Source organism: Adiantum capillus-veneris, chromosome 13 (assembly GCF_014529385.1).
Source record: "Adiantum capillus-veneris isolate H3 chromosome 13, ASM1452938v2, whole genome shotgun sequence".
Classification (NCBI taxonomy): Eukaryota; Viridiplantae; Streptophyta; class Polypodiopsida; order Polypodiales; family Pteridaceae; genus Adiantum; species Adiantum capillus-veneris.
Genome location: NC_140943.1, coordinates 8,762,217 through 8,834,305, shown reverse-complemented (window position 1 = coordinate 8,834,305; position 72,089 = coordinate 8,762,217). Strand labels below are relative to the sequence as shown.

At 42.8% G+C, this 72,089-nt stretch overlaps 1 protein-coding gene across 1 annotated transcript; it reads left to right on the top strand.

The window, feature by feature from the left end:
* Positions 1–17,172: 17,172 nt before the first annotated feature.
* LOC147443579 (uncharacterized) lies at positions 17,173–62,761 on the top strand. The gene is made up of 5 exons (XM_086528018.1): positions 17,173–18,021; positions 61,975–62,055; positions 62,175–62,351; positions 62,418–62,505; positions 62,631–62,761. The coding sequence occupies exons 1-5, from the start codon at positions 17,173–17,175 to the stop codon at positions 62,759–62,761; spliced, it is 1,326 nt and encodes a 441-aa protein (XP_086384144.1).
* The last annotated feature ends 9,328 nt before the right edge of the window (positions 62,762–72,089 follow it).

Genomic DNA, 72,089 nt, shown 5'->3' with positions numbered 1-72,089 from the left:
ACAAATGTGAGTGTAGACGAATTTGCTCACTGTCCTCTCATTTACCTTTCCCACACTTTGTGCTTCCACCCACCTAGTCATATAGTCTACGACCACTAGAATGTAGAGTTTACCATTTTTTGTCCTAGGCAGAGGACCCATAGCATCAATGCCCCACTTTTCAAAGGGTCCATTTGCAAGCACGATTTGCCTTGGACCATAAATCAATCTTCTATTCCCATTTACCTGACAATTGTGACAACTTTTACACCAGTGTTGGACATCCACATGTAGACTTGGCCAAACATACCCCGCAAGCAAAATCTTCTTCACAGTTAATTCTTGGGAAAAATGACCACCACATGCCTCTTCATGCAAACCTTTTAGAATGGCTGGAATTTCCTCGATAGTTGGTACTCTTCTGCACACTTGATCCTTCCCTTTTTGATAGAGGGAGCCTTCTAGGAAGAGATAGAAACTTGCCGTCTTCATGAGTCTCCTCTTCTGAGCTTTTGTGAAGTCTGGTGGAAACTCACCCTCCAAAATGTAGCCGATGATGGGAGCCAATGACTCCAATCCCTGGTACCTTGGTTGCTTCACAACAACCGCCACCATGATGACTTGCACTTCTCTCTCAACACATGTAACTGCTTGTTGTGCAAGTAAATCGGCATCTTCATTTTGTTTCCTCGGAATATGATATAGTTGCACCTCCTCAAATTGATTAAATAGCCTACGGATGGTATGAAATTTGGCCCTTAGTCTTTCATTTTTGCATGCCCAAATGCCTAAAATCTGCTTCACAATGAGAAGTGCATCCCCTTTTACCATGAGACGTATACCATGGCCAATGCATATTATTAAACCATGAAGTAGTGTGTCATATTCTGCTTCATTGTTGCTAGCTGAACTTGGTAGATTGAACTTCTCTTTCATGACCACCTCTCCACTTGGGTTGAGCAACACTAGCCCTCCCCCTGCTTTTCCTGTGGCTCGACGAAAAGCTCCATCAAAGAACAAGGTAAAAGCATTAGGAATACTTTTTGGTGGTGGCAATGGTAGGGTCTTTACTTCAGGCACCTTAATCTCCTTTTCATGCACCCTATAAGTGAGAATCCCTGCCAATTGTGCACGCACACTATCTTCTACCTTGAAAGAGTATTGAAACTCTTGCAACTCCATAATCCACTTTGAGATCCTAGTACTAAGATTCATTTGAGATGACACCCAAGGGAACAAATTCTCTGCGGTGAGGATTACAAAAGGTTTTGGGAGCAAGTAAGATCTAAACTTCCTTATCGCAAACATGAGAGAAAGCATCATGAGTTCTGCTTCTGTGTAGTCTCTCTCCAAAGAATTCATGACCCTACTAGCAAAGTAGATGGGTCGCATCCTTGTACTGTGGGGATCTTGTTGTAGCAACAGAACACCAATTGTTTCCCTTCCAACACTAGAGCTAACAAAGAATGTGTACTCCCAACAAGGAGGCATGAGTGTTGGTAGCTCTGACAAAATGACTTTAATGTTACAAAAATACTCTTCAAGCTCATCAGACCATGCAAATTCTACTTCTTGTGTCAACTTTTGCAAAGGATGAAGCAACTCCGAGGCTAAGTGAATGAAGCGTGACATATACTTCACCTTCTGAATGAAAGAGATGACCTCCTTAAGACTCTTCGGTGATGGGAGCTCAATAAGAGCCCTTGCCTTTGAAGGATCCACCTCAATGCCTTTATAGGAAACCTTGTGACCAAGCAAGATCACTTCATCCTCACCTATGTGGCACTTGTCGGAGTTGAGTTGACCTCCCATGTCGTAGATCTTCTTTAAACCTTCTTCTACCCTTTGTAGATGCAATGATTTTGAGCTATAAATACAAAAATCATCAATGAACACCCTAATTGACTTTCCAAAGAATGCTTGAAACACCATATTCATGAAACTTTGGAATGTTGCAGGAGCATTTGTCAGACCAAATGGCATGACTCTAAAAGCATAACAACCCCAAGGAGTGATAAAGGTTGTTTTCAATTGATCCAGCAATGCAATCCCTATTTGAAAGTAACCTGAGTAACCATCGCACACAGTGTACTTCTCATGACCAGCTACCTCATTTAGTATCTCATCCTGGAATGGGAGGGGAAAGTGATCTCTTTTTGTTGCCTCATTGAGGGGACGGTAATCCACGCACACCCTCCACTTGCCATTTTTCTTAGGAGTGACAACAACAGGAGAGACTCACTCTCAATTCTCCACTGGATAAATGAAACCTGCTGCTAGAAGCTTTCTTACCTCCTTGAGTAGAGCCTGCTGCTTTATAACTCCTAGCCTTCGTAGCTTCTGAGCTTTAGGTGTGGCCTAAGGCTTTAACTCAATCTTGTGTTGAACAATCTCTACCCCACGCACGTCGGTGTAGTCTTTAGCAAAAAGCCTAGGAAACTTTCTTAGCACACATTTGAACTCCTCTCTTTCATCCTTTGTAAGTGTTGGTGATAGCATACCTTCCAGCATCCCTTCATCTTGAACACCTTCATTCTCTTGAGGACCTACCTCCTCCAAGCCTTGACAAGAGGTCTCTTGGTTGCTTGGCTTAAACCTTACCCCCATGACTTCGATGGAAGACTCCTCTTCAGTAATGCTGCCGCTACTTTCTTCTTCTGAAGTGCTATCGGTCCAACCTTCTTCCGTCTCACTTTGAGATGATTCTTCATGGAGCTCCTCTTGGCGTTGCTCCTTCATGTCAAAGACAACCTTCTTATGATTGTCATTCCTGCAAATTAATTTCCCACTCTCCCAATCCTGCAAAGCTCGCATTTTCATTAGCCATGGTCTTCCTAGGATAAATGGATAACCACTTCCCTTGGTCGACATAACATAAAAATCCACCGCTTTCTTAATGCCAAAGGCCTCTACAAAGACATTTTTACAATGCCTACACACCTAGCCTTGCTATTGTTTGCCATCTTGACTTTGATTTCTGGTGTCTCATGGATGTGCATGCCTAGTCTTTGCATGAGTCCCTCTGTCATGATGCAAATTTGTGCACCCCCATCCACTAGACCTTTCCTAACCAATCTTCCTTTGATGTAACAGTCTAGCACCGGTGTAATGTCCTCATTCATTTCAGCTTGTGCAATTTTTACAACAGGCACACTCTCTTTTACCTTTATCCTAGTGCTAACTGCCCTTGTTAAATCCCCCCTAACTTGTGGACATAATGCAAGAAATTGAGGCCATGAAATATCAGGACCCTTACCTCTCATGTCTTCCAACAAGTTGTACGGAGCCATACCATGTCCAAGAGGGAAGTCTTGGAGGTTGATACGACGTCGAGTCCTCTTGGTTTCCTTGGTTTCCTTTGCCTTCTTGCCTTGTCCATGGTCACTCTATGATGTGACTCCTTCTTTCTCTTTACCTTTCCCTCGGCCACGCTTAATGCCATTGGCATCCATGTCAACCTCATTTGAATTTGTCACCTCTACCACATGCACATTTGGATCTGGCAAAGGTGGAACTCCTTCTACCCCTTGTGGAGGTGGTCTTGGTCCATTTGGCCTTTGTAGAAGCCTTGGTTGTTGACCAGCTCCTTCTCCTGCATTCATCACTGGGTAATTCAAGTTAGGTCTCCCTGGCTCTCCACGGGGCCAAGGACAATTATACATCCCATGTCCAGACTCTCTCCAATTCCAACATTGCAAGACTCTCCTAGTTCGTGGCTCTCTCTCTTCTGACTTCTTTGCTTGTCCCGTTGGACCTACAGCTTGTGCAAGGTGAATTGACAGGCTGCTTAAAGATTCATTTAACTTCTCAATCACTTCAGCGTTACCTCAGGAAGCTCCCTAGATGTTGATGCTTGTGACTTACCTTTGGGTCTAAGACCTTCCATTGGAACCTCTCCCCTTAAGCACTTGAGTTTCCTATACTTCTCAACAGCCCTAGTTTCCGCTGCATGAAAAGTAGCAGGTGCACCCGCCTCAACTTTTACCTTAAGGTCAGGAAAGAGTCCGGCTATGAACCTCTCTTCTTTAAAAATTCTGCACCATCACCAGGGTTAGCAACATTTCGTATCCATAGAGCCCAAAGACGTAGAAACTCTTTCTTGTACAAGTAGTAGTCATCTAAGTCTTTTTGCTTATGAGAAACAATGTCTTGCCATAATTTCTGAGTGTTTTGGGGATCAAAGAAGTATTTCTTGAAACGATTCAAAACTTCCGTGTAATTCCCTTTAACTTCCTCACGCAAAGAATCAAACCAAGTGCTAGCATCTTTCCTAAGGACCACCTCAAACATTTCTACACGTTCTTGATTAGTTACTATCCTCTTGATACGGCAAGACATCTTGAAATTCGCTAGAAATAATTCTGCATCCTCTCCAAGCTCTCCAAAGAAAAGAGGATATCCAGACATTTCGCATTGGCTCTCCATTGAATTGATTTAAAAGTGACGCGTTTTTGTTTTTTCTTTCTTTAAAAGATTTACACAATAATATTTTCTAAATTGCAATCTATTCTACAACAAAATAAAAATATTCGCATCAAATGACCTATGATAATCAATAAGAGGTAGAATGACAGGGTTTGGTGACGCGAGAATTTCTCCTACTCTTTGGGCACCAAACATGAATACCATACGTTGTTGAAAATGGATTTTTCTACTAATTGCAATGTTTACTCTAATGTGTGGAGTGAAATGAAAGGGAAAAACCTGTATTCCTGGGCCATTATCCATGGTCTATGCATGACCTAATACAAAAATATAGAGGTCCAAACTAAGGTCGTACCTAATGAGAGGCAAAATAAAAGGATTTACTGATGCGTTTATCTCTACCAACCTAAGAGGACCCACAAACAAGCAAGGAATTTACACTAACCCTAACACCAATGGAACACTCTCACACACTAAAACACGAGAGAGAGAGAGAGAGAGAGAGAGAGAGAGAGAGAGAGAGAGAGAGAGAGAGAGAGAGGGAGAGATGGTGCTCGGGCTGCTTTGAAGTGTATCATTAATGATCAAGCAAACATAAATATATATATGTAAGAAAGAGAGAGAAGGGGGAAGGGGGTGCTTGTTGCACTAATGCCTTCTTACAAATTTGTCATGACCAATCAAAGTGAGATTAGTATTTGTTCAACATAGCCTGAGTACATTACACCACAACACATCACAAGAAAAAAGCCACCCCAATCACTGTCTTAAGGCCAGGGGAGTCCTCTCCACCCTGTCGCCCTCTTACAGCATGTGGGATTTATGGCTAAATTGATAACAATACCCGGAGACAAGCTATCAAGAACTTAAATAAAACACCAAGACACTTACACATCATTATTGTCCATGACTTCACGTTGGAAGGGAGACAAAGTATCCATGCTTAGTCCAAATTCACCCTCCTTGATTCAGCAAATGTTGGGCTTACACTAGTAGGAGAAATGATAGATTTCCTACCCTCAATTTAATGATCCCTCTCTCTTACAATGGCATAGAGTTCCCTTGCTAATCACCCCTAATACAACACATACATATGCCTAATGCCAATGAGATTCCACTCAAGAGCTCCTTCTCAAGAGGTTGAGCTTGGCTTCTCAAGCTATAGCATAGTGCTCTTTCTTCTCCCCCCTTGTTGTGCTAACTACACCCTCCTTTTATAGCAATTTTGAAGGCTAGGGTTACTCCTCTAACCATGGTTGGGTTAGATTTTCAACAATTTATCTAATTTCTTTTGCTTGGAATTATCAAGAAATTGGTGGGGAAAGAGAGAGGACAGAAATGGAGGTGATAGGACTTTTCATAGTGGGTTAGTGTTAGTAGAGTTAGTATTAATTTACAAATGGAATTGGATATTTACAATGGGAGTATCGATGTAGGATACAAATAAGGAAGAAAAACTCTTAAGAGGTAAGAAAAGGTGGATTTCTTACAAGGTCGATGCTCCAAGTGTCTTGAGTAGGGCCAATTTTGACGCTTGTTGACGGTCCACTAGCTTTGACGGTACATTTTTTCTCCACTCTTGACCTTCCTTGAGAGACAAGGTAATTGAAGCTAAGTAATCAAACACCATGATGATGTCTTTTAAGAGAAGAGGCTGAATTTTGTGGTTTTTTTGATAGATATGGGTAATTTGGAGGAGGAAAAATGAGACTAGGTGGTCAATTTTGGAATGGAATTGTGTGTGGGAGGTATGAGTTCACCATGGTTTCTCTTATTCTTCAAGGTTGAGGAGAAGGTGAGTAGGGTGCAGAGAGGAGTGGTGAGAGAGGTGGGGATGATGAGTGGAGAAGTGTGTGTGAAAGAGGAAAATGATAAAGTGGAAGAGAGAGTGTGGCTGCATAGCATGGGAAAACTGGGGTCCACTAATAAAATCATAGCTCATAGCTCGTAGCTCAAAAAAATATGAAAACATTTGAGGCAAAAGTTCAGCCCACGAGCTACAACTTTTGTTTGTCTCACCTTTTCAAATTCGGAGAGCAAGTGAACTTTAAAAATTCAGCAAAACCGACCGTTTTTTTCCACTGCACAAGGTCCTTGTGGGGTCCTTCTTTGGATGATTCTTTTGAATACCTCCAAGAGTGAGCCCTCCATAGTGCATGTATGCATACCACCTACCCTTGACCTTATTTGGTAGGTCTATAATTGAAGATATTGTTGAGATCATGATATAAGTGAATAGTACAACTAAGAAAATCAAATATTGAGGGGTCTAAAAAATATGTACATGTCAAATATAAATAATATAAGTGGAAAAAATATAAAGGGGTCAAAAGAAATCTCTCTCATTATGAAGCTACCATAAAAAGATAAATATTTTTGGTGTTCTAATTTTTTAGAAAAAAAACAAAATAGATGTACGAAGGGAAAAATCACAATAGTGAAAAAATATACACATAAATAAAACTAGTTTTTTTTGGACTTTTGTTGGGGTGGAGTTACACCAAATATAAGAGAAGCTTACATGAAAATATTTCTATATGGAATAAAGAGTATGAAAAATGGTAAGAAAAATTGTGGTAATGGTGAGGCAATGTACAGAGCATAAATAACACACACCTAGGTAGAAATATTTAAATAAATACCAAAATAATTATGAAAAAATCTTTTATTTAGGCCCTATATAAAAAGAAATATTTACATACGCATGGGCCATAATATACTTTTTTTTTTTTTTTTTGGCTCAACTAGCCCAATGATTAGCTAATTGAGGGTTTTTTATTTCAGTAAGGAGATATGGGAAAAGTCCCCTAACTCACACGCACCTATATACAGTGAAAGGGTGAGGGTAACCACGGTGTTTGAGTGATTTGATAGGGTGAGATAACTCACTATGGCAATTACAGAGAGCCGAAAAAATGGCTATCAATAGCATACATAGGAAAATAACGCACACCTAGGTAGAAATATTTAAATAAATGCCAAAATAGTTATGAAAATTCCCTATATTTAGGCCCTATCTACAATGAAATATTTACACACCAATGGGCCATAATATACTTTGGCCTTTTTTTAAATTTAGTTTTTGGCTCAACTAGCCTAGTGACTAGTTAGCTGAGGGTTTTATGAAGATATGGGGAAAGTCCCCTAACTCACACACGCCTATGTACAATGAAAAGGTAAGAATAGCCACAATGTTTAGGTGATTTTGGTAGGGTGAGTCAACTCACTATGGCAATTACGGAGAGGCGAAAAACGGCTCTCCCCCAGGATGATGGTATATTCATGTACCATCATAGAGCATCTTTTGCAAAGAGAGTGCTTTTGAGTCCTCGATGATATCTGGTCCCTTGACAAGATTTTCATTGTCTGGCTTCTTTTCACGTTCATGCTTCATGTAGCAAAACTTACATGAGATAGTCGCTTTTTGACAGTCCTTTGGTAGATCCTTTGGTAGAAGGCGACTCAAATATGGATTCAAGCAATACCCATTTACTTTCCTGGAGTGCTCTTTACCATTCAAGTCCATAAGCTGATAGTAACTTGAATTGAAAGCCTTCTTGACTATGTATGGCCCTTGCCATTTAGTTTCAAACTTGGCATCAAAACGATTGTCAAGTCGATTGTCATACCTTAGCACAAGCTCTCCTTCCTTGATGCCTTTGTCCTTGAGTTTCTTGTCAAGCTTTTCCTTTGCTTGTATGGATTTCCTTTTGTAGCACTCATAAGATGCTTCTCTTTTCCACTCAAGCTCCACTAATGTAAGAAGTCGATCCATCCATACCTCTTGATCATCATGTGCACCTCTGCCATGAAGCCGCATTGTTGGAATGTTGCGCTCGATAGGCTGCAAAGCCTCTTGACCATAGACAAAGTGAAATGGTGTGAACTCCGTGGCTTCCCTATATGTGGTTTGCTATGGCCACAAGGCATCATCCAAGAAGTCATCCCACAGCTTTGTCTTGTTTTGTACCATCTTTCCAATGATGCATGCAATGACACCATTAGCCTTCTCCACCAAACCATTTGATTGTGGGTAGTATGGTGTGCTAAGACGATGTAGAATGTGAAGCTCTTCACAAACTTCTGTGAGTAAACCCTTCTTGGACCCTGGACCATTATCCGAAACAATCTCTAGAGGTGTTCCAAACCTACAAAAAATATCAGTGTATACAAACCTGCTCACTATTTTCCCATTTACCCTTGCCACACTTTAAGCCTCCACCCACCTAGTCATGTAATCTACAACCACTAGAATGTAGAGTTTACCATTTTTTGTTCTAGGCAAAGGACCCATATCATCAATGCCCCACTTTTCGAAGGGTCCATTTGCAAGCACTATTTGCCTTGGACCATTGACCAATCTTCTATTTCCATTTACCTGACAGTTGTGACAGCTTTTACACCAATGTTGGACATCCACATGCAGGCTTGGCCAAACATACCCCACAAGAAAAATCTTCTTCACAGTTAACTCTTGGGCAAAATGACCACCACATGCTTCCTCATGCAAACCTTTTAGAATGGCTGGAATTTCCTCGATAGTTGGTACTCTTCTACACACTTGATCCTTCCTTCTTGGATAGAGGGATCCTTCTAGGAAGAGATAGAAACTTGCCTTCTTCATGAGTCTCCTCTTTTGAGATTTTGTGAAGTCTTGTGGAAACTCGCCCTCCAAAATGTAGCCAATAGTGGGAGCCAATGACTCTAATCCCTGGTATCTTGGTTCCTTGACAATTGCTGCCACCATGATGACGTGCACTTCTTTCTCAACACATGTAACTATTTTTTGTGCAAGTAAATCGGCATCTTCATTTTGTTTCCTAGGAATATAATATAGTTGCACTTCTTCAAACTGATTAAACAACCTACGAATGGCAAGAACTTTTGTCCTTAAGCTTTCATTCTTGCATGCCCAAATGCCTAAAATCTGCTTCACAATGAGAAGTGCATCCCCCTTTACCATGAGACGTTGTATACCTTGGCCAATGCACATCTTTCAACCATGAAGTAGTGTATCATATTCTGATTCATTGTTGCTACTTGATCCTGGTAGATTGACCTTCTCTTTCATGAACACCTCTCCACTTGGGTTGAGCAATACTAGCCCTCCCCCTGTTTTTCCTATGGCTCGTCAAAAAGCTCCATCAAAGAACAAGGTAAAAGAATTAGGAATACATTTTGGTGGTGGCAATGGTAGGGTCTTTACTTCAGGAACCTTAATCTCCTTTCATGTACCCTATAAGTGAGAATCCCTGCCAATTGTGCACACACACTATCTTCTACCTTGAAAGAGTATTGGAACTCTTGCAACTCCATAATCCACTTTGAGACCCTAGTACTAAGATTCATTTGAGATGACACCCAAGGGAAAAAAAATTCTGTAGTGAGAATCACAAAAGGTTTTGGTATAGCAAGTAGGATCTAAACTTTCTCATTGCAAACATGAGAGAAAGCATCCGGAGTTATGCCTGCATGTAGCCTCTCTCCAAGGTATTCATGACCCTACTAGCAAAATAGATGGGTCGCATCCTGGTACTATGGGGATCTTGTTGTAGCAAAACATCACCAATTGTTTCTTTCCCAATACTAGAGCTAACAAAGAATGTGTACTCCCAACAAGGAGGCATGAGTGTTGGTAGCTCTGACAGAATGACTTTGATGTTACAAAATATTCTTCAAGATCATCAGACCAAACAAACTCTACTTGTTGTGTCGAATTTTGTAAAGGGTGAAGTAACTCTGAGGCTAAGTGAATGAAGCGTGATATATACTTCACCTTTTGAATGAATGAGATGACATCCTTAAGACTCTTCGGTGATGATAACTCAATAAGAGCCTTTGACTTTGAAGGATCCACATCGATGCCTTTGTAAGAAACTTTGTGACCAAGCAAGATCACTTCATCCTCACCTATGTGGCACTTTGTTAACCCTCATGGCTCACGGACACCCTATCACCTACGAGACGGACGTTGTAACCTACGGTGGACATTGTATTATTTATTTGGTAGAGTCAGGTACCGGGCTTGTCGGTCCAATAGGAAAAGGGTAAGAGTGATCGTCGATGAGAGGCGCACTCTAACTGGGACATTCAAGGGATTAGTTGGCTAAGCATGGGCGCCCAAGTGTGAATGGGGTGAGCTCATATAAAAGCCAACTAAACCTAAAATTCACTCATTCTCTCATTTGTGCAATAGAAGAGTGCTCTTGCTCCATCTTCTTCTTCTTCACCTCCTTGTGTGTGTGTGTATGTGTGTGTGTGTGTGTGAGAGAGAGAGAGAGAGAGAGAGAGAGCGATCGAGCATTGCAGCGGCACGATGGTGGTGAAGCGGTTGAGCGCAACGTAGCGGCGTCTCCTTCTTCTTCGCGGCAAGGAATCCTCCATGGCAGGAGCATAGAGCGGTGAGTGACACACCATTGCCCTCTTTTGAGCTTACTAGTTAAGCTAGTTGTGTGCTTGGAGCCGTCTATGGCTTGCACACAGTATTAGGCAAGGCCCTTGCTTCGACACTGCGGCAAGGAGCGCACATTTTTGGCGCCGCTACCGGGGAATCGCCCTGCACTAAGCCCAAGAGGCACTTTGTGCTTCTCCTATGAGTTGTTTGTAGTAGGAAAGAAGAGGAAGAGGAAGAGGAAGAGGAATGAGTTATTTTTCTGCAAGTTGTTAATTTCAGTATTGTCTGCAAGTTCTGTGATTTCTACATAATGTTTTGTTTTTCGTTTGCACACAGTCTTTGCACAATTAGTAGTCGTTAGCTTGTTCGCAGTGAATGAATAAGTAGGTAGGCAGTTAGCAATTTCTGTTTGCACACAGTCTGTACACAGTTTTCTATCAAGGTTTGCCTGCACACAGTCTTTGCACAGGAAGGTAGTGAGAGAGGAAGTAGGTGGACGGTTAGCCCACTGTCAGTAAGCAGGTAGATTAGTTAGTGGTTAGCAGCACTGTTAGTAAGTAGATAAGGTAGTGAGCTGTCTGTGAGCTATTGACAGAGAGGTTAGGTAGGTGTTTACAGTGTGTGTGGCCAAAAAAGGGTCACCTAAACCGCGCGCGGTCGTCGCCTCAAAAAAAAAAAACGAAAAAATTTAAGCGTGAGTGACTGGGGGGCTACACTAAAATTTTGATCCCCAAGCCCAAGCCCATGCCCAGGCCTCAGTCCTCAATCTTATGATATATACTAGACTCACTCTTATATATATACCCTACCCCCTCAAGAGGGAATGAGAGCATGTGGGGCAAGTCCTCCACTCTCCTCCCTTCTCTTCCCACTTGCACCCTTAGACTTTCTAATTTGGGCCTAGTTCCCTACTAGAAATTGACGGTTTTAGGGATTTCGAGGGCATAAAGTGATCAAACGGAGGGCTGTAAAGCAAGGCACGTCCCTCTGACCGAGACGCTCGTTTTGAGCTATCATACGTTCTATTCTATAGCTGGGTCAGAAAAAAAGGACCAAAAAATCAAAAAATAAATAAGTAAGAAAAGACTTGGGTTGCAAAACACCCAAAATTACTAGGTGAGCAACCTTCACGGGCACTCACTGACACTTCTAGGGGATCCAAGTCATATGAACCTACGCTCTGGACGAGTGTTAGAGCACGAGCATATTGGTAGTGCCTCCATTTACGCAGGCACCCATTTTTCCTCCACCGTAGGTTCTGGACCTTCGACCGGGACTCAAGGTAGCGCGAACCAAGATCCTCATATCGCGTCTAGTGATTCTTCCTCTGACTACGAAGTCATGGAGGGGTATCCTACACCAAACCCTGATAGTTCAAGTCAAGACATGCATGCCATGGGCCCACGGCCTGGGTCCAGCGTGTTTAGCCGCTTAAAAGAGACCCTTAGTAGAGCTACTCGCTCCGAACATGCGGTTAATGAAATAAATGAAGGGAGTGGGGAGGTAAATTCGCCATTCATGCCTAAAATATACCCTATGCTTCTTGAGAGTGTGCATGTGAATGTTCCATCCACTGCACCTTCTGATCCTTTAGGACTATCACCCTCTGAGGTTTTACTACCCGATGGTAGGAGTCTTGCCGAAGTGAAAGAGATTGAACGCTATATGCAAGCAACAAGGGAGAGGGAGATTGAGAACCTACGAAGGCTAGAACAAAGTCGAGCCCTGAAAGCAAAGGCTCCTATGACAACAATCATGCCAGCCGAGCAACCGAGTGCTCCCAAGGTAGCAGTCACGGAGGGGCAAGCGATGGGGAGTAATAATGCTTCCACTTCGAGGGAAACCTCCAGCACGCTAGGCCTAGATGGGATATTCCTAAACGAAAATTGGGAGTATGACCTACAAGCAGAAGCTTTAACTGATCGGTACACAGGACACACCTATCATGTGGGTTGGTTAGATGTTCTACAATCCACATCGGGTGCTACTAGCACAGATGAGCAACAACAGAAAGTCTGTGATGTCCTCCATAGAATTGTCGAGTTAGAAAGACAGAACACAGGGATCAACATGCCTTCAACAGGCCTAATGAGATTCTTGGATACGGGAAAGGACAACCAACCAACCCTATCACAAATGAAGACTCCCTCAGTGAGCCCCATTGATCCTCCATATGTTGTTTCGCCAGGAGCCTCAGTACAATCTGAGCCCACAAGTGGCAGCTTTACCTTCCCAGATCTAGCTCATCTTTCTCTTAATGAAACTACGGCTACCATGCATATCCCAGTGGTGAGCATGACAAGAAGTACACCATGGAGTTCATTTGTTAACATTGTGTCGATGCCTAGTAGCACAATGCCCCCAACTATACCTACATGTATGTATCAATCATGTGCACCTGTTGTACCTCAGCCTCATGTAGCTCCTACACCTCCGATTATTCCAAGAGCTTACAATCCACAATGGCACTATCCAAGCTCTTATACAAGTAGAGCCATGACATTTAATAATAACATGCCATATCAGGCACCCCCTATGCCTAGGGCCATGCCTGTAAACTTTGGACCTCCGTCTGGTACACCACCATATGAGATATGGGACCCAAGAGCCGCGAGTATGCCAAGGCCAAGGCCAACTCCCATCTCACATGTGGTTCCAGGAGCACATACACCCATTATACCTGCTCAAATAGGAGATTTGGCAGCGTTTGCTCAAACTATCAGTCGCTCTATTGCGGAAAACATGCGTAGTGCACCTGATAGAGAGCCTAGGAGCAAGGCAATTCAAGTAGCTAAGCTCACACAGAAATTCAGTGGAGACGGAGATGCTAGAAAGCATATGGAAGTCTTTGAACATGTGTGCGATTCCTTGGTAGAGCACAATGAGCTACATAAGTGTAAGGCTTTGAGTTTGACCCTAAGCGGAAAGGTTGGAGATTGGTATAGAACCTTAAGAGTAGAAGAGAAAACGATCTACTCTACTCTTAGGAGACTGTTCTTAAAAGAATACATACAAGAGGGAGTACTTTGGGGTGTAGCCTCTCAGCTCCAGAAAGCCCAATGAGAAGAAGGTGAATCCGTGAGAGACTTCATTAGTCGCCTAAAGAATTTGAATTCTCGATGCAATCCAAACGAGCGATTCAACAACAACCAATTGCTCGATAGATTCATTAGGGGACTATGACATGAAAGTATCTATAATGTCCTAGTCATTAGAGGTATCACTACTTGGGAAGCAGTCACCATGAATGCAATCCAATTGGAGGATAATTTAATGATTGCAGGAGAAAGAGTGTCTGCCGAGCCGAAGTCTAGTAGCTCGCAAGTGTAAGGGCATGAGCCAATGAAGATAAAGCCAATCATGAAAGAGCAAACGATATCTGAGATGACTTTGGCAGATCTCATCAAGGCCATCCAAGAAAGCCTTAGAGGTAATCGTGCTCCACAAAACACTCATATGTATCCAAGAAGGGAGCAACAATGGTGCTCAATTTGCTTGGGCCCACATACTACGAGTGAATGCCCTACTTTCAGAGTAAATTTTAACGGGACTTGTAACGCGTGTGGTAGGTATGGCCATCAAGCAAAGGATGGCCTAATGCTTAAACGCATCATGGAAAATAGAACGCCTATAGCTTGGACAGACTCACCTCGAGTTCCTGCATTGATGCCTACCACACCCATGGAGCAACAATTGCCATTACAGCACGTGGTCCCTAGAACCCAAAATGTGGTCCAAACCACACCGTTGCCACCTCCAGTGCTAGGACCGCAACCCCCTCATCTAAGAGTTACACCTATGAACCAAATAGGTTGCGAGTCATCTAGTACTTATGTAGATTGCGAAGAGGACATAGACTCTAGTATCACCTATGGAGTCGACATGCTTGAGGAGTGTCCCATGTACTATATGGAAGACCATTGGGGACAAATCAAACCGGTATATCAAGCTACTGCGCTAGCAGCAAGAGGCCAAAACATTAATAGTTTTGCTCGGAGACCACCTCTTTAGTGCTACGAATGTGGTGGACCACATAGAGTAGCTAAGTGTCCCATTAGAATGCAAAAGAATGCCGCACTAATGCAAACAAGTCAAGGGAGTGCATTGGCAATGCCAATACTCACTTGTAATCGTTGTGGCATAGATCATTTGATCGCACAATGTCCTAACAATCCAAACTCACCGAAAATCACACCATTGAACATAATAGAGATTGTTGATGGGACACCACCAACTATAAACATAGCACCAGTGAATGCACTCACACGGTCGATGCTCCAAAAGCAAAATTACATCCTCGAAGAGAGAGATGCTGCATCCATTAGCCAAGCGAGAAAGAAGAAAACACGAAGAAAGAAATCCCTTAATTCTTCTAGCTCAAAACCTAGTTCAAAGACTAACATAGGGACAGGAGAGGATCACGTGTATATGAATGACCCTGAGGATGACTCAGATTCGATAGAGACCACGGAGACCAAAACTGTTACTACAAAGGAAAAAGCCAGTGAGGAGGATCACGAGAGGGAATTACGACCAACACCAAAAGAGTATTCAAAGTTAAACCACCCAGTTGCGAACCCCCAAGATAAGTCACGAGAGACAAAAAATGAGGATTGCAAGAGAAAGATTGGAACCTATCCAAACCCAACAGTGGAAATTGAATGAGTCCAACAACTGAGGGGTTTGGTGAAAGAAACTCAACGAAAATTAGAACCTGAACCCAAACATATCCAGATGTCGGACACAGTGTTTCCCACACAAGTTCAACCTCACAAGAACTACAGGCCGTTAGCTATACCCAATATCATTCGGGAAGAGAGTGAGGGTAGGACATCTGAAAGTGGACACACACCTTTCCTACTAGAGAGAATGTTCAATAAGGGAATGCCCGACCCCTTGAGGAAGTGGAGATTCCATCTTCACCATTCTCTTGTCAGGGTCCTACGTCCCACAAGATGCCATTAAATTTTTCCAAGTTGATGGATTTCATGTCCTCAAAAACACGTACGACTATCATATATAAGTTATACGGAGATCCAGAATTATTCCTAGCACTGCGAGCGCTTCTCAATGGAGAATTACAGGCCAGATTACCACAGTTTGCACATATGAACAAACGTGACTCGGTGATGAATGATGAGGAACATTTAGCACCACCATCTGACCTAGCGGGACATGAATCTATAATTGAAATACCCGTTAACAAGTTGGGGCAATACTTTGAAGGTGATGAATCTAATGCTACTCTACCAATCACTACTAAAGGATTAACTATAAAGTGGGTCCTTGATGGTGGTGCGGGAGTCAGCATGGTGACAAAGAGTTGTTGGGAGTCTATGGGGCGACCTCACCTTGAAGCCACAAGCGTAGTGGTAAAAATGGCTAATGGATCTATTGTTACGCCTATTGGAATGCTAAAGGATCTCAGGATCAAGGTCTTGGGACACAAGGTAAGGCAGAATTTCATTGTTATGGATTTTTCCAAGCATCCTATGTCATTTGAGATGATCTTAGGGCGTCCATTCATGAGGGAAGAAAAAATGGTGCATGACTGGTCCAAAAACCACGTCTACTTACAGTTCCAAGACTCTGTCATTCGAGTTGATCTTTTAAGTGGTCAAACACATCCTCTAGGAAATAAATTCATCATTGATAATCGATCAGACACAACAATTCACTCAGCTCCATTACAGTATTGTTACACGTGTAACGAAGACACGGATATTGGGGAGAACTCTCCTTATATGGATATCCTACCCGGAATGGCTGAGTCAGACAATGTCAACATTTACCAAAATCAAAACCTTAACAAGAAACAAAGGTCAGACAATGCTACTCTACCAATCACTACTAAAGGATTAACTATAAAGTGGGTCCTTGATGGTGGTGCGGGAGTCAGCATCGTGACAAAGAGTTGTTGGGAGTCTATGGGGCGACCTCACCTTGAAGCCACAAGCGTAGTGGTAAAAATGGCTAATGGATCTATTGTTACGCCTATTGGAATGCTAAAGGATCTCAGGATCAAGGTCTTGGGACACAAGGTAAGGCAGAATTTCTACACATGTTTGTTACAGTATTGTTACACGTGTAACGAAGACACGGATATTGGGGAGAACTCTCCTTATATGGATATCCTACCCGGAATGGCTGAGTCAGACAATGTAGCGGAAACTATAGATACATGGGGAGCTAGAGGAACAACCTGGGTAACACTAGATGGGGAAGAGATACCACACATTGCACCAGTAAACATGTTAGGTGTAGTGCATGTAACATCCGATGATAAGAAAGAGGCACACCTACCTGAGAGTGAAACCAATGATTCCTTAAAGGCTTCAGGCCAACACACATCAGAAACGGAATCTCAGGGAGAAATGGATTCAGAACCTGAAGAAACATCGAGTGAACCAAGTATAGAAACTGAACACTCAAGGCCTAGTACGACCATCTATGGTAATTTATATGAGAGTGAAGAAGATACAAGCGAAAACCTATTAGGCGAGTCGAGTTCAAACATTTACCAAAATCAAAACCTTAACAAGAAACAAAGGTCATATAAGAGACGACGATATCGAGCAAATGTGAGAGCTAGGATAAACAAGGAAAGATCTACTGCTGAGTGGTTTAGCTATCTAGGGGCATGTGATGCTCATCTAAAGCTAGTAGACAATTGGGGTGAACATCTCCAGAGTGTCATGTGGTGCAGCCCGGGACCCATTGACCTCGCTCAATTGGAGGTTACAGAGCCGAAATTGAGTCGAACTATAAGAAGACGTCAAAACCGAGAGTTAGCACAACAACAAAAGGAGGCAGAACTAAAAGAAAGGTCTCCGTCAAGACAAGAGCCTGCTGACTTACATACGGCTCCTGAACATTTTAAATCTTATACCACGGGGGAGCAAAAGGTTGTGTATGCCAAAGCCCAACGAATACCTACCAATGGAAGCAGTGGAGTCTATGATGGTCCAACGGTAGTTAAAGAGATAGAATTAGCCGAACCAGGTGAGGAGTCTAAGCCAGTCTTTATTTCTCAAGACCTTACCAAAACTGAAGAGGCTATACTTAAGGAGATACTCAAGGAATACAAGGATATCTTTGCTTGGACATATCATGACATGAAGGGCGTTCCACCTTCTGTGGTGCAACATACAATTCCCATGATCAACATTGCTAAACCCGTCCTGCAACGACCCTATCCAATGAATCCTAAGTATGCCAAAACTGTACAAGAGGAGATTGAAAAACTTATCCAATGTGGATTCATATACCCTATTGAGCACTCAGAATGGGTTTCTCCAATAGTCATTGTGCCAAAAAAGAATGGGAAACTAAGAGTGTGCGTGGACCTCAAGAAAGTTAATGCAGCTACTAGGAGAGATCATTATCCCTTGCCATATTCAGAACATGTGCTTGAAAGAGTTGCGGGCAAGGAAGCTTATAGCTTTTTAGATGGGTACTCTGGTTACAATCAAATCACAATTGCATTAGAGTACCAAGCTAAAACTGCTTTTATCACAGAGTTTGGAGTGTTTGCATTTTGTGTTATGGCTTTTGGCTTAACAAATGCCCCGGCTACATTCCAACGATTAATAAACATTGCGTTTAAAGAATTTCTAAGGGAGTTTTGTGAAGCTTTCCTAGACGACCTTTGTGTTTATTCTTCTTGGGAGAAGCATTTGTTATATCTACGAAAAATATTTGAAAGGTGCAGATTTTATCGCATCTCATTGAACCCTTTCAAATGCCAATTTTGGGTTAAGCATGGATTCATTCTAGGGCATATAGTGTCCAAGAACGGGATATCCACAGATGAGAGTAAGATTAAAGCCATTGCCGATTTGCCACCACCTACGAACTATAAAGGAGTTCAAAGATTTATGGGCCATGTTGGTTATTATCGAAGGTTTATGTTAAACTTTGCCGAGAGAGCGCGTCCATTGTACAAGCTTCTTATCGAGTTTCACTGGACGAAAGAATGTCATCAATCTTATGAGTTATTAAAGAAGGCCCTAACAAGTGCTCGAATCCTGCGAACACCTGATTGGAATGTACCTTTTCATGTGCATATTGATGCATCAAATTTTGCTATTGGGTGTGTTCTAACTCAACCAGGAACATAAATTGGACTACCCTATTAGCTTTGCAAGTCGCCAATTAAATGATGCCGAGATGAACTACACTACTACAGAGCGCGAAGGTCTAGCTATGATTTACGCAGTAAAGAAATTTCGCTATTACCTTCTTGCTACCAAGTTTGTGTTTTATGTTGATCATCAAGCATTGCTATATTTGGTAAACAAGCCGTGTTCCACAGGTCGAATTACATGATGGTTGTTAATTCTTCTTGAGTTTGACTTCACTGTTGTTGTGAGGCCTGGGAGGAAACATGTCATGGCGGATCATTTATCTCGTATCCCTAATGGCGAAGCTCCTATGGGGGTTGATGATGAATTTCCTGATACTCCTTTGTTCATTGTTGAGACAATGCCTGAATGGAGTGAAAAGATTGTTAAATTCTTCGTTAATGGTTTTCCACCCAAAGAGCTGCGAAAAGATATAGCTCAAAAATTAATCAAGGAATGCGAACCCTATTGCTTACTGGCTGGAACTCTCTATAAGAGAGGAAAAGATGATGTTCTTAGACGCTATGCCCGTGAGGATGAGTATTTATATATTCTACAAGAGGCACACATGGGCGTAGCTGGTGGTCACTTTTCAGGAAAGTTGACTGCCCGAAAGATCTTACAGTCAGGCTATTGGTGGCCCACTCTGTTTAAGGATGCATCACTTTTTGCAAAGGGATGTAATGAATGACAACGCTTCAACAAGCTACAAAGAAGGGATAGGATGCCTCTACATCCCATCAAGGTAACCCAACCATTTGAAAAGAGGGGCTTAGACTTTGTAGGACTGATTAGTCCGGCTGCACGTAACACGCAATCACGATATATCATTGTGGCTACCGACTATGTAACCAAATGGGCTGAAGCAAAAGCAACACGAAAGGTGGATGCAAAAACAACAGCTAAGTTCCTCTTTGAGAACATTATCACACGTTTTGGATGCCCCTTTGAACTTGTGAGTGACAATGGAGCTCATTTTATAAATGAAGTAATAAAAGAACTCACATCAAACTTCATGATATGTCACCACAAGTCTACACCCTATTATCCACAAGCAAATGGCCAAGCTGAGAGTACCAACAAAACTCTCATCTCCATTTTGACAAAGACAGTTGAGGCTAATCACACTGATTGGGACCTAAAGCTTACATCAGCTTTATGGGCTTATCGTACTGCGTATAAAGTTGCTATTAATTGCACACCGTTTAAAATGGTGTATGGCCAAGAAGCAGTTATGCCATGGGAGTTTGTCATTCCTAGTCTTCGAGTAGCTTCTCAAGAAGGTTGGGATGGTAACCCCTTAGTGGAGCAATTATATATCCTGGAAAGGCTAGATAAAGAAAGGCAATTAGTTGTGCGAAATGCTCTGGTGGAGAAGGATAGGAGAAAGAAGTGGTTTGATATCCATTTAAAGGATAAAGACATCAAGGTTGGTGATAAAGTTCTTATGTACGGGGTACGTAATGAAAAGAAGAAATTGAAATACGCTGGTAAGGGACCATATCGAGTGTGTGAAATTACCCCGCAAGGGACCATTCGTGTGGAGACTCTAGATGGAGTTGAAACCATTGGATTCCTTAATGGGAGTAAATTCAAAAGATATTATGATCCTCTAAGCCAGGAAGAGTTGCAAGCCATCCATCAAAAGAAGGCTGCCAAGGAACAAGCAGAGCTTAGAAAAATCCAAGCAAGAGTTGAGGCTCGAGAACGACAACAACGTCTTAGACGCCAACGAGAGGCTAATCTGGGAATCACGCAAGAATTTTTCGAGGACACAGATGACGACTCATTAGAATCTGAGCCACCCTACGATACCCAATTGAGCTAAATAGCCCCTATGGGAAAGTACTATGCAATGCCTTATTAGATACGGGAGCTAAACACAATTTGTTATCCTATGGAGTTTGGTGTCAATTAGGGATACCGACCCTATCCCCGAGTACGATGCAAGTCAAGGGCATTAATAAAAAGAAAACTACTATTCTTGGAGTCCTTCAGACCCCTGTTGTCTATGAAAATGGAATCATAGTACAAAGGTTTCTAGTCATGCCCGTGGGAGCTATGCAAGGCAACGTAAACCTGGGACACACGTGGATGTTGGCAACCAAATGCACTATTGATTGGGATACTGGTAGTGTCACGACGCGACCACCGACTCTTACCCCTATCATTCAAGCAAAGTCACCTACGTTGCAAACTCTAGCAAAGTTGAAGGATAGCCAACATTCACAAGACAAGGTGGTTAACTCGTCTTTGTCGGCTACCCATGAACCTAGCACTTCAACACTTGTAGTTGCAGCAAGCAATAATATTGCAAGTACTCAACCTGCACGACCTAAGAGTACATATCAATGGATCCCCAAGGCCTTACTTCCAACTACCTCAACCTTCCCATCCATTCCAAGAAAACATTTCCGCGGAAAACCAAGAGCGCGCCCTAAGAGAGTCAAGACCAAATCACGATGGATTCCAAAACAACTATTAGAAGCCCAAGGCTACTACGATGGAAATGAGAAAATTTGGGTACCTAAACATAAAATGTGTCCTTCCCTATCGACAACAAACCCATATGAGTCAAACAGTGTAACGCTAAAGCCAATGGCAGACCGTGGGAAGGGAAAGATCACAGAATGCTACACACCTAGTCCAAAGCTAGTTTGGGCTCCAAGGAAAAACCAATTTATTCCACCTAGCTCAGGAAGGGGGAGTTCCATGAAGCTTCTAGCTCCTCATGTAATACATCCATAGAGGTAAAAGCTTCTACACAGCCTCCATCTATAGTAGTGGACGTCCATGAAGCTACAAAAGAATCCACACCTCCCAGTGTTCAAGAATCACTTGATGAACCACTTAAAGTTCGATCTTGGGAGAGTACCTTACCACCCTTGCAACTTGACGAGGCACCTAGGGTAATAGAAAACTACTGGCAAAAATCCTCACCTATTACCAACTGGAACAATTGGTTTCAAAGGGTGACGACATCATTTCAAACGGTATGATCTACCCAAGGGAGGGGGGAGTGTTTGTTGACATCCATTATTCACTTGATTCCCTCTCAACCTTTCTCCCTGACCTCTTAATCTCCAATCTTAGGGAATGTATATATAAAGCCTTATACTCACAAAAACAAGATAAAAAAGTAAAAGAGCAAGAGCCATAACAAAAAATCATAAAAACAAATTATGCACAAGAACACGACCCTTGTAATATTTGCACTCTAACCATCATCTATTTGTGTGTACAGATATGGCTAGTACGCTAGAGTCATCCACTCCTGCCTTGGGTGGGAGGTACCCTCGTTACTTTTCACAAATATTTCACATGGTCTTTCCAGTGCTTGCATGTGAATGGGATTTGATAGGTACGCTAGCATGTGAGAGGAATTTTGAGGAGTTAGAATGGCTGATATGTCTCTTGACCACGTCTGATCCATACTTAGTAGAGAGCGTTTCTCCCATTGCACAAGCCTACCCTTTTGACCAAGATGACTATAGGCGTCTAGTGACCTTCTTTGTAAACATGGGCACCTATGATGAAGAAGAAAATTTACAGGACTACACGGATGGCACATATGGTCTCATGGATGATGACTTTGTTTATCTCGATGACAAGGATAGGGGTTTAGCCTTAGGGTTTCCCCCCAACCTCTACAATATCCTATTCCCTTGACTCTCTAGGGGAGTGCAAATAATTAGGTTAGGGTTCCGTATGTTTTTTGTTGTGTTCAATAAGTGTTGGTACCTTTTCCCACTAATGTGACTCCTGGAGGTATTCCTTTTGTTTCCTAGTGTGTACAGAAGCGTGTTGCTATTGATAGGATTTGGACCTTCATGAAATCTTTATCTCGACTCACTCTTCAAATCAAGCACGACCATCGACACAAACAGGTGTTTCTTGTCCATTAGCATTGCCCCTTATCTTTTTTGCATCTATAATTGTCTGCTTTGATTGTGATTGGTAGGATAATATCCAGCACATTTGCTTAGTAACAAACATTTAATTCAATGTAATTTTTTGTCATAATCACTTGTCTAGGTTTAAAAATCAACAAGTCCGACTAAGCTAGTTTGACCAAGTTAGGTGTTAGAGATCTTCTCTTAATACCATGGGGAATGCCTTCCTAATAATCAATGGTTACTTAGGTTCTTAATCCTATTTAGGCAGCATTGTGTGAAATGTACTAGGGATTTCTAGTGGGCTTGACCCTATTGACCTTTCGCTTAAGTATTATAAAGGGAGTTTACTAGTGTGATGAGCCTGGGGAGGTGTATCAATGTTATATGACCCCGCAAAGTTACAAAATTAAAATGCTGAAAAGGAACAAACAAAAAATCAAAGTGCCACAATGTAAAATCTTAAGCTGGAAGAAAAATCTCAGCTTGATTTGGTACTTCACTCACATGTATTGCCTATGGTACTAGAGCCCTAGAGGTTCCCAATGTGGGCGCTTTTCCTTGAAAAGCAATAAACCCAAGGCATACAAAATAAGCACACACATCAAATTGAATCACTGTGAAAACACTTTGGGGGGTCAAAGAAAAGGTAATCAGCTAGGCGATGATTTCATGAGAAATTCCTTTTATCGTAGCTTAACTACAAGGTCCTCTAGGTATAGCCTCTAATCAGCCCTCGAACATGAAATACTTGGCTCTCGCGATTAAACAACTTAATTAACCAGAGAAAATTAAGAAGCTTACCCATGGTATTAATAGTCGATCTCTAGTGCCTTTCGACCGTTAAATTAGCGACCCCAGACTTGTTTAATTTTTTACCTTTACATCTGTTTATGCATTTGATTACATTGCAATTTAATGCTTATTACTGACAAATTGTTTAAAATTCTGTTACCAATCAATTGTCTGCCTAAAATTGCATATGCTTTTTAATCGCTTATGAAAATGCAATTACTGTGTAATGTTGTTTGATTTTGCAGTGACTAATGAAGGATAAGGACATTCATCTCAAATGCTCTTCCACCTCGACCAACGAGCTTCAACTCAATAGCTTCAAAGGACGGAATCTACATCAGGAAGGGGGGCATGTTAACCCTCACGGCTCACGGACACCCTATCACCTACGAGACGGACATTGTAACCTACGGTGGACATTGTATTATTTATTTGGTAGAGTCAGGTACCGGGCTTGTCGGTCCAATAGGAAAAGGGTAAGAGTGATCGCCGATGAGAGGCGCACTCTAACTGGGACATTCAAGGGATTAGTTGGCTAAGCATGGGTGCCCAACTGTGAATGGGGTGAGCTCATATAAAAGCCAACTAAACCTAAAATTCACTCATTCTCTCATTTGTGCAATAGAAGAGTGCTCTTGCTCCATCTTCTTCTTCTTCACCTCCTTGTGTGTGTGTGTGTGTGTGTGTGTGTGTGTGTGTGTGTGTGTGTGTGTGTGTGTGTGTGTGTGTGAGAGAGAGAGAGAGAGAGAGAGAGAGCGATCGAGCATTGCGGCGGCACGACGGTGGTGAAGCGGTTGAGCGGGATTTAGTGGCGTCTCCTTCTTCTTCGCGGCGAGGAATCCTCCACGGCAAGAGCGTAGAGCGGTGAGTGACACACTATTGTGCTCTTTTGAGCTTACTAGTTAAGCTAGTTGTGTGCTTGGAGCCGTCTATGGCTCGCACGCAGTGTTAGGCAAGGCCCTTGCTTCGACAGTGCGGCAAGGAGCGCACACACTTGTCGGGGTTGAGTTGACCTCCCATGTCATAGAGCTTCTTTAAACCTTCTTCTACCCTTTGTAGATGTAATGATTGAACTATAAATGCAGAAATCATCAATGAACACCCTATTGACTTTCCAAAGAATGTTTGAAACACCATATTCATGAAACGTTGAAAAATGCAGGAGAATTTGTCAGGCCAAATGGCATGACTCTAAAAGCATAAGAACCCCAAGGAGTGATGAAGGTTGTCTTCAATTGATCCTCCAATGCGATCCCTATTTGAAAGTAACCTGAGTAGCCATTACACATGGTGTACTTCTCGTGACCGGCTACTTCATTTAGTATCTCATCCTAAAATGGGAGGGGAAAGTGATCTCTTTTTGTTGCCTCATTTAGTGGACGGTAATCCACACACACCCTCCACTTGCCATTTTTCTTGGGAGTGATAACAACGGGAGAGACCCACTCCGAATTCTCCACTGAATAAATAAAACCTGTTGTTGCTGCTAGAATCTTTCTTGCCTCCTTAAGTAAAGCTTGCTCTTTGATGACTCCTAGCCTTAGCCACCTTTTGAGCTTTAGGTTTGGACTCTTGCTTTAGCTTTATCTTGTGTTGAACATCATCTACTCCATGCACGTCGGTGTAGTCTTCAGCAAAAAAGCTTAGGAAACTTCCTTAGCACACATTGGAACTCCTCTCTTTCATCCTTTGTAAGTGTTGTAGACAACATACCTTCTAACATTCCTTCATCTTCCACATTTTGCTTCTCTTGGGAACCTACCTCCTCCAAACCTTGACAAGCGGTCTCTTGGTTGGTTGGCTTAAACCTTACCCCCATGACTTTGATGGAAGACTCCTCTTCAGTAATGATGCCGCTACTTTCTTCTTCTGAAGAGTTATCATTCCAATCTTCTTCCGTCTCACTTTGAGATGATTCTTCATGGATATCCTCTTGGCATTTCTCCTTCATGTCAAAGAAAACCTTCTTATGATTGCCATTCCTACAAATAACTTCCCACTCTCCCAATCCTACAAAGCTCGCATTTTCATTAGCCATGGTCTTCCAAGGATAAATGGATATCCACTTCCCTTGGTCAACATAACATAAAAATCCACCGCCTTCTTAATGCCAAGGGCCTCCACAAAAACATTTTTACAAATGCCTACACACCTAGACTTGCTATTGTTTTCCATCTTGACGTTGATTTTAGGTGTATCATGGATGTGCATGCCTAGTCTTTGCATGAGTCCCTCTGTCATGATGCAAATTTGTGCACCCCATCCACTAGACCTTTCCTAACTAATCTTCCTTTGATGTAGCAGTCTAGCACCGGTGTAATGTCCTCATTCATTTCAACTTGTGCAATTTTTACAACAGGCACACTCTCTTTTACCTTTATCCTAGTGCTAACTGCCCTTGTTAAATCCCTCCTAACTTGTGGACACAATGCAACAAATTGAGGCCATGAGATATCAGGACCCTTACCTCTCATGTCTTCCAACAAGTTGTACGGAGCCATACCATGTCCAAGAGGGAAGTCTTGGAGGTTGATACGACGTCGAGTCCTCTTGGTTTCCTTGGTCTCCTTTGCCTTCTTTTCTCGTCCATGGTCACTTTGTGACGTGACTCCTTCTTTCTACTTACCTTTTCCACGGCCATGCTTAATGCCATTTGCTTCCATGTCCACCTCATTGGAAGTTTTCACCTCTACCGCATGCACATTTGGGTGTGGCAAAGGTGGAACTCCTTCCACTCCTTGTGGAGGTGGTCTTGCTCCATTTGGCCTTTGTAGAAGCCGTGGTTGTTAACTAGTTCCTTCACCTGCATTCATCACTGGATAATTCAAGTTAGGTCTCCCTGGCTCCCCACGGGGCCAATGACAATTATACATCCCATGTCCAGACTCTCTCCAATTCCAACATTGCAAGACTCTCCTAGGTCGTGGATCTCGCTCTTCAGACTTCTTTGCTTGTCCCTTTGGACCTACAACTTGTGCAAGGTGGATTGACAAGTTGCTTAAGGATTCATTTAACTTTTCAATTACCTCCGTAGCTACCTCAGGAATATCTCTAGATTGTGATTCTTGCAATTTTCCCTTAGGTCTAGGACCCTCTATTGGAACCTCTCCCTTTAGGCACTTGAGTTCTCTATACTTCTCAACAACCCTAGTTTCAGCTACATCAAAGGTAGTAGGTGCACCCGCCTCAACTTTTATCTTGAGTATGAGAAAGAGACCGGCTATAAACCTCTCCTTCTTTAGGAACTCTGCACCATCACCAGGTTTAGCAACATTTCTCACCCATACAACCCAAAGACATAGAAACTCTTGTTTATACATGTAGTAGTCATCTAAGTCTTTTTGTTTGTGAGAAACAATGTCTTGCCATAGCTTATGAGTGTTTTGGGGATAAAAGAAGTATCTCTTGAAATGATTCACAACTTTCGTGTAATTCCCTTTAACTTCCTCAGACAAAGAGTCAAACCAAGTGCTAGCATCTTTCCTAAGGACCACCTCAAACATTTCTACACATTCCTGATCAGATACTATCCTCTTGATACGGCAAGACATCTTGAAATTCGGTAAAAATAATTATGCACCCTCTTCAGGCTCTCCAAAGAAAAGAGGATATCCGGACATTTGGCGTTGGGACTCCATTGAATCAATTTCAAAGTGACTCACGTTTTTTTTTCTTTCTTAAAAAGATCTACACAATAATATTTTCTAAATGGCAATCTGTTCTACAAAAAAATAAAAATATGCACATCAAATGATCTATGATAATCAACAAGAGACAGGATGACAGGGTTTTGGTGATGCAAGAATTTCTCCTACTCTTTGGGCACCAAACATGAACACCATACGTTCTTGAAAATGGAGAAAGGGGAAAACCTCTATTCCTAGGCCATTATCCATTGCCTATGTATGACATAATGCTTAAAAAAAACAAAAATATAGCATCCTATCAACCAACATATCATTGTAAAGATCTAAGAAAGTAGGTTCGAAATCCCCAAACTCCGACAAATTTGAAGTAGATTTGTAGAAGTTATAGCGTCCCCACTAAAGCTAAAATGTGGGGAGAAATTCCATTTATAAGACGGAGTTGTCACATCAAAAAACGGAATCTTCTAGAATATAGAAACCTAATGGCACGTTATATATCAATGGATAGATCTCAATGAGTACATTATAAATCCAAAAGGTCTAACAAGTGTTGATTTCATTTGTAAAATTTTTGCTTTGCACCCGTTTTGGACAAGACAGAGAAAATCAAAGTTCTTATAGGGTCTCTTTGAGAGTCCAAATTTTTTATGATGCTCCTTCTCTATTCTCTCCCTCTTTCTGTATGCCCATCTTGTTGGGATTAAAGCCCAAGTGGCCTCTTATATGGATATGGTCGGCCGCCCGCCTAACTCGCTTATTACTAACTCTTTGTATATACTCACTTATACTTGTGTGAATAATAAGATTTGGGAGATAACCCTTCAGTGAATTATCTACGTACTGTGTAAGGTCTCTATCTGTGTATTTGTGTGTGTGTGTGAGAGTCGATCTAAGCTCCGCTCCGTGACTTCAATTGGTATCAGAGCAAGGTTCACTGCATTTTTCCATAATCGCGCGCGCACACTTTTCACGCAGATTCTATATCCGAAGCTTGGAAATTCAGACTCGGAGTTCCGGGACCTAAGGTTTTACCCCCATTTTCAGGAGGTGACCTAAGGTTTTACCCCCATTTCGAAGTTGCTTATGCCCTCAGAATTTCGTTCTGAGCACTACATCAAAAGATAGGTTTCAGTCGCCGCAAAGAAACCCATCTTCTGTAGATTGGCAAGCAGGAGGGGGTCGGCATCAATATCGGCATCGACATAAATCACTCATTAGTCTTCAAAGCATCATTTATAGACCAGGTACACATTTATATCATCAGATATATATATTGCAGTGTGCATTGCTACTTCTTGTGCTTGCCAGGTTCCAAGGGAGATGTGGCCATACGACGGCTTGACACCACTGGCATGTATTGCAGATTGATGTATTGTGATTGTGGGTCTGCTAGTTGTGAGTCACGCTAGAACATAGACCGCTACAACAGTCATAGGATAGTGACTGGTCTATTGTAGGATGTATGCTAGTTCTGGGTAGTTTGTTGAGCCATCTGAGAGGGTCGTGTGTGAGGTTTTTTGAAGCCAAGCACTGGGGGCTGGGTTACCCAATGTGAGGTGGATTAGGTTGCTGGAGTTTCCCTCTACGTGCATCCTCTTTGGCGACTTTTATCCCATAGGATGTATAACTTTGTGAAGACATTGGATTGCATCTTATGTGTCAGGCCGCTGAGGCATTATTTAGGGTTCAGTCTTGAGACAGATACAGGTTCTGCAGATAGGAGACAGTGTATGCTTACATGATAGCATATTACATAGATTTTTAAAATTTGTCACTGGTCAGCTATTTATGGTTGTTTTTTAGCTATCTTTTGGTTTCCAGAGCTCAATTTACAGGGGAGACTTTGTCAAATTTTTCCAAAATACTGACAGTCCTTGAGGAGAGGTGTTCAGCTTGTTGTTTATAGCTTGTTTATTGTGTACAGAGGCCAGTTTACAGGGGAAACTCTGGCGGATTTTTCCCGGGAGTAAACAATTTGGCAGACATGGAATCTTCTCAAAGTGAGACTCTTTACAACATAAAGAAGCTCGATGGCACAAACTTTTCATTCTAGAAGAAGAAGATTTGGCAGGTTTTGGTGCAAAAAAAAACAAGTGAAGCCACTGGAGCTCGAAGGGGAGAGACCAGAAGGTATGGCTGAAGATGAGTGGGAAGAGCTTGATGAGTTAGCTTGCTCCACAATCATGTTGACATTGGCAGAAAATGTTTACTTCAATGTAGCAGAAGAGACTACAGCGTATGGCGTATGGCAAAAGCTATGTAGTATGTACGAGAAACAAAGTGCTGCTTCTCAGATTTACTAGCTCAATAAATTTGTGGATTTGAAGATGAAGGAAGGGACATCCATGTCAAATCATCTCAATGAATTTCATAAAATTTTCAGCCAGTTAACAGCACAGGAGATAGTCTTTCCAGATTCAGTGAAGGCTATGTTTCTCTTAATCACTTTGACAGACAATTGGGATACTTTTTGCACGGAATTAAGTAACTCCGTCATGCCAGAAGGTCTTACAAGTGCAATGTAGAAGGCAGCTTGCTCACAGAGGAGGTGAATAGGAAGAACATTGACAAAGGCAAAGGCAATAGTGCTTTGGTTGTTCGAGGGAGACAACAGTCTAAAGAGAAGAAGGGTAAGAAGGCACAAAACCGAAGTAAGTCTCGTGACTTGAAGTCAAAGGATGACATAGAATGCTACCATTGTGGCAAAAAGGGTCACATGAAGAGAGATTGTATGAAGTGGAAACAAGAAAAAGGCAAAACAAAGAGTTCTAAGTAAGATGAAAAGAAGAGTTCAGTGAAGATTGAAGAGGAGAATGTCACAAGATCTCGTTCAGACAATGATTCTGGTATAGCAGCTGGTGATATCTTCCTCACAAGCAATTTTGATTATGTTTTCTTGATTGTAGAGGATGGACATGTTATGAGTGATTGGATTATCGACTCAGGGGCATCTTTACATGTTTCTCCGCACAAAGAGTGGTTTACATCATATGTGGCTACTAAAGATTATGTCAGACTTGGCAATGAGCAGGTTTGTGACATACTTGGAGTGGGAGATGTGCAGTTGAAGTTTCAGAATGGATCTTCTTTATGGCTCAAGAATGTCAGACATGTTCCAGCAATCCGAAAGAGCTTGATCAATACAGGGAAGTTGGATGATGCGGGTTATGTGACAGTTTTTGGGAACAGCGCTTGGAAGATCTCCAAATGTTTGATGACTGTAGCACATGGAATAAAGTTAGGAACTCTGTACACTTTACATATTTCAAAGGTTAAAAACCATGTAATTAATGTGATTGAGAAGCCAAGTGTGTCACTGTGGCATCGTAGGCTGGGACATATGTCAAAAAGAGGAATGTAAATACTTTCTCGTTATGGTTATTTTCTTGGCTTTTCATTTCAAGATTTCTAGTTTTGTGAGCATTGTGTTTATGGTAAGAAAACACAGAAACTACACAAATCAAAGAGGAATCATAGGGATGAATGGTTAGCTCTTGTGCACAGTGATCTATGCGGACCAATGCCTAGTTTGTCACTAGGGGGAGCAACGTACTTTTGTCCCTTTATAGACGACTATTCTCGCAAAGTATGGGTTTACTTCTTCAAGCACAAGGATGAGGTGCTCAAGGTCTTTAAGACATTCTTGCAACTTATGGAGAATCAGAGTGGTCAGAAGCTGAGATGCTTAAGGACAGACAATGGTGGAGAGTACGTTTCCAAGGCTTTCCAAGACTTTTGTAAAGCAAAAGGGATAAAGCGGGAACTTACTGCACCATACAATCCTTCACAAAATGGAGGTGCAAAACGTATGAATAGGAACATACATGAGAAGGTCAGAAGCATGTTGTCAAATGCTGAGTTTCGTGATGGATTTTGGGCGCAAGCAGTGGTTACAACAGTCCATTTGATCAATAGGTCTCCTAGTAGGGTTCTGGATAAGAGTGAAGTGGCCGAGATGCTATGGACAGGCAAGGAACCTTTGTATAAGCATCTCAGAGTCTTTGGTTGTGAAGCTTATAGCCATATTTCTAAGGATTTGAGGAATAAGTTAGAACCAAAGAGTAGGAAGCGAGGTGGGTTACCGGCTTTGGGATCCTGAGTCCAAAAATGTTATTCATAGCAATGATGTGCATTTCAATGAAGCCAAGTTTCATGCTAAGCCAGAGAAGATAGAGGAGATCAGAAGAGTTGTCTTCAAGGAAGATGGACCTAGTGCTAGCACATCAAGACAGCATGGTCACGCTCAGGAACAACCTATAGTGGCTAGAGAGGCAGAATCAGTTGTGGTGAGACGTTCTGAGCGTGTCTCCAAACCACCTCATAGTTATGTGCCACCTCTAAATTATGTCATGCTCACGGATTGCGGAGAACCATCTTGTTACAAGGAGGCATTACAAGTGGTTGAGTTGAAAAAATGGCAGTTGGCCATGCAATCAGAGATGATGGCTCTGCATAAGAATCAAACGTGGGATTTGGTTCAATTGCTAGAGGGAAAGAAATCTTTACCTTGTAAGTGGGTTTACAGGTATAATCTTACTCCTCATGATGGACAGCCAAAATACAAAGCACGGTTGGTTGCTAAGGGTTTTGAGCAAGAACACGGAATAGATTTTGATGAAGTCTTTTCACCAATTGTTGTCAAGATGACAACACTGAGAAGTGTACTTGCTTTGGTTGCCAAACATGATCTGCATTTACATCCGATGGATGTGAAAACGGCATTTCTTCATGGGGATTTGCACGAGGAGGTTTATATGCAGCAACCAAAAGGGTATGTTGAGAAAGGCAAAGAGAAATTGGTATGTTGTTTGAGAAAGAGTCTCTATGGCAAAGAGAAGTTTCAACAATTTATGCTTTCTTAAGGATACAAGAGAAGTGAGACAGATCATTGCTTGTATACTCGACAAGCTAAGGATGGTAGCTTGATAATCCTCATCTTGTATGTGGATGACATGTTACTTGCTGGTAGAAAAATGGGAAAAATTTCAGCTCTTAAGTCAAAATTGGCAAAGGTTTTTGACATGAAAGACATGGGTGAGGCAATGAATCATATATTGGGTATGCGTATCCAGCGAGATAGGTCAAAGAAGATGCTTTACTTATCTCAGGAAGAGTATATTGACAAGGTGTTGCAACGTTTCCATATGGACAGGGGAAAGGCGTTGATGACACCATTGATGTTATATGTGAAACTAAGCAACCAAGATTGCCCATAGTCTAAGGTGGAAAAGGTTGAAATGGATACGGTGCCGTATGCGTCTGCATGTGGGAGTTTGATGTATGCAATGATTGCTACACGTCTGGATATTGCATTTGCAGTGGGAGTGGTTAGCAGATATATGTCAAATCCTGGAAAGAAACATTGGGAGGCAGTGAAAGCTATCATGAGATACTTAAAACATACAAAGAGTATGCGCATATGCTATGGTAGTCAGGATTTGAGGTCAGAGGATACACTGACTCAGATTATGGAGGAGACTTGGATAAGATGAGATCTACATTAGGCTATGTCTTTACATTGGCTGGAGGTGCCATATCATGGTGATCTCGATTACAAGATTGTATTATGCAGTCTACTACAGAAGCTGAGTATGTTGCAGCAAATGAGGCATCCAAAGAAGCTATTTGGCTTGGTTAATTGGTAGCAAACTTGGGAATGAAAGTAGATATGCCAGAGTTATATTGTGATAGTCAAGCTGCTATACAATTGGCAAAGAATCTAGTGTTCCATTTGAAGACTAAGCATATTGATGTGAAATATCACTTCATTAGGGAAGTACTTAAAGACAAGCAGATACAACTGATGAATATCCACACCAAGGACAATCCTGCTGATCTACTCACAAAGGGACTTCTAGGAGAGGGCGTTGTGCATTGTCATGAGTTATTGGGCATTGGATAGATGGCAGCCATGTAAATCTTTGTACATTTATGTTCATAGATTTACAGTTACTTAAAGTGCCACATTGGACTTTAAGTGGGAGGTTGTTGGGATTAAAGCCCAAGTGGCCTCTTATACAGATATGGCCGCCCGCCCGCCTAACTCGCTTATCACTAACTCTTTGTATATGCTCACTTATACTTGTGTGCATAATAAGACTTGGGAGATAACCCTTCAACGAATTCTCTGCATATTGTGTAAGCTCTCTATGTGTGTATCTATGTGTGTGTGTGAGTCGATCTAAGCTCCGCTCCGCGACTTCACATCTCTCTCTCTCTCTCTCTCTCTCTCTCTCTCTCTCTCTCTCTCTCTCTCTCTCTCTCTCTCTCTCTCTCTCTCTCTCTTGGATTGGGGATACTCGCAATAGATCCATATCCATGTTAAATAATTTTCCCTTTTCACTTGGCAAATGTGAAGTCATCCTTGCATCCTTCTCATCTACCCACATGTGAGGCATTGAGGGATCAACTTGTGCCAAATACTCTGAAATGTAAACAAACTCCTCTTGCACAATCCACCCTTTGACCATATATGCCTCTGGCTAGGACCGTAGCCACAAAAAATATTTGAGAGTCTTTAAAAACCTCTCTAAAAAGAACATCCATTGTGCATGCACTATTCGACATATAGAGATTCCTCAACCACATGAACCAAGAGGTGGATTTGGCTAAGAAGAACGGATCGAGGAAATGCATCCTCAATGGGGCACACGGTTTCCATGGCAAGTGTTTTAGCAGGGATGAACTCTATTTCAATCAATTTGGAGCTTACAAATCTATAAGAGAACACACAAGAATACACTAAGTACTTGTTGAGGGTATCGTGTACATAGAAAAGTTTAGTTGAGTTAACCTGTGGTGTACCTTACTAACTCTCCAAGTTTGAAAATAACTTCCCTCACTTTCTTGTCGCGGCATATGCACATACTCACGAGCAAAATGAACTACAATGTCAAAATAGTAAATGAGATAGTGAGAGAAAGTCATACACACAAATCAATATCTAGAAAAAATGAGGGAGGATGATTGTGCCACCTCGATCAACGAGACAACAACAGATGGCCATGAAACTTTTTAAGGGCGTGGGAAGCATACTAATCCCTACCCTTGCAATGTTTCATGGGCATCGCAATCCGTCTCGATGGTCTAGGACAACACAATCGTCAAATTTTGGCCATTGAGCCTTTTCGCAAGCCGAAAGCCAAAAAGTTGGTAATTGTGCCATCGTAGATGTCAACAGTGGCCATAAGACATTGTGGGGGTAGGGGAAGTACAATTTTTTTTGCTCGCGAACAGTTTAATGTGTATCGCAATCCATCTCAATGGTCTAAGGCGGTACAATCATCAAATTACGGCCATTAATCCCTTGGCGAGCCCAAAGGCAACAAATTGGTGATTGTCTCATGCTGGACCGACCAGACAACAGCAGATGGCCATGAAACTTTGCACAAGCAAAAGAAGCACACTAATCTTGGCCCCTGCAAAGTTTCATGGGAATCACAATCCGTCTCGTCGGTCTAGGATGGCATAATCGCCAAATTTTGGCCAAGAAATTGATGATTGTGCTAGACGTACGAGACGGAAATGGATGGCCATAACACTTTTCAACGGTAGGGGAAACACACTAATATTTACCCTTCCAAAGTTTCATGGGTATCCCAATCCGTCTCGACGGTCTAAGGTGGCACAATTACCAAATTTTCACCATTGGGCCTTTGGGGAGCCCAAAGCAAAAAGCTTGGGGATTGTGCTACCCTCGACCAACGAGATGATAATGGATGGCCATGAAACTTGATGGAGGTGGGGGAAGCACCCACCCTTATCCCTGTCCGTGAAAATTTTCATAGGCATTTCAATGTGTCTTGACGATCTAGGGCGTCACAATTGCCAACTTTTGGTCATTGGGCCGTTGGCGAGTGCAAAGCCATAAAATTGATGATTGTGTCACCACGGACCGACAAGATGACAAAAAATGTCCTTGAAACTTTGTAGAGGTAGATGAAGCACACTAATCCATACCCCTATAATGTTTCTTGCGAATTCCAATCCGTGTGGACGGTCTAGGGCATCACAATCGCCAACTTTTGTTGATTGGGCCTTTGACGAGCCCAAAGACAAAAAATTGGCCATTGTGCCACCTAGGACCAATGAGACGGTATCTTATGGCCTTGAAACATTGCAGGGTGGAGGAAGTGCACCAATACTTACCCCATGCAAAGTTTCATGGGTATCGAAATCCTTCGTGATGATCTATGATGACACAATTGCCAAGTTCTAACCATTGGACTTTTGGTGAACTCAAAGCCAAAAAATTGATCGATATGTCACCCTGGAAAAACGAGGTGAGAGCAAATGGCCATGAGACTTTTCAAGGGGAGGGAAAGCTTATTAATCTCTACGCCTGCAAAGTTTCATGGGCATCCCAATCCGTCTCGACCGTCTAGACGTCACAATCGCCAACTTTTGGCCATTGGGCCCTTGGCGAGCCCAAAGCCAAAAAATTGGCGGTTTTGCCACCCTCGACCGATGGGATGGCAATGGATGGCCATGTATCTTTGCAAAGTAGAAGGTAGCATACGAATCTCCATCCGCATAAATTTTCATGGGCAACCCAATCCATCTCAATGGTCTATGGCATCACGATCTTGACCCCTGCAAAGCTTCATGAGCATCGCAATCCGTCTCAACTGTCTAGGACCGAGGAGATGGCAACGGATGGCTATGAAACTTTTCAAGGGTAGGGGGAATCACACTAGTCCATATCCTTGAAAAGTTTTATGGGCATTGCAATCCGTATCGATGGTCTAGGACATCACAATCGCCAAATGTTGGCCACTAGGCCTTTGGTGAGCCCAAAGCCAAACAATTGATGATTGTGCCACCCTAGAGTGACGAGACGGCAACAAATGGCATGAAAATTTTTAGGGGTGGGGGAAGCATACTAATCCCTACCCTTGTAGAGTTTCATGGGCGTCCCAATCAGTCACGAAGGTCTAGTACGGCACACTCATCAAATTTTGGCCATTGGGCCTTTGGGAAATGGGGGAAGCACACGAATCCCCGTTCGTGTAAAGTTTCATGGGTATCTTAATCCATCTTGATGGTCCATGGCATCACAATCCTGGCCCCTACAAGTTTCATGTGGGCATCACAATCTCTCGATAGTCTAGGATGTCATAATCGCTAAATGTTGGCCATTGGGCCTTTGGCGAGCCCAAAGCTAAGAAATTGATGATTGTTTCATCTTGTATGGATATGAGACGACAATGGATGGCCATGAAACTTTGCGAGGGTGAGAGAAGTAGACTAATCCTTTTCCTTGCAAAGTTTCATGGGCATCCCAATTTGTCTCGACCGTCTATGATGGATCAATAGCCAAATTTTGGCCATTAGTCTTTTGGCGAGCCCAAAGCCAAAAAATTGGCGATTGTGCCACCGAGGATAGAGGATACGACAACAGATGGACATGAAACCCTGTGGGCATGGAGGAAGCACATGTTTCCCCACCCCTGCAATGAATTATTACTCTAGGATGGCACAATTATCAACTTTTGGCAAATTAAGCCCTTGGCGAGCCCAAAGACAAATAATTGGTGATTGTGCCACCTTGGACCAATGCGACGACAAGGGATGGACATGAAACTTTGTGGGGCTAGAAGAAGCACACTAATTTGCACACCTCTAAAGTTTCATGGGCATCGCAATCCGTCTGGATGTTCTACGGTGACACAATTGCCAATTTTTGGCCATTGGGCCTTTGGCGTACCCAGAGCCAAAAATTGATGATTGTGCCACCTTGGACTGATGAGATGGCAACAGATGGCCATGAAACTTTTCAAGGTTGGGGAAGGCACACTAATCCATGTCCTTGCAAAGTTTCATGGGCATCACAATCTGTCTCAATGGTCTAGGACGACACAATCACCAAATTTTAGCGATTGGGCCTTTGGCGAGCTGAAAGCCAAAAATATTGACGATTGTGCCACACTAAACCGACCAGAGGACAACATATGGCCATGAAACTTTTTAGGGGTGCAACAAGCGTAATAATCCCTACCCTTGAAAACTTTCATGGGCATCGCAATCATCTCAATGGTCTAGGGCGGCACAATCGTCAAATTTTGGCCATTGATGCCACCCTGGATGGACAAGATGACAATGGATGGCCATGAAACATTTTTGGGGCATGGAAAGCACCCTAATCCGGGCCAAGTCCTTGCCCCTGCAAAATTTCATGGACATCCCAATCCATCTCGACGACAGCGGATGCCCCTAAAACTTAGCGAGGACAAGGGAAGCACACTTATCCCTGCCCTTGAAAAGTTTCATGGACGTTATAATCCGTCTCGATGGTCTAGGGCAACAATTGCCAACTTTTGGCCATTGGGCCTTTGGCGAGCCCAAAGCCAAAAAAGTGGCGATTGTGCCACCATGGACAAATGAGGCGGGAGCGAATGGCCATGAAACTTTGCAAGGGTAGCAAAAGAGCACTAATCCTTTCCTCTACAAAGTTTCATGGGCATCCCAATCCATCTCGATGGTGTAGGATGTCACAATTGCCAATTTTTTACCATTGGGCCCTTGGCAAACCCAAAGCCAAAAAATTGGCAATTGTGCCACCCTGTACCAATGAGATGACAATGGATGCTCATGAAACTTTGCAGAGGCAGAGGAAGCACACATATTCCCATCCGTGAAAAGTGTCATGGGTATCTCAATCTGTCTCGAGGGTCTAGGACGTAAAATTGCCATCTTTTGGTCGTTGGGCCCTTGGCGCGCCCAAAGCCAAAAAAATTGGCGATTCTGCCACCGCAGACCAACAAGACAACAATGATTAGCCATGAAACTTTTCAGGGACATGGGAAAAACACTTATCCCTACCCCTACAAAGTTTCTTGGGCATCCCAATCTCTCTCGACGGTATAGGGTGGCACAATTGCCAACTTTTGGCCATTGGGCCTTTGGCGAGCCCAAAGCCAAAAAATTGATGATTGTGCCACCCTAGACCGATGAGACGGCAACAGATGTCCATAAACCTTTGCATTAGGAGGAGAAGCATAGTGATTGGTGCCCTTGTAAAGTTTGATCGGCATCACAATCCGTCTCAATGGTATAGAGCAACAGAATCTCCAAATTTTGGCAAGTGGGACATTGGCACGCCCAAACCAAAAAACTGACGATTTTTTGGTTTAGAGAAAAATCTGTCTCGATGGTATAGAGCAACAGAATCGCCAAATTTTGGCAAGTGGGACTTTGGCACGCCCAAACCAAAAAGTTGACGATTGTGCCACCTTGACGGAAGAAACATCAACAAATGGCTATGACACGTTGTGGGGTGGGGGAAGCATATTAATCGCTACCCTTGTAAAGTTTCATGGGTATCGCAATCCGTCTTGATGGTCTAGGGTGGCACAATTGCCAAATTTTGGCCATTGGCCTTTCACGAGTCAAAAGCCAAAAAAAAAGAGGATTGTGCCACCCTGGACCGATGAGACGGCAATAGATCGCCATGAAACTTTGCAAGGACGGAAGAATCACATGTAATCCCCGCCCTCGGGGGGTGCACTATGTAATCATGTTAATGTATAACGTGAGTTCGAAAGGAGGGACTTTAAAAGGAAAAATTTTATGCAATTTAAAAGAGATACATTAAAATAAGGGGTTTTTATATTCAATTTTGGAAAAATTCCTAAAATAAGGGGTCATTTTTTTCATCGAGACATGTTAAAAGAGGGGTTTTTTTAATATCCTATGAATGCACATTATATAGGAGGGTATTGAATGGTGAACCCCTCGAGTCCTTGCCCATGCAAAGTTTTATGGGCATCGAATCTCGTCTCGATGGTCTAGGATGGCACAATTGCAAACTTTTGGCCAATAAGCCCTTGGCATGCACAAAGCAAAAAAATGAGGATTGTGCCACCTAGATGGACGAGACAAGAGCGGACGGGCATGAAACTTTGAAAGGGCAAGGAAAGCACACTAATCCCTGCCCCTACAAAGTTTCATGGGCATCTGAATCAATCTTAACGATCTAAGGTGTCACAAAGGCCAACGTTTGGCCATTGCACCCTTGGCAAGCCCAAAGCCAAAAGATTGTCCATTGTTCCACCTTAGACCGATGAGATGGCAATAGATGGCCATGAAAGTTTGCGGGGGGTATGTTGAGATGTCAAGCTCAACATGTACAACTCCTGGATGATTACCACCGACAGTCATCATCACTGGCATACCTTGGTGGATACGCATATCTTTGTGAGTGATACTACAGTTGGACTACACTGAGCTAGTCTACCTACCAAAGTGATGGCACACTCATCTACGCACCTCACTCACTAGCGGTTTATACTAGACCGTTGTACTAGTTTCCCTTTTTATGTTTCATTTTCCCTTATGTTTTGTAGACCTCTTATCTTGAGTTTGTGAAGAAGAAGAAGTACAATCTTTTGCCTCCATATTTGTCTGTGTGTGTGCTTGCAAGTGCTCAAGCTCTCTCCTTCTCTGTCTCTTGACATGGTATCAGAGCTTGGTTGTGTTTGAGGAGCTTAGAGGAGCAAGCAGAAGCAGTCTAGGAAGCAGCTTCGGTATTCCCGAGATCCATCTTCAACGATCACCGATTGAGGTGATTTCTTTTGGAGAGTGTGCATCTCACAGTTCTATACAATCCTTTGAGCTACCACTCTGTAGTCTGATTTCCATTCTGGGTGCATTTTGACCCTTGTTTTGGAGTTAGAGTGCATTCGCGTGCGAAAACCTAGGGGGATTCACTCTATATACAAAATGGGACGCCACCTACGAGCAAAAATTTTGATTAAACCCCTATATACAAATGATATTAGGGAATATGACCCCCCTTTCTACGCTTATACAACAATCAATGAAGAAAACTATTATACCCCTATCTTAGATATAAAATTTAGATCTCATATGATCTAACTGAGTAAAACTGGTCGAAGAGTGTGTAACATAGTGATTGGAAACGTACTAAGGAATCACTTTCGTTGATAACTAGATGTACCCTTAATTTGTCTTAGTTTGACTTTCAAACTATGTGCTTGATCAGCGTGCACTCTGGATACTCATCCAATTCTGACCCGTCCAAAGCTGGTATAAATCAACCCTTGACCTTCTCCAAATCAGCCCTTATCTATGACCGGCTTGATGCAAAATTTGATTTGTGACTTGATAAAAAACTTTCTCTAAATGCATCTGTTTCTAGTGCACATCGATGACCAGTCATTTTACAAGTAATCAACCCGGGTCATCCCCCCCCCCCCCCCCCCCCCCAATAAATATGATTACCCCTCCCTTACTTTTAAGCTTGGGAGATAAATTATTGGGGGCCTGTCCCTAGATTATACGCGTATGTAACTTGAAACCCCCCCCCTCCCCGCGGCCTTACGTGGTGCGGTAAGTTTTCCATGGTGAATCCCCCAGGGAGAAAACGCTAAGGTTCGGGATTTTGCAAATCTACATATAGGTGGTGCAGAAAGCTTTGGTTTGTCATCAATGTGCATAGACACTACTTAGGATAGTGAAATGGGTGTATGCACGCAGATTGTGGTTACAGGTGGTAACCGACTATTTTTTTTAGTAGGTTGCTCGAAGACTGTGTGAAGGGTTGGAAACATGTCGTCCAAAAATGATGGTCTTCACCAAGATGTCGGTGAGAAGCTAGACAAGAACAACTTCCATGATTGGAAGTTCAGAATGACCAATTTCCTTATGGGAAAAGTTTATTGGGACTACATTGATGGAGAGCATGTGGTAGCGCCACTACTACTAGAGGAAGGTTCGAGTGTTGCACAAATTAAGACATTCAAAGATTATAACCAGGGAGCTTAGAAGGTCATGTATTGGCTTTCTCTCAGTGTACATGACACTATGATTGAGGCTTGGGACACTTTGCTATCATTAGATGTGACCAACACAAAGGCAAGGAAGCTGCAGTTGAAGACTGAGCTAAATACAATTCAAAAGAAAAGCCTATCCATCAATGACTATTCATTGAAGATAAAGGACATATGTGAGTCACTTGCATTGATTGGTGTTACAATCAATGATGATGATAGAGTAGAAGTCTGTCTACGAGGTTTGGGTCGTGAGTACAAACAGTTTAAAATTGGCATCCATCTTCGAGACAACATTCCCTCGTTTATAGATTTAGTTTCCTTATTGATTATGGAAGAGAAGGAACTTGAGGAAGACTCCTCTACTTAGGATGGAAACCATTCTAAGCAGGTCCTTTTCAACAATAGAGGAAGAGGAAAAGGATGTGGTACAGGTCGTGGACAAGGCCAATGAAGAGGCAACCACAAAGCACAACAATAGAACAACAATCATGGTCACAATACATGTGGCGGTTGAGGAAAATTTTGAGGAACGGGTGTCCAAGTGGTCGTGGAAATGCACAGGGAAATAATTTAGGTGAACATGGAAATGTAGTATGTTGGGGCTATGGAAGACATGGTCACTTTGAACGTGATCGTCCAAATAGGAGACAACAAAACAAACCATACGAGGAAGGTATGGGTCTATTTCATGAAGCAGAAAAGTGAGGTGTTTATGCATTTTCAAAATTTCAAAGTTATGGTTGAAAAACAAAATGGGAAACTTGTAAAGTACCTGAGGTCAGATAGAGGGGGAGAATACTTCTCCAATGAATTCAATGGTTTTTTGAAAAAGCATGAAATTCAAAGGTAGTTTTCTTGCAAGTATAAACGCAACAAAATGGTGTTGCGGAGCGAAAGAACAAGCACACTGCAGAAGTGACTAGATCATTGATGAATGAGAAGGACATGCCTCATTGTTATTGGGCTAAGTCTATTGTTACAGGTGTCTACATTATGAGCATGACCCCTACTGTTGCAGTACATGATATGACACATGAAGAAAATTTCAGTGTGAAAAACCAGATGTATCAAATTTTAAAGTGTTCGGATGTATTTCTTATGTGCATGTGTCGGATGAGCTAAAAAGTAAGCTTGATCCAAAAGAAAAAAAATGTCTGTGTTGGCTATTCCCTTGAGCAAAAGGGTACAACTGTTAAAATCCTATCATGGGTAAAGTGAGGGTGAGTAAGGATGTCATTTTTTGATGAAATGGCAAGTTGGTATGTGTTAGCAGCTGGACACACCCAACGGAGAATGATTGCTCGACAGGATTTTTTATTATTATTATTCTTTAATTGAGAAAAACCGTCATTTTACCTTTACAAATAGTGGGGCTTGCAAAAGCTTCCAGATTGTATCCCATTTCTAACAATTAGATTGAGTGAATGGTTAAATTGGAACCTTAGGGCTTGAGATTGTAAGGTATTTATATCACTTTTGACCTTAATGGAAAAAACCTTTGTCATTTTTAAAAAGTTCTGTCTGTGTGAGTGAGCGTACTCTGTGTACGAGAGAGAGTGAGAGTTTTATCTTGACGCTACGCGCGCACTGGTGGTCGGAATCAAGTGTAGAGAAGTGCAGTGCGTTGCCCCCGAAGAGAGCTACGCACCAATATCTACATTGTGTGTGTACGACCTGGGTTTGCGAGCTCAACCCACGAGCTACATCTGGTGATTCGGTGAGCATACGTTGTCTGTTTTCGCATTTCAGCATATCCACACGTTCGCAGTGAGTAGAGATACACATTGGGCACTTTAGTTTTTGGAAACAACGACCTGCAAATTTCGACCAGACATCCTACGTGATTTTGCACCAAGTGTTTAGGGTTGGGGTTTTGGTTCATGGACCTTAGGGAGAGCGACCTATTGGTGTTAATAGGGTTTCTTTCAAGTTCTGTGGCGTTTGGAGAACGTTTGATGGGTATTTGGCTCTTGAAAGCGTTGTAGGAAATCTCCTCTTATGCACTCCTGAAGGCTGTAGCTTAGACATTGGGTAGAGACCTCTGTAGGAAGTAGTCGAGAGTCGGTCGAGTGTAGGTTGATAGCCTATGCTTGCTTCCACGCGCCTGTAGGTCGAGCTTCCTCCTTAGCTGACAAATCTTGTTAGGTGATTTCTCGTTGTGCTGACGTCCGTCGCCGTGTATCCGCCAACATTGGCGCCGCTGCCGGGGATAAAAACCCTAGGTAGGTGATCGAGACTAGTCCTTGAGGCTAGGGATTCTCTGGCTTTCCAGAGTCTCGTTTTACATTTAGATAGGATCAGAGGGTGGAGGACTCTCTAGGTCTTAGGACGAGTCTAGGGAGCGAGTGTCTGGCCTAGATCCTTCGACTTAGGTAGACTTAGATAGTTTTAGGTATTAGTTGAGTTGTGGTGTAGAGAGTAGGAGTTGGAGTGGTAGAGGCGGTGGAAGGAGAGCTTGAGAGTCCAGAGAGGCCAGGAAGCAACCAAGACACCAATATCACCATCTCATATGATGAGGAGCAGTAGGGTAAGTAGGACATCATGATTTCTGATCTGGAGCACTTCATGCATGTTATACTTGCTGTTAGGTTCATCACAAGGTTGTAGAAGACGAAAAAGAATGTTTAGAAGTTGAAGTGAAGTTCAAAAGTTTCTATGAATATTTCTGAGAGAGCTGTAGAGCATAAGGAGTACTTCTGTCAGAAAAAAAATTAAATTCTAAGCCAAGAGACATCCTATGCGTAGGATGTCTACAGGGAGTTCTGGTGGAAATTTTGAAAATCTGAGTTGACCAGTGTGTTTAGAAGGTAGGTTTTACCCTATTTTCACCTGGAAAGTGGAAGTTTGACCATATCTTGACAGGATAAGGCCAAATAGAAAGGAAATTGCCTTACATCCTACCCAAATTGTGACAAAGCATTATTTTAAGACCAAAACCATAGGATCGCTGCATGAGCATGATCTGCATGATTTATTGAGTGCCTGAGAAATATTTCATCTCAATTGGGTGAGAAAATTTGGGTTTTAAGAAGACTTTAGCATCTTTGATTGAAAAAGGCTAGGATAGCTAAAATTGGGGTCTTTTGAAATCCAAACCAAAATATAAGCATAGCACTGGGTTGCTGACATCAAGGGGAATCTGTGGCTCAAGTTTGGGGTCAAACAGATCATATAGACATCCTACGTGTAGGATGTGTTCTGTGTGATTTAGCACTCCAAACTCAACTTTGAGCATACCAAAGTGATCAGCACCTTAAGAGGGGTCTGTGTTTGAATTTGAAGCCATTTTGAGCAGTTAGACATGCTACATGTAGAATGTCTAATGCTTTATATTGAAGTCAAAAACTGACTGTAGGCATAGCAGGGTGTTGTATAGCCTGGGGCAAGCCTCCTACTCAATTTTGGTCCAAATTGGAGTTGATTTGACTTGTCAGACCAACATCAGGCTACTGGAACAGATTTCTGATCAATTGACACCCTTATAGGTGTCCAAATCAAAAAGTAAAAACAGTTGTGGACTCAACACATCAAGGGGAATTTATAGTGAAAACTCCAGGCAAAATAGAGCAGATAGACATCCTACGCGTAGGATGTCTACATGTGCTTAGTGAAGAGAAAAGCTGACTGAGGAAATAGAGTGAAGTTCCAATTGAATTAAGAGTTCCAGAACTTCTTTTAGAAGTGAATTTGGACCTTGTTGGACCTTTTGGCGGAGCAAAGACGGAATTAAGACTTTCCATGTAAATTGACCAACATCCGAGGGAAGTACAGTTCCAGATTAGCAGACCTAATCAAGAACATCCGAAGCGTATAAATTACAGTAGTGGTTGAGGTTAACCCTCTAGTTATACCAATCATTACTAACACCACCTCTAGTGGTTAAATGCTTTGATTCGATTGCCGAAATTAAACGCTTTTGTACACGTATATTCAGCAGCAAAGCAAGAAGTTGTGATAAATTGCATTTCTAAGTTTGATGAATTTAAGATTAGGAAGACATATTCCTAGAGATCAAAAGGTGGTAGGTGATCAAGGTAGCTTAGTGTCCACTGAGGAGAGTGTAACTTAGGCAAGGCTAGATCCATTAGCACCGATCATTGAGGAGGGTAGTGATACTAACACGTCATCCGATAAGTCCTTCTTCATGATGGGTAGTCAACAGCCAGGAGGTTTCTCCGATGAAGGACCAATGCTAGGAGGAAGCACCTCCCAAAATCCTTTGAACGATTCCAAGTTCACTATAATCTTCTTAGAAGGAACAAACTCAAGGGGAGCCCTAGTTTATTCTGACTATCAAGGACGCAAGTGTATTTGTATAGAAGAAAGACCTTCTCAGAGACTAGAGATAATTTGAGTCTATGATGATGGAGATAGATTCCGAGACGAAAAGGGGAACCACTATCTGATATTTAGTAACCCTGAGGATTACAACAGATATAGAGATAACGTGGCAAAAGGAAAAATGGTTTTAGAAACTCAAGAACCGCCTCCAAACATTGATCGATCTGGAGCTCTTTTTATGTATGATAAGAAAACAACTAGGGTCTCTACTTATAATGAGAATGTGGGAATTTACAAGCACGAGAGCGAGGGAGTAGTCTCTTATTTTTTATGCAAAGAACCCTACCCAAACGAATTAAGCAAAGACAAGGTTCTTTACTTATTCTCTTATGAAATTGCTATGGGGAAGGATATCATTTTTGTTGATAGGTACAGGCGAGAATACAAACGTATTCTCCCAAAGGAGGTAGAAAAGGCAACAGTTCCAGAGGCATCAACATATGCCCCCGAAGAAGTGCCAAGGGTCACCTACACCCCTAGCAAATCAACAAATCCATTTTCAAAAGAGTACGATGTGACCTCACATTCTAACCAACAACAGACGTTCAACTACCAGAACCAACAAGCAACCCAACCATCATTGCAGGCATGGCTTCGACAAAGTGCAACATTAGAACAAGACCGAAACCGAGATGGTTATCCAGCTGCACGAGGGCTAAGGGATTTACAAGAACCACCACTTTATTCGCGGTATCAAGGCGAGAGTGAGCCAAAAACTCAAGAGTCAATAGAGCCTAGAAGACAACCCATAGAACGAGTTCGGAGAGATGAACCATCTCTTGCAAAAACCGTCAGAAATTATGGCTTAGGAGCACCTCTGGGAGAGGAACCCTCCCACTACCGAAGGCCAGAGGAGGTATATCGATTGGGACGAGGGGAACCAATGATGAGATTTGTATACCATCGTAGAATTAGACCTTCTCAGGTGCAAAAATGGGTAAGCAAGAAATACACGGGAAACAGAGATCCTAGGGATCATGTAGCATCCTTTGTGCGAGTAATTAGAGCTGAAGAGGTGTTAGACTTCCCTACCCAATTTGCACGGTTTGGACTGACCCTAGAGGAGGATGTTGTTACTTGGTTTGACTCTGTGGAGCGTAGAGACTTTGAGTCTATGGAGGAGGTGTTTGATGAGTTTATTGAGGAATTCTCACAAAGGGGGATAGCTCATAATACAATCTCACAAATCCATAAATTCAAACAGAAAGAAGGGGAGTCTGTGTGAAAGGCAGCCCTACGACTAAAAAGATATGTTAAGTTCTACCATGTGGAAGAACTACCAACTCAGTCCAGACTTATGCTTATATTTATTCAAGGACCGAGGAATGCACATCTTCAGAAGGACTTACATATGAAGAGGAGCACGATGTTAAATGAGTTAAGTAAGGAGGCTCTTTACCTTGTAGACAATTGTGCGGTCTACAAGGAGGGTGAATTCAAGGATCTTCATGACGATTCATCCTCACAACAAAGTGGAAGTAAGTTCGCTAAGACAACACCGAAAGGAGAAATAGCTGTAAGCCAGGAGCAGCTTGTAGAGGAAGTGCTAAAAAAGATTAACCTATATGCTAAGCCTCAGGCTAAACAGCCAAAGTGGTGTGCTATTGAACAAAAATGGACAAATCATGTGATGGAGGAATGTTATTATAACAAGGGATATGTTAGAGAACGACCTTATGCTCCCCAAGCTCAGGTAGCATCTCCTCAACCTCCACCGATGCCTAGATATCAAGCAAGCAACCTACTAGGACCTGTAGGTGTAGAAAGACCACAACCAGTGCTGGGGCAGTAACCACCCCTACCAGGATTACGACCAATCGGCATAAGATACACACCAACAGTAAACGAACCAGAAGAGAAGGCTTTGGTGCCTATGCATGCATATTACGAAGATTCCAATGGATATGCAGCAAATCGTGTCTATTATCCACATGAAGAACCCCCAACGCTAGAACCTTGGAGCATGATTGGAAGTACATGACCACCAACATCTGCACAGGTAGCAAGAGAAGGAAGATACAGCTTGGATGAACGAACACTGTTGTCCATAGCCAACGGAGGCATGGGCGGGTAGAGACATGCATACCAGCAAAGAGGAGCTCAAGGAGCACCTCAACAGCCTAAGGGATCCTGCTACAAGTGTGGTGTAGACCATTGGCTAAGATACTGTCCTCATGATGAAATCATTAGAGTCAACGCATATTTCACCGAGTGTGGAATTACTCATTTGATTCCGATTGCCCTAAGAACCCGAGCGAAGGAGCAAAAACTACCTTGAACATGCTGGAAGCAGTGCCTTCCAGCGGAGGGTTAGAAAAGGAGATAGTAATACCTTTTCAGGCAGTGACACGAGCCCAAGCTCAAAGAATGACGAATGAACCCATAATTGAAGAGCCAAAAACTGACGCCCCAAGTTAAGAAAAAAAAAATCAGAGAAGCACTTGGAAAGCTAGAAAGGCGCGTATGAAAGCCATGAGAGAACGAGAGCAAACGGCTCTATCTGAGGAGTTAAAACACACAAAGGATAGATTAGAGAGGTTAGAGGATCTAACTAGTTTAAGCTCACACACTGCGGCAACCATAGCACCCAAGGAAATAGCAGAACCCAAAAGTGCAGGATCAGGAGGATCAATGTTGGCAGAAAAGGTAAATGAGCAGTTAGACGCACTTTTAAAATCATACGAAGCCAGACTCAAAAACAACCAAACCCAAGAGCAAAGATGAATGACTTATCCATATGCCGAAATAGAAAAACAAAGGTTGGAAATGTGTCGAAAGATGATTGAAACAGCCCAATCCTTGATAGAAAACCTGCTTGGTAAACCTGCAAGTTGGCATGAAGTACCAGCTCCAACCCCTATCAAACCAACTTTAGAGAAACAAGTAGACACAAAGGAGGGACTCACGACTGCCTCTGAGTCTAGGAGATAACCTATCATAGTGCCAAATACAACAGATGAGACAATTGATAGTTTCCAGCCTAAAACATTGGTAGAAATGGGTAAGGATTGTAACGGTCTAGATGACCTGTGGAAGCAAATTCGTGATGCCAATGAAGCTAACAGGGTGAATTACCAAATGAATAGCACGAGAAAAGAGAAAAATGAGATCTTACCTTCCATTGAAGAATTTGAGGCAAGATCACAATTGAACTTTGATATGGATTCACAAGGGGGAGACTAGGGATCAATTAGTTCGGGGCACAGCCAACCAGACTCGCTAAAAACTCTACCCTCTTACCTAGGGGAGTATGAAGCCAAGTCTGAGGTGAGAGCAATCCCATATTAAAGACTTTCTTCTAATAGAGTGATGGATTCACAAGGATTGATTGAGTTATTGTCCACCCCTGTGGCATGCACAATCACTTTAGCCGAACTCCTGAGGTTACGGCCAAACATGTGGACCAGCGTCGGCAAATGCTTAGAACAGCTTGGAGTAAAAGACCCCACCTCAAAGCTTCAAGAAGGGATCAGAGAAGTGGACAAGCCTCAACTAACCACTAGGCCAGTACCTTTAAACAAGGTTGGAGAATATTGCGAGGGAGAAGATGGAAATACCACACTACCACTAGAATTCCAAGGAGTATTTTCCAAAGCTATTCTTGACAATGGAGCAGGAGTCGCTATCGCCACCAAGGAAATCTGGAAAAAATGGGAAAAACCGGCTTTCAGAGCTACCAGAATGAAATTGCAACTGGCAGATGGATTCATAGAAAAGCCTCTAGGACTTTTAGAAAAAGTAATTGTCACCTCGTGCGGAATCGAGTATGAGCATACATTTGCAATAGTCGATTTCAACAAAAAGAACAATTACGAGATCATCTTGGCAAGACCATTCATGAGACAATTAAAGATGGTCCACGATTGGGGTTACGACCACATATACCTCAAACAAGGCGAGACTACAACCAAAATACACCTAAAAGACCATAGTTACAAAGATGTGAACCGGACACCAGTGGAAGAGTTTGATTCAGCTACATTGGCAGGGTCCGAACTCCCAGCATGGTTAGGGCAAAAAAAAGAGCTATGGATGTGCGGAGATTCACATTGTGGGAGCTTAAAAAGAGAGGAATGTGTCTTAGAAAGAGCTATTGAGGACAAGGATTATATTTCGGAACCTTTTCCTGAAGATGCCTTAGAACCTCTGGAATGGGAACACATACTAGCAACATTGGATGTCTATACCATTACAGATAGCCCAACGACAAAATTTTGCGATAAGGACGGCTATGATGTGCTACCTTATTAAATAGTAAGCCTTATACCAGCAAAAGATGAGAATGTAGAACCACCAGAACAAGAAGAGTTTTATAACACCTCTGAGCATCTGGAGGTAAATAACAACGCAGATAACGAGTGTTCAAACAGCTCAAGCAAGCGTGGGGAGAAAACAACGAATATCAAGTTTTATGATTTTGCCAATCAACACCCTAGACGCCAGGAACGATATAGAAAAAAAAGAGTAGAAAAAAAATTTAGAGAGAACCTGATGCCCAGTATAAAAGATAAAACTCACTATCTAATGCTTGTCAAGGCAGAGGATTGTGTAAAAGACCAAATATCAGGAAGATTCTCAAAAGTTCGAAGGGAAGGAACGCAAGAGGAAATAAAACAAGTACGAAAGGCTAAAACAGAAACAAAATCAAAAAAATCTCAACAATCAAAACAGGAAAAAACAAAAGACCCAGGGTGGACCAAAATGGAGCGTAAAAAGAAATACCAAGTCAAAAAAAGGAAACATGAATGTGCCATCCCACTATCGAAAATTCACCATCCAGCCTCCAGTCAGGGAAAGAATAAACCAGGAATCTTACGATGGGTCGAAAAATGCAAAACGGATAGACCTCGTTGCTCAAAAGCCTCAGCCGGTCTATATCGCAACTGATTTAGAGCTCGAGGAAGAAGAACTGCTAACACAACTTCTCAAGAAGTATAAAGATGTGTTTGCATGGTCCTACAAAGACCTCAAAGGAGTTGATACATCAATATGTCAACATACAATTCCGTTGGAATCAGATGCCAAACCTAGCGAACAACGTCCTTACACATATAATGACACATTTGCTAAACGAATCAAAGAGGAGATTGACAAGCTGATGGATGCTGAATTCATATATGAAATCGAACATACAGATTGGGTGTCACCCATTGTGGTTGTCCCCAAAAATAACGGAAAGCTGTGTGTGCACGTGTGTGCGTCTGTGTGTGAATTATCCCTTGTCGATAAGGGTGGCTGTGAAACGGACTTATTCCTCTCTAGATGGGTTTTCAGGGTATAACCAACTAGCAATTGCAATAGAGGATCAACACAAAACAACGTTTTCCATAGAATGGGGAATATATGCGTATAGAGTTATGCCTTTTGGCTTAACCAATACCCCAGCTACCTTCCAAAGGTTAATGACTAATGCGTTCTAAGAATACCTGAGAATATTCTTAGTAATATATATGGATGATCTCTGTGTACACTCTCTTCTACAAGAAGAACATATTGGCCATTTACAAAAGGTATTTGAGAAATGCAGAACATATCGGATCTGTCTTGACCCGGAAAAGTGCATTTTTATGGTTAGGCAAGGTCGCATCTTAGGACATATTGTCTCAAGAAATGGCATAACCACTGACCTAGGCAAAATCAGAGTCATAATAGACTTGCCCATGCCTACTAATGCCAAACAAGTACAATCCTTCATGGAACACTGCAGATATTATCGAAGATTCATATATATGTATGCAGTCATTGCACAACCTCTGTATCGTTTATTAGTCAGTTTTGACTGGACTGAGGAGTGTGAAACTGCATTCCAAAATCTTAAGAAAAACTTGGTATCAGCACCTGTACTTAAAGCACCAGATTGGAAAAAGATATTCCATGTTCACATTGATGCATCTGCATATGCAATTGGGAGTATTCTGGCTCAACCTGGAGACGAAACAATGGATTTCCCAGTTTGTTATGCAAGCCGATAGCTAAATAGTGCAGAAAAGAACTACACAACCACTAAAAGAGAGGGGTTAGGAAGGATTTATGCTGTAAAGAAATTTCGGCATTATTTGCTCGCAAACAAATTTGTGTTCTTCAGAGATCATCAAGCTCTTTTGTATCTAGTAAATAAACCATGCAATACTGGGAGAATTGTACGCTGGTTTATTATATTGCTAGAGTTTCATTTCATAGTGGTGGTACAAAAGGATAAAACTCATCTACGGGCGGATCATCTTTCAAGGCTGCAAAACGGGGAAGCTCCTGAAGGAGTACACAATGGCATACCTGATGCTTATCTTTTCAATATTGAAATGATACCCAAATGGTCTCAGGAAATTGTTAGCTTTCTTTCCTTTGGAGGTAGATTTGATAACAAAGAAGACAGATCCAAACAACAAACAATTCGACAAACAAAAAACTTCTAGTTGATTGCAGGACGACTGTATCATCTAGGCTCGGACCAAATTCTACAATTTGTATAAATCCAGAGGAATTCGAGTGTTATCTTGAAGAAGCACACGTCCAGGATTTTGCATTTCATTGTTCAACAATGAGAACACACCAAAGACTGAAACAATTAGGGGTTTATTGGCCAACTATGTATGCTGACACACATGCTTATGTTAACAATTGTACTATGTGTAGTGCCAAACGGCCGGTGGATCACGTGACATTGTTTCAAATAAAAGTCAATATATCATTGATTTCATAACAACAAGGACATTTCCTAAAAACATAACAAAAGCGCAGAAAAGGGCTATAGAGTTGGAGGGTTGTGATTTTAATCTAATTGGGAATCAACTCTATAAGCGAGGAAAGGACAATCAACTTAAAATCTGTGCAAGTGAAAGCGAATTCTTGCTGATTCTAGAACATGCACATGGAAGAATAAGTAGAGGCTATTTTTCAGGCGATAAGACGACAAAAATTGTCTTAACCGTAGGAATATGGTGTCCTACATTGCATATGGATGTTGAGGAGTTTGTAAAGCGTTGTGACGCATGTCAGCGCACCAAGGTGCCGATAAAGAGAGATGAGATGCCACTACAGCCAATGATGGGAGCAAGGGCATTTGCAAAATGGGGCATTGATTTTGTGGGGCCTATTTCACCCCCTGCATATCGCACCCATACCCAGTATATCATTGTGGCTACAGACTATCTCACAAAATGGGCGGAAGCCAAGGCAACACAAAAAGCAGACGTAAGAACCACTGCACAATTTTTGTATGAGAATGTCTTTGTATGATATGGATTACCAATAGAAATTGTCAGTGATTGAGGAACACATTTTCTTAATGAAGTCGTTGAATATCTGCTAGAGGAATTCATGGTCATACATAGAAAATCTGCTCCATATCATCCACAGGCAAATGGACAAGCTGAGGCCACAAATAAAACACTATGCACTGTTCTGACTAAAATTGTATCAGAGTCAAGGACAGACTGGGATTAGTAGTTACACTCAACACTATGGGCATACAGGGTAGCTTACAAAACATCAATCAGAACAACACCGTACAACATGGTGTTTGGTCTAAATGCTATATTACCCATAGAGTTTTTAATTCCAACTCTACGAGTAGCAAAATGCTTGGAATGGACAGGGCATGAGCTCTCTTCAAGAATAGATGATCTTGAAAAGCTAGATGAACTTCGATTGAGAGTTGTAGCTTCGATCTATGCTAAAAAGAGAAGACAAAAAGAGTTTTGACAAGCATGTGCGCACGAAAGAGTTCAAAACAGGTGATTATATACTTGTTTATACCTTGAAGCAACATGCCAAGAAACTTAAAAAGTGAGGGATGGGACCCTTTGTGATTAGTGAATTATCACAAAGTGGAGCTGTCAAACTTGCTACATTAACAAGAGAAGAAATGCCAAATTGGATTAGTGGGTGTCGATTAAAAAAGTATCATTTATCACTAACACAGGATATGCTTCAACAAATCCATCAAGAAAAACAATGGATGAAGGAGAAACACAGGGTACGAGAAGAATCCCAAGCAGAAGCAAAAGAACGCATTGCAAAAAGAAGGCTTCTACGACAACAACAACAATGTGGATCACCTTTGCGAATAAATGCTACTCAACTAAAGAATCTTGGTGAAGACACAGTGGAGCCAATAATTTCAGTCAAAGTGGGTAGCAATCAAGTTGAATCAATGGCATTTCTTGATTGTGGAGCTCAAGCAAATTTGATCTCTTAGAGACTATACAAACAGCTCAAGCCCAAAGATCAACTACATCCTACTCCACAAGTGCTGGAAAGTAGTACATCACATTCGCTGAAAACATTGGGCTATACTATATTGCATGTACAAATACATCAATATATTTACCCACACAAGTTTTACGTGGTGGAGGATGAGAGCACACTACACCCCATGTTGTTGGGACAACCTTGGCAAAAAGAGTATAATGTGCAGATAGATTGGAATGCGGATGCAGTCAAAATTCAACATGCACAAGAACAACACGTAGTAGCCTTTGCTCAGTAACCCCGGAAGAATCAGATGGCAGCACCACAATCACTGGATAAAGAACCAAGAAGATGGGTGCCACTAAAGAACAACACAATACACATGGCGACCAACCAGGGAACCGCCAACCATGTTCACTACAAACATAAAACAACACAGACTGCAGTGAAAAGATCAAGGTTAGCAAAAGAAAAAAAAGTATGGGTGTGAAAGGATAGAGGTGACATGGCAGACAAACCACAATACAACAGAAGAAGTCAACAGGAGCACAGAGATCCACCAAAAACCAAGGGAATAAAAAAGATATGGATCCCAAAGAGAATGCTCAGTAACACCTTACATGCGGCTTGCATTTGGATCCCGAAACCAAAGCAACAAGAACTCCCTTCAGTACAAGCAACATCGGCATGCAGACACACACTACATATGAAACCGGTAAACCGATCTTTGTGGATGCCAATCAACAGCACAACAATGACAACCGCGGAAGGGGCCATGAACCTCAAAAAACCTCCAAATGGAAAGAAAAAGAGACAAAGACTATGGCCAATTCCGCCACGACAATTCTCTCCAAGGAGACAACCATGGCCATATCGATAGTAGCGGCAAACCAAGCGACTTTTGAAAGAAAGACAATCAAACAGAGAGCGGTAGAGTGACAACTTCTACTTGCAAAGAAAATCCGCCAACCAAATCAACAACAAACAGGAAACCTCGACGTCAAATGCCAATAAGCATATTGCTTATTCCCTCCTCTTGCACAACATTAATTTTTCCATGCATTGACTGAGTATGCATCAAATAGGGCCACATTACATGGCCGAGCATTAGCACAATTTTTAACCCATGCACGGCACATACACCGAGGCAATACCTTGTTATCCGGGAGGACTCCGGATAGGAGGGGGGGGAGGCATTCTCCAATGCGGACCCAATGGTAAAAAGAGCAAAAAAGGACATGTTTTTTGACTATTTTAGAGGGTTGTCGTTTGATTGCAAATTTTTTTGGACTAACCTAAGTACATATGCCCTTATACAACATTAATCTACAAGTATATGGGGCCAAATGCCAAATCAAGCCCCTAGGTGTGTGTATATAGGTAAAAATAGCCATTTTTAGGGCAAAATATTGGTAAAACAGAGAAATCCGGCCATAAAAATTGCATGTGAGTGTATATAGTGTTTTGCGGTGATGTTTTTGAGTTACTATGATTTTTGGGGATTTTTTGGGTTTAATTTTCTATTTTCTTTTTAATTTTACTAATTATCGGCAGAAAAAACTTCAAAAATACAAAAAGTAGGTGAAATATGATCGTAATGAAAAACAAAATATGGGGATAATGAGTGACTATAGGACAACCTATGGTACAATGGGGGTGCAATTATGTGAATGGAGCCAAAAGCGTGTTTTGGTCAGATTTTGATCGAAACGTCAAATTTCTCGAAAACTGGGCAAATGGAGTTCAATCAAGAATTTTTCAAGCCTAAACCACATCTCGCAAGAAGTTGGGAGCACATGTAAAATTTCATGGAAAGTGGTTCGGGGACCCCCATTATAAGAATTTTTCACTTCATTTAAAGCTCATTTCTACTATTGCCTTCTTGAGAGAGAGCTCTTGCCACCTAGAGCGAACCGGACTTCCAGCAGTTTCTACGATGCGCACGACCACCCGACAGGCTCCAGACATGAGAGGTAGGCTCACCACCTTGAGATTTTCGCGTATGTTTGATGTTTTGTCGCGAAAACTAGCGTAGGGTTCACACGGGAAGCGAGCAGTAGAGACCTATAGGTAGAAGTGGCCACCTAACAGCTAACCCAAAAGCAATAAGGCTTCATTGGCGGCTTACCCTAGCATAGGAGACCACTCTTGGATGACCAAAGGTGGCGGAAAACCATTGGGAAAAAACCTAACTTCTAGAGCCCTGCAAGAGGCCACCAAATGGTAAATCGGTGGAAAGGCGCCCAAATGCTACCAAAACTCATGAGTAGGAGCATCTCGACATGCTCTTCAAGGCTATATAGCCCACATGGCCATAAGGCAACTCGAAGCGGCACTAAGCTTCAGAAACGGCATCAGACACACAAAGCGTCAACTAGCTCTCACGGCCAAACCGCATGTCCATTTGCCACCAAACTTCACGAGCGGCTTTCCTAGACCATCAACAACCAAGTCCTATGGTGGTAGACTACCACAAGTCATCGAAGGCATGTAAACGCAACCATGGGTGCTTCGAGAGCGACAAATTGCCAAACGGAGCTCCGGTGAAGCCAAAGTCAATAAAAACCATATGGCAAGGATCGCAAGGAACCGTGAAGCTATGGAGACTAACATCAAGAAATTTCATCTCCCAAAAGCACTCTAAGAGTCAGAAAACGGCTCAGAGGCTCTGAAAGCCACACAGGGAGTTTCTATCTATCTATTTGACTTTTTTGTTGAAATAGGGCTTAAAAGGGACTCAGGGGGGCTCACGGCAGGCACCAGTAGCACTTCCCATATAAATTTCATCAAGAGACATCCTACGCGTAGGATGTCTCAAGGCCATATCTGGGAACCAAACTCAACATCTCATCTCATACACAGCTTCTACATAGCCTGTACATGCTAGCCACCAAGTTTCATCACATTTGGACAAAAGTTGACCTCATATGCATCAGAAAACGGAAAGTCAACGCATAGAGGAAATAATGGGTCATAGACCTACCAAAACTAGTCCAAATCACATGAAACTTGCACAATATACTCATGAGCACATTGCCAAGCTAACTGTGGGGTCAGATGTGAAAATTGATGAAATAGACATCCTACGCGTAGGATGTCTAAATGACCTATCTGACCTCCAGCTGGTATTTTTGAGCTCCAGATGTCTTTATAACACCTTCATAAGCTCATGTATCAATTTTCAAGCCATTCGCATCACATTTGGCCCCCAAAACCTCCAAGATGCACTTTTTGAGCCTAAAATCACTACACATGCTCTTAGCAACACCAACGCTTATCTGAATCAAAATTTAAGAGCATGGCCATGTTCCACGGGCTAAGGGCTACCCACAAAACCTACCTCAAGCCATTCTGATAAAATAGACATCCTACGCGTAGGATGTCTCGAGTGTCATTTTGACCTTCTGTGCAAAAAACTTACTTCATGGGAGCCATTAACATGGTATAAGAAGCATGTATATCAAATTTCAACCCAATGGAATATCATTTTTCACCTGTTGAGGGACATCCTACCCAATTTGCGAGCCAAAACCCTAAATCTGTCCAAAGTTGCACTTTTTGATGCCCAAACCCAATTCGAATGACATAGCCATGTTGCATAGGTCAAGGGCCACAAGCCTGCCAAGTTTCACCAAAAATTGACAAGGTAGACATCCTACGTGTAGGATGTCTACATGATTATTTTTTAGCCAAAAAGCTACTTTGAGCACATGCAGAGTTTCCCTAGTTCCTTTTGAGTTTTATTTTAAATTTTCAAGTCATTTGGGTTGTCAGAACTCAGTTTATCAACTAATATGTAAAAAACGCTAACTTTGGACTACTGAGTGCAACAGGATCCATGGCAGCCGCAAAATCACCTGCAAAGAAGAAGAGGATGACTATAAAAGACTACTTAGAAGAAGTGGAGCCTTTTGTGATCCCAGAAGGAACCGTGCAGCCGCACAAGCACATGGATTCAAGATGATCTGCTAGAGACCAATGATCTGAGAATCTACCAAGGAGTATTCAAAGATCCAGAGGGAAATGCAGTGGAGCTACCCATGATACCACGAGAGCTCAATGAATTTGTCAGGAGCAAGATGGGGGATTACTTGGAGAAGCTGGATCTCCACAACTACTTTGAAGCTTTGCCAGCGGGGATTGATATTAAAAGAGTGTGGGAATTTGTAACCACAATCAAAGAATATGGAGTGGCCCGAGTCACAGATCTACAAGGCAAGCCTGATACAATGATTGTCATCACAGAGAAGGTGGTGGTAGCCGTACTTGACATCTCGAACAAAGGAGACAGTGTGACAAAGAGGCAAGATGAAGTCAAGGTCTACTCGGAAAAGAAGAATAACTACACATTTGAAGATATTGCAAACCCAAAGGTGGCTATCATGAGCCAACTCTACAATCAATACTTCCACATGTGTACAAAGCGGCCACAAAAATACAAAATGCCACCTGGAGCCATTGCTACCACTTTCACTTGGGCAATGCAGAAGAGAAAACCAAAAGAGAAAAATTATGCCGCTTACATCCACGACAATCAGGTGAAGATGGGGAATAGAAATCCCACCTATATTGTACCTGGTAAGCTGATAACAAAAGTTGTCTATGGAGCATTGCACGCCAAAGGAAACTAGCCTCTACCTCCCTCACAAATGATTGGCTAAAGCTGAAAGCAGACAAAGAAGAAGAACCTCCCAAAGCACCCAGGGTAGCCACACGGTTGAAGCACCGGTTAGAGACCGTGCTAGAAGAGCCGCCAGAGTCAAAGAAGCAAAAGAAAGAAAATCTACAAGTGCCAATCAAGGAAACCAAGTCACAAAAAGCGGCGCGGCTAGAACGACTGATGGAAAGTTTCAGAGCCGAGAGAGCACTAAAGGGAGATCTAAGCAAGCTGTGGAAGCCATCCCTTGAAGCCATGTTGGGATCATCTCGAAGGGTTCATTGGGATCAGTTTGAAGATTATATCAAAAAAATTGAGATCTTAGATGCTACGGTGGAGAATATCCCGAATATCCCATTTACAGAAGAAGAAGTGGACGAAGTGAGACGGCAGCTGCTTGAAGAGCAGGAAGGCCAAGAAAGAGAGAGAAAAACCAAGGCGGATTGGGATTTCAAGAGGAAGCCACAAACTCCACCGTCAAGCCGGGAATCCACTTCACCACCATCACCACCTCCTCTTAGTGCTCCACAAACCCAACAGAAAGAGGATCTGAATAGAACTGATGAACAAAAAGATTCCAAGCAAGAGAAAACCAAAGTGGAAGAGTTGAAGGCAGAAGCTGAGCCAAAAGATGAGCAACTAGATCCAGAAGAAAGAAACTTTAGAATATTTCTTGATCTACTAGCCACTGGGTACTCTCAAGAAGCGGCAGCTACTGTAGCCTTTGAGTTGGCAAGCACAAGACCCAAGGAACATATGCAGAGCCTTCGGTTAGTATAGTTGAAAGAGATGGCCACTGATACAGTGGACCTACAGCCACCAACCAATGATTGGGATGTGGTAATGAAAAAACTAACCGGGCTTAGAGCAAGATCAATGGCCACTGAGAGTGAGATTGATAATCTCAAAACAAATGAAGTTCTTATCAAAGCTGAAGTGGACTCACTGCAAAAACAGGGCCAAGAAAACATAGAGAAACAAACAAAGCTGCAAGCCAGTCTGGACGTGGTATTTCAAAGATGCCAGGAGATGGAACGACAGAATCAGGCAGCCTGAACACAAGCTTCAAAGAGAAGAAGAGGAATGCAAGAAAATCAGCAAGTCACTGACAGATGCGGAAAAAGAGAGGGACAACCTAACACTACAACTTGCTGATGAGTCCAAAGAGGTAGAAACCTTGAGGAATGCCAAGGAAAAGGCCGAGATAGAACATGAGGCAAGCCAGGATGAAGTGATCGAGCTGAAAGATTAGATGAAAGTAAAAGATTAGACCATCCAAAAGCTAAGGGCATCTCCGGCCACAGCCAGAGCTGCTAGCTCAACTGGCACAACTTCAGAAAATGATTTGTATGAAGAACAAATGAAGGAACTCCAAAAGGAGTTGACACTAGAGAAAAGGGAAAGACTAATGCTGGCCGAGGGATCTCTTGTAATGCAAAACCGCCTGGAAGAAGAGAACAAAGCCATGCAAAATGAGCTAGAAGCCGTGAAAATGAAGATGGACGAGGAATCTAAGAGATGGCAAACAGAAAGCGAAGACATCAAGAGGAAGCTCGAGGAGGCGGAAAAAATCAATGCAGATCTAAATGACCTCCTAGTAAACATGGGAGATCAAGCGGAAGAGGCAAAGAAGACATTTCAGAAGCAGATACATGAGCTGAAAGGCCAACAACAAATTGAAGAGCAACAGTTTAGCATCGGGCCAGCAGCAATGGAAGGAATTGACATAGAAAATGTGTCAGATTCAGTGGACACCAATTTGCAAGAGGACATCCTTGTGGGACCTTCACAAGAACCCCAAGATCTTACACAAGAAGAAGAAGAAAAGCTACAGAAGGCAATAGAAGCAGCGATAAAGGACACGGACAAAGAAGCATTGGAGTGGGAGCAGAGAGTGTTTAAATCTATGACCATTCAGAAGATAGATTCCAATACCATTCGGCATGAATGGCTACAGCCTTCTCTCCCATATCCTCTTCTAAAGTATGAAGCTGCTACAATCAAAAAACGGATAAAAGAGGAGCCAATAGTGCCATTATACAAAGCCGATATCTCCAAACCAGAAGGAGTCAAGCTGATCATGGACTCTCATCCCAAGTGGAGAAAGGCATGGCTCACCAAATATCCGCAATATTTAATACATCTAGTAGAGGTGCCTAAAAGAATCAGAGACAACCTCAGTTTTTCCCTCTACCAAGGATGCAGACATGGAAAGGACACGAGCTGTTGTAGAGAAGCCAACCCACATGGCTCAATTACCCGAAGCTCCCAGGCTTGAAGGCAAGCAAGAGAATGAGTGAGCAATACATGGTGAAAACCCTAACGGGTGCCATTAAATTGTTCACTGGCTCGCCTGACCTATCTTGCATCATGCTTAGAAAAATATGTAAAACCCTTCTGGCGGTCTTCGAAACCTTTAAACCTGGACAGGCAACAGACATTATCTTTTTCTTCCAACACACATATAGATGTGCATACGATCTGTCTGCTCAGCCTTCTCACGAGGTGATACATGCACTATATCAGACAATTATGGTTTTGCCTTCTTATCACCTCCAAGCCTTTGAAGAAGCCTTCTACACCGGCTTCTTCACCATCAACATAGAGATATTCGGCCCGACATTACTGGCTCAGCATGCGTGTGAGTCCCTTCTAAAGATGCGCAAAAGCCTCCACTGAAGAAGCAGCTCTACTGCCATGTCGGGGACGATATGAACTAGGAGGGGGGGAGTGTTAGCAGCTGGACACACCCAACGGAGAATGATTGCTTGACAGGATATTATTTTTTGTAATTATTCTTTAATTGAAAAAAACTATCATTTTACCTTTGTAAATAGTGGGGCTTGCAGAAGCTTCCAGATTGTATCCCATTTTTGACATTTAGATTGAGTGAATGGTTAAATTGCTTAGGGTTTGAAATTGTAAGGTATTTATACCACTTTTGACCTTAATAAAAAAAACCTTTGTCATTTTTAAAAAGTTTTTTTTGTGTGAGTGAGCGTACTCTGTGTACGAGAGAGAGTGAGAGTTTTATCTTCACGCTATGCTCGCATCGGTGGTCAGAATCGAGTGCAGAGAAGTGCAACATGTTGCCCCCGAAGAGAGCTACGCGCCAATACCTACATTGCGTGTGTACAACCTGGGTTTGTGCGAGCTCAACCCACGAGCTACATCTGGTGATTCGGTGAGCATACGTTGTCTGTTTTTGCATTTCAGCATATCCACGCATTCGCAATGAGTAGAGCTACACATTGGGCACTTTAGTTTTTGGAAACAATGACCTACAAATTTCAACCAGACATCCTACGTGATTTTGCACCAGGTGTTTAGGGTTGGGGTTTTGGTTCATGGACCTTAGGGAGAGCGACTTATTGGTGTTAATAGGGTTTCTTTCAAGTTCTGTGGTGTTTTGAGAACGTTTGATGGGTATTTGGCTCTTGAAAGCGTTGTAGGAAATCTCCTCTTATGCACTCCTGAAGGCTGTAGCTTAGACATTGGGTAGAGACCTCTGTAGGAAGTGGTCGAGAGTCGGTCGAGTGTAGGTTGATAGCCTATGCTTGCTTCCACGCGCCTGCGGGTCGAGCTTCGTCCTTAGCCTCCGCCGACAAATCTTGTTAGGTGAGTTCTCGCTGTGCTGACGTCCGTCGCGGCGTATCCGCCAATAGTATGCTGATGTAAAAAATGATTTGGGGACTAATGTAAGAGAGAATGTGGTTGCAAAAAATACATGTGTGCAGTCACAAGTTTTGAGTGGGCCACAAGGGTGCTCTAGTGCAAGTCATGGTGAGAATCCATGGAGTGATAGGTTACGTGAAAAAGTGAGTCATGCAAACTCTTCAAAATGGTATCAAGAAAAAGAAACGAAAAAGTTGAAGATGCCCCTAAGTTGCCAAATTTGAGTGCTGGTTATGATGATGGTGATAGAAATGGTTCTTAGGAGAGTTTGGATGAGGAGTTTGGTATACCCTTTGTGAAGACTCTGAGTGCAAGAATAATGCAAGCAGGGAATAGGGCACTTGGAAGTGATCCTGGATCAGGCAGGCTCAAAAGAGCAAGAAATCTTGTGCAGATATTGACTTATGATAGTGTTGTGGCTTGTCATTGTGCATATATGGTGAAGATTACATAGGAAGTAGAACCCACATGTTTTGAGAATGCTTCCAAAGATGAAAAGTTGCAGCAAGGTATGGATGAAGAGATGGATGTACTTAATGCAGATCAAACATGGGAATTGGTGCCATTACCAAAGGATAGGAAGGAAATTGGAAGTAAGTGGGTTTACAAATAAAGCATAATGTTGATGGCAGTGTGAGCAAGTACAAGGCTAGACTTGTGGCCAAAGATTATGCACAGACTTATGGGATTGATTATGAGAATATGTTTATCCCCGTAGCTAAGATGGATACCGTTTGTGTGTTTATTGCAGTGGCTGTTGCATTAAAATGGGTGTTGAAACAAATGGATGTAAAGAATGCATCTTTGAATAGAGGCTTGGAGGAAACTGTGTATATGGAGCAGCCATAAGGTTATGAAAATATAAGGCTACGTGACCTTGTATGTAGGTTAAAGAAAACATTGTATGGGCTAAAGGAAGCACCTAGATCTTGGTATGAGAAAATTGTGGTATTCCTCATTTCATTGGGCTTTGAGATGTCTGATGCAAACCATTCATTGTATGTGTGAAAGAATGAGACAAGAATTGTGGTAATCTATATATGTGGATGATATGATTGTTGGAGGTGATAATGTTGCTAAAGAAGAGGGCGTGCAAGCTCTACTTATGTAGGAGTTTGACATGAAAGACTTGGGGGAGGCTTGCGGTATTTCTTGGGCATTGAAATTATTCACTCAAAAGAAGGTGTATGGCTATCACAATGGAAATATGATTTGGATATGTTGAAAAGTATGGTATGACTGATTGTAAGCCAATTGCAACACACTTAGATCAGAATTTGAAGTTGGAAAATGATGCAGGTCAAGTGCTTGATAATGCTACCATGTACAAGAATATTGTGGGTAGCTTGATCTACTTGATTATCTCACGTCTAGACTTGAGCTACACAGTTGGATTAGCGAGTCAATTTATGCAGTCTCCCAGGAAACCACACTTGGATGGAGTGAGGTACCCTTTGTGCTATGTGAGTGATACTTTGGACTATGCACTCTTTTATAGGGCTGATGTGGAGTTGTAGCTCTATGGCTACACAAGTACAGATTGGGTTGGTAGTACATACGATCGTAGGTCTACCGGTGGATTCATGTTCTCACTTGGGAGTGCTGCTATCACATGGAGTAGAAAGAAGCAAACTATGGTTTTTATTTCATGCACAGAGGCAAAATACATGGGTGCTATGATGGCGGCATGTGAGGTAGCATGGCTTGGATTGCTACTTCATGACTTTGGAATACATGTACATAGGCCGATTGTCATTTATTGTGACAACCTTAGCAGCATACACTTGGCACAAAACCTAGTGTTTCATGCCAAGAAGAAGCACATTGAGGTGCACTACCACTTCATCAGAGAGAGGGTCTTAGTAGGCACCATCGACCCGGAGTACGTGGCGACGAATGAGCAGGTTGCAGATATCTTCACGAAGGCCCTTGGAGCGGCAAAGCTACGATGGTTTCAAGCAATGCTTCGCATATGATAGATGGCATTGAGATTGAGGGGGAGTGTTGAGATGTCAAGCTCAACATGTATGACCCCTCGATGACTACCACTGATAGTCATCATCACTGGCGCACCTTGTTGGATATGCAATATCTTCACAAGTGATACTACATCTAGACAACACCGAGTTGGTCTTCCTACTAGAGTGATGACACACTTATCTACTCACCTCACTCACTAGAGGTTTATACTAGACTATTCTACTAGTTCCCCTTTTTATATTTTATTTTTCCTTATGTTTTGTAGACCTCTTACCTTGAGTTCTGAAGAAGAAGAAGTATAGTCTTTTCCCTCTATCTTTGTGTGTGTGTGTGTGTGTGTGCTTGCAAGAGCTCAAGCTCTGTCCTTCTCTATCTCTTGATAGGGTAGGGAAGCACACTAATTCCCAACCGTGCAAAGATTCATGGGCATCCTAATCCATCTCGATGGTCTAGGGCATCACGATCGCAAACTTTTGGCCATTGGGCCCTTGGCTAGTCCAAAGTCTAAAAATTGGTGATTGTGCCACCTAGGACCAACAAGGCAAGACCAGATGGACATGAAACTTTGTGAGGGTGGGGGAAGCACACTAATCCCTTCCTCTAAAAATTTTCATGGGTATTACAATGTGTCTCCATGGTATAGGGCGGCACAATTGCCAACTTTTGGCAATTGGACCTTTGGCGAGCCCAAAGCCAAAAATTGGCAATTTTGCCACCCTAGACCAACGAGGCCGGAGAGGATGGCCATGAAACTTTGCAAGGGCAAGAAAATCACACTAATACATACCCCTACAAAGTTTCATGGGCATCGCAGTCCATCTCGATGATCTAGGACGACACAATCGTCAACTTTTGGCCAATGAACCCTTGGTTAGCCCAAAGCCAAAAAATTGAGGATTGTGCCACCCTATACAGACGAGATAGGAGCCAACGGCCGTGAAGCTTAGAGGGGGTATGGGAACACACTTATCCCTACCCCTACAAAGTTTCATGGGCGTTGCAATCAGTCTCAACAGTCTAGGGTGCCACAATCGCCAACTTTTGGCCATTGGGCCTTTGGTGAGCCCAACGCCAAAAACTTTGCGATTGTGTAATGGTGGACAAACGTGCCAAGGGCAGATGTCCATGAAAATTTGCAAGGGTAGTGAAATTACACTAATCCCTATCCCTGCAAACTTTCATGGGCATCCCAATTCATCTCGACGGTGTAGGACGTCACAGTCGCCAACTTTTGGCCATTGGGTACTTGGCGAGCCCAAAGCCAAAAATTTGAAAATTATGTCACCCTGGACCAACGACACAACAATGGATAGCCATTAAACTTTTTTAAGCTGGGGGGGAGCACAATAGTCCCCATACTTGTGAAGTTTCATGGGCATACCAATGCGTCTTGACGGTCTAGAGCGTCATAATCGTCAATTTTTGGCCATTGGGCCCTTGGTGAGCCCAAAGCCAGTAAAATTGGCAATTGTGCCATTGTGGACCACCAAGACAACACCAGATGGCCATGAAACTTTGCAAGGGTAGATGAAGCACATTAATCCCAACCCCTTAAAAGTTTCTTGGGCATCCCAATCGATCTCCGAGGTCTAGGGTGTCACAATTGTCAACTTTTGGTGATTGGGCCTTTGGCTAGCTCAAAGCCAAAAAATTGTCCATTGTGCCACCTAGGACCAATGAGACGGAAACCGATGGCCATAAAACTTTGTGGGGATGGGGAAAGCACACTAATCCTTGCCCAAAGTTTCATGGGCATCGAAATCCTTCTCGACGACTTAGGACAAAAGAATCACCAACTTTTAGCCATTGGGTCCTTGGCTAGCCAAAAGCCAAAAAATTGACTATTGTGCCACCCTGAGCGAACAAGAGGAGAGCAGATGGCCATGAAAATTAGCAAGGGTAGGGGAAACACACTTATCCCTACCCCTACAAAGTTTCATTGCCATTGCAATTCGTTTCAATGGTCTAGGGGGGCACGATCGCCAACTTCTGGTCATTGGGATTTTGGCGAGCCCAAAGCCAAACGATTGGTCATTGTGCCACCTTGGACAAAGGAGGCGGGATTGAATGGCCATGAGCCTTTGCAAGGGGAGGGAAAGCGCACTAATCCCTACCCTTGCAAAGTTTCATGGGCATCCCGATCTCTCTCAATGGTCTAGGACATCACAATTGCCAACTTCTAGCCATTGGGCTCTTGGCGAGCCCAAAGCCAAAAAATTGGCGATTGTGCCACCCTGGACCAATGAAATGGCCATGAACGTTTGCAGAGGCGGGGGAAGCATATGAATCCGCCTTTGTGAAAAGTTTCATGGGCATCCCAATTCATCTCGACGGTCTATAGAGTCACAATCTCGGCCCGTGAAAAGTTTCATGGGCATCGCAATCCGTCTCAATGGTCTAGGATGGCACAATCGTGAAATTTTGGCCATTGCGCCTTTGGCAAGCCCAAAGCCAAGAAATTGATGATTGTGCCATCCTGGATCGATGAGACGGCAACATATGGCTATGAAACTTTGCAGGGGCAAGGGAAGCACACTAATCCCTGTACTTGCAGAGTTTTATGGGTCTTCCCAATCCGTCCCAATGGTCTAGGACGACACAATTGCCAAATTTTGGCCATTGGGCCTTTGAATGGCCCAAAGACAAAAAATTGGCGATTGTGCCACCCCTAATCGACAAGACAACAACATATGGCCATGAAACTTTGTGGGGGTGGGGAAAGCACACGTTTCCCGGTGCTTGCAAAGTTTAATGGGCATCAAAATCTGTCTCAATGGTCCACGACACGGCACAATTGTAAACTTTTGGCCATTAAGCCCTTTGCGAGCCCAAAGGCAAATAATTGGCAATTGTGCCACCTTGGACGAATAATATGGCAAGGGATGGTCATGAAAATTTATGGGGGTATAAGAAACACACTAATCCGCATGCCTGCAAAGTTTCATGGACATCACAATCAATTTCGACGGTCAAGGATGGCACAATCGCCAAATTTTAGCCATTGGGCCTTTGGCAAGCCCAAAGCCAAAAATTTGACGATTGTGCCACCTTGGACCGACGAGATGGTGAAACTTTGCAAGGGTAGGGGAAGCACACTAATTTGTGCCTCGGAAAAGTTTAATAGACATTGCAATTCATCTCGATGGTCTAGGGAAACACAATCGCCAAATTTTAGCCATTGGGCCTTTGGCAAACCCAAAACAAAAAAATTGACTATTGTGCCCCTCTGGATCGCCGAGATGGCAATGGGTGGCCATTAAAATTTTCAAGGGCATAGGAAGCACACTAATCCCTACTCTTGCAAAGTCTCATGGGCAATCACCAAATTTTAGCCATTAGGCCCAAAGCCGAGAAATTGACGATTGTGCCACCTTGGACCAACGAGACAACAACAGATGGCCATGAAACTTTGTAGGAAAGGGAGAAGCACAGTTATCCATGCCGTTTCAAATTTTCATGGGCATCACAATCCGTCTCGACGGTTTAGGGTGACACAATTAACAAACTTTCACCATTGGGCCTTTGGTGAGCCCAAAGCTAAAAAATTGGAAATTATGCCACCCACAACCAGCAAGATGGCACTAGATGGCCATGAAAATTTGTGGGGGTGGTGGAAGTGCCCATTTCCCCACTCTTGCAAAGTGTCATGGGCATCGCAATCCATCTCAATGGTCTAGGGTGACACAATTGCCAACTTTTGTCCATTGGACATTTGGCGAGCCCAAAGCCAAAAAATTGGCGATTTTGCCACCTTGGACCAACAAGTAAAGAGAAAATGGCCATGAAACTTTTCAAGGGCAAGAAAATAAAATGAATTCCCACCCTTGTAAAGTTTCATGGGCATCCCAATCCGTCTCGACGATCTAGAGCGTTAGAATCGCCAACTTTTGGCCATTGGGCCTTAGAGGAGCGTACAGCCAAAAAATTTGGCCATTGTGCCACCCTCGATGGACAAGACAACAATGGTGGTAATGAAACCTTTTTGGGGCAGGGAAAGCACACTAATATTTGCCACGTCCTTGCCCCTGCAAAGTTTGATGGGCATCCGAATCCATCTCTATAGGAAAGGATGGCCCTGAAATTAAATGGGGGTAGGGAAAGCACACATATTCCTGCTTCTACAAAGTTTCATGGATGGGGAAATACGTCTTGATGGTCTAGGGTGGCACTATCACCAAGTTTTGTCCATTCGTCCTTTGGCAAGCCCAAAGCCAAAAAATTGGCGATTCTGCCACCGTGGACGAATGAGGCGAGAGTGGATGGCCATGAAACAATGTGGAGGAGATAGAAGCAGAGTAATCCCCATTCTTTGCAAAGTTTCATGGGCATCCCAATCCATCTCGATAGTCTAGGGCATCACAATCGCCAACTTTTGGCCATTGGGCCCTTGACAAGCCCAAAGCCAAAAAATTAGTGATTGTGTCACCCTGTACGGACGAGACAGCAATGAATGGCCATGAAAATTTGTGGAGGCAATAGAAGCATACTAATCCCTTGTTTGCAAGGTTTCATGGGCATCCCAATCCATCTAAACGGTCTAGGACATCACAATTGCCAACTTTTGTCTGTTGGGTGCTTGGGGAGCGCAAAGCCAAAAAATTGGCAATTGTGCCACTATGGATCGACAAGACGGAAATAGATGGCCATGAATCCTTGCAAGGGTAGGAAAACCACACTAATATCTGCCCCTAAAAAGTTTCTTGGGCATCACAATCGCCAACTTTTGGCAATTGGGCCTTTGGCGAGCCCAAAGCCAAAAAATTGATGATTGTGCCACCGAGGATTAATGAGACAGCAATTGATGGCCATGAAATTTTAAGCAGGCGGAGGAAGCACACTAATCCCTCCTCATGCAAGCTTTCATCGGCATCAAAATCCTTGTCAATAGTCTAGATTAGCACAATCACCAACTTTTGGCGATTGGGCCCTTGGCTAGTCCAAAGCCAAAAAAATGGCGACTATGCCACCCTAGATAGAGGAGACGGGAAAGGACATCCAGGGAACTGAGCGAGGGCAATGGAAGACACCTATCCCTGTCTCACAATCTGTTTCAATGCTCTAGGATGGTACAATCGTCAACATTTGGCAATTGGACATTTGGCGAGCCTAAAGCCAAAAAACTGGAGATTGTGCCACCCTGGACCGAGGAGGTGGGAGAGGATGTCCATGAAACTTTTTGGGGGCAAGGGAAGCACACTAATTCCGTCCCCTAAAAAGTTTCATGGACATCGCAATCCATCCCTCACCGTCTCGTTGATTTAGGGTAGCAAAATAGCCAATTTTTTGGCTTTCGGCTCGCTAGATGCCCAAGAACTTTGGCGACCACCCTAGACCATCGAGACGGATTTTGATGCCCATGAAACTCTACAAGGATAGGGATTAGTGTTCTTCCCTTGCCCTTGCAAATTTTAATGGCCATTTGTTGTCGTCTCGTCAGTCCAAGCTAGCACAATTGTGAACTTTTGGGCGTTGGGCTCGCCAAAGGCTGAATGGCCAAAATTTGGCGATTGTGCTATCCTAGACAATCGACACATATTGGGATGTCCATGAAACTTTAAAGGAGTAGGGATTAGTGTGCTTCCCCCACCCCTACAAATTTTCATGGCCATGCGTTGCCATCTCGTCGGTCTAGTATAGCACAATTGTCAATTTTGTGCCTTTGGCTTTAGGTTCGCCAAAGGCCCAAAGGCTACAATTTGGGGATTGTGCCACCCTAGACCATCGCGACAGATTGAGATGCCCATGAAACTGGGTGAACATGTATATTATTGTGCTTCTTCTACCCCCACAAAGTTTCATGGCCGTCCCTTGCAGTCTCATCGGTCCAAGGAGGCACAATTGCCAATTATTTGCCTTTGGGCTTGCCAAGGGCTTAATGACCAAAAGTTGACAATTGTATCATCCTAGACCGTTGAGATGGATTGTGATGCTCATTAAAATTTGTAAGGGCAAGGAAATGTGTGCTTTCCACACAAAGTTTCACAACCATCCGTTGTCGTCTCGGTCTCGGGTGCCACAATCACCAATTTTTTGGCTTTGGGCTCGCCAAAGGCTCAATGGCCTAAATTTGGCGGTTGTGCCACCCTATACTATTGAGATGGATTTGGATGTCCATGAAACTCTACAAGGACAATGATTAGTGTGCTTACCCCACCCCTGCAAAGTTTCATGGCCATCCCTTGTTGTCTCTTTGATCCATGGTGGCACAATCCTCAATTTCTTGGCTTTGGGCTTGCCAAAGACCCAATGAACAAAATTTGGCAGTTGTGCCATCATAGACAGTCGAGATGGATTGCGATGCCCATGAAACTTTGCAAGAGTCGATATTGTGATGCCATAGATCATTGAAACATATTGAGATGCCCATAAAACTTTTCACAGATGGGGATTCGTGTGCATCCCCATCTTCCACAAAGTTTCACGGTCATCCATCATCGTCTTGTCGGTCTAGGGTGGCACAATCACGATTGTTTTTTCTTTGGGCTTGCCAAGGGCTCGATGGACAAATGTTGGCGATTGTGATTCCCTCAAACATCAAGATGGATTGGGATGCCCATGAAACTTTGCAGGGGCAAATATTAGTGTGCTTTTCCTCCCCTTGCAAAGTCTCATGGCCATCTGCTCCCGACTTGTTTTTCTAGGGTAGAACAACGGTCATTTTTTTGGCTTTGAGATCACCAAAATCCCAATGGCCTCAAGTTGGCGATTGTGCCATCCTAGACCATCAAAATGAAGGCTCTAACCCTGCTAAGTGTTCTTACCCTTCCCTCGCTAAGTTTCATGGCCGACTGTTCCTGTCTCTTTCGTCTAGCGTGGCACAATAGTCAATTTTTTGGCTTTCGGCTAGCCAAGGGCCCAATGGCCAAAGGTTGGCGATTGTGCTGCCCTAGACCGTCCAGAACGATTTCGATGCCCATGAAACTTTTCATGGGCAAGTATTAGTATACTTTCCCCACCCTCGCAAAGTTTTATGGCCACTGGTTGCCATCTCATTGGTTTTAGATGGCACAATGGCCAATTTTTTGGCTTTGGGCTCGCCAAAAGCCCAATCACCAAATGTTGGTGATTGTGATGCCCTAGACCATCGAGACGGATTGGGATGCCCAAGGAACTTTGAAGGGGTAGGGATTATTGTGCTTTATCTACCCCTACAGAGTTTCATGAACATTTGTTGCCGTCTACTCAGTCCACGGTGGCACAATCGCCAATTTTTTGGCTTTGGGCTTGCCAAGGACCCAATCGTCAAAAGTTGGAAATTTTGACGCCTTGGACCATTGAAATGGATTGGGATGCTGAAGAAACTTTGTAGGGGAAAGGACTAGTGTTCTTTACCTACCCCTGTAAAGTTTCATGGTCATTTGTTGGCGTCTTGTCGGTCCACGGTGGCACAATCATAAATTTTTTGGCTTTGGGCTTGCCAAGCAGCCAATGGCCAAAAGTGATGCCCTAGACCACCGAGACGGATTGGGTTGCATTTGAAACTTTGTAAGGATTGGGATTAGTGTTCTTTCCCCACCTCCACAAATTTTAATGGCCATTCGTTGCTATCTAGTCGGTCCAGGGTAGCACAATCGCCAATTTGTTGGCTTTGGGCTCGCCAAGGATCCAATGGCAAAAAGTTGGCGACTCTGATGCCCACGAAAGTTTGCAGGGGTACAGATAAGTGTGCTTTCATTGACCTTGCAAAGTTTCATGGCCATCCACTCATGGTTTACTCGTCCATGGTGGTACAATCGCAATTTGTTTTTGTTTGGGCTTGCCAAAGGCTGAATGACAAAAAGTTGAGGATTGTGCCTCCCTAGACCGTCGAGACAAATTGCCACGCCCACAAAAATTTCCACGGATAAGTGTGTTCCCCTGTCCCCATAAAACTTTGTAGGAGAACGGATTAGTGTGCTTCCCCCCCGCTCCCCCCACCCCCACAAAGTTTCATGGCCATCCATTGTTGTCTCATTGGTCCAGGGTAGTACAATCGCCAATTCTTTAGCTTTGGGCTCGCCAAAGTCCAAATGGCCAGAATTTGGCAATTGTGCCACCCTAGACCATTGATATGGATTGTGATGCCCATGAAACTTTACAAGGATAGGGATTAGTGTGATTTCATCACCCCTGCAAAGTTTCATGGCCCAAAGTTGCCATCTCGTCAGTCTAGGATGGCACAATCGTCAATTTCTTCGCTTTGGGCTTGCCAAAGGCC

Excerpts from the sequence above, each read along its gene's own strand:
- LOC147443579 (XM_086528018.1), top strand. The coding sequence starts at position 17,173 with ATGGATTCAGAACCTGAAGAAACATCGAGTGAACCAAGTATAGAAACT. Across the intron at positions 62,056-62,174 it reads GTGATAGGTTACGTGAAAAA|GAGAGTTTGGATGAGGAGTT; the intron begins GTGAGTCATGCA and ends AATGGTTCTTAG. Across the intron at positions 62,506-62,630 it reads GGATAGGAAGGAAATTGGAA|CTAAGATGGATACCGTTTGT; the intron begins GTAAGTGGGTTT and ends TTATCCCCGTAG.